The sequence below is a fragment of the Alligator mississippiensis genome, chromosome 1 (assembly GCF_030867095.1).
Source record: "Alligator mississippiensis isolate rAllMis1 chromosome 1, rAllMis1, whole genome shotgun sequence".
NCBI classification, from domain to species: Eukaryota; Metazoa; Chordata; order Crocodylia; family Alligatoridae; genus Alligator; species Alligator mississippiensis.
The window spans coordinates 251666160-251727107 of record NC_081824.1 but is presented as its reverse complement, the minus strand read 5'-3'; the positions used below and the strand labels follow the sequence as shown (position 1 = coordinate 251727107).

Below are 60948 nucleotides of genomic sequence, written 5' to 3'. Positions count from 1 at the left end.
GGAGCAAAGGAGGCAGTGGAGGGAGCAACTGGAAAGGGAAGAGGAGGAGGAAACAGCCTGGCTGCCTGCTGAGAGATCTCCCAGCCTCCAGTCCCCAGCAGGAGGGGTTGGCAGGAAGACTTTGCTCACTGTGCACAGCCCCACTTGTGAATAATGCTGCATGGAGAACAGTGCATTCAAACATTTTCTTGTAGCTAAGACAGCTTGGAAAGCACTTTGGAAGCCAGTAGGAGAATGAAGTTACAGAATGATTGTTACTAAAGTACTGCCAGCTCCCCAAAGCTCAAAATCTGTGAGTCTGACCCCAACATCATGGGATTTCTTTTTTTAAAGATTGTATCATGTTTTAGCCTTCTGATTTTTGAACTTCAGTGTAAGCATGACAGCCCCCTTCTGCTCACTCCCTAGCCCATGCATTCATTCTTGCATTCTATCTAGCCCTCCATTACTTCTGGCTCACATCCCCACATCTGACCATTCTCCTAAGTGCACTCTGCTTCTCCTGCACAACTGCATAACACCCCAGGCTTGGGGAGCAGCTGTTCTCCCCAAGAGCTGGTACTGCAGGGATGGGGAGAAAAGAGAGGGGACAGACAGAGGACAGGGAGGAGATTCACCCTGAGCTGCTGAGCTCTTTCTGCTCCCTGCCCTGTAGATGATCAGAATTAAATGGCCTATTCATTCTCCTCTCCCCAAACACCCTTCCAGGTGACTGTGGGGAGGAGGAAAGACTTCTGCCTACCTTCTACAGCAGCTCTGTTTGTCTGCTTGTCCTCAGGTGGTGGGGAAGTGAAGCAGGCAGCCAATCAAAGGGAGGGTTTCCCTTCAGCAGGACTGGGTAGCCCTGAATGCTAGAGCTTCTCTCCAGGGGGAACTGGCCCAACCTGTCTTGCTGATAGTGAATGGTGAAAGTGGGCAACGTGTTATTGTAGGACCAGTAACTCATGAAGGAGGGCTCATGAGTCATGAGGGGTGCATCTACACATGCATTAACATACTTTAGTTAATGCACATTAAATCTAGTACCTCTGGGTGCCTGTACACGAGCACAGAGGCTGCTCCAATGCGTTGTAATTACAATATGTCAGAGCAGACTCAATTAATCAAGTCTACTGGAGCATGGCAATTACCATGGTCCAGCAGCCTCTCCTGTCTCATGTATCAGTATCCTTGTGCTTCAAAATGGTGGCGGGGGGTACTTGAACTGAAGCTTGTCAAACAAGCTTTAGTTCAAGTGCTCCCACCACCATTTGGAAGCTTGGGGATACTGACACATGAGACACCGTGATGCTTTAATTAGAGCGGCTTGTGGAGCTGGTCTAATTAAAGCACTGCCCCCCTGGAGCACTTGTAAAATTGCCCTCCATTGTGAGGGTACAAGGAAAATGTGCATTATGCTGTCTTAAAGGGCATTAACTAAAGATGGGCATTAACCAATGTTTTTTAAGTGACAGTTAATGCACATTTGCCTATTTTAATGCACATTAACTAAATAGCATGGGGTGTATCTACATGTGCATTAATGTGCTTTAATTAATGCACATTAAATCTAGTATCATGGGGCACTTTTACACCTACTCTTTGGTTCAGTGATGTGCCAGAGTGTGCTGTGTTGCATGCAGTTGTGTAAGTGGTGAAATGCTGTTAGTGCTTTGGGGCGTTTATATATGTGCTTCTGGAGCGCTGGGGGGGGGAGGGCATGGCAGCAGGGTGCTTTAATTAGAGCAGTTCTGAGAGCTGCTCTAATTAAAGCACCTGAAGCGTCACATGTATCATTGTCCCCGTGCTGAAAAATGGTGGTGGGGGTGCTTTAACTAAAGCTTGTCTGCTGGAGCATGGTAATTACCATGCTCCAGCAGCTTTGATTAATTGATTACTCAACTCTGCTCCAATGCACTGTAATTACAGCGCATCAGAGCAGTCTTGCTGCATGTCTATAGGCACCCTTGGAGCAGGGTTCCCTCTAAGCTGCATAGCCTGCACGACCTTGTAGGCAGGCTCATGCCATGCTGCCAGGCACACCACACAGCTTAGACATAACACTGCCTTGGAGTCCAACATGGGCCTCAGTTCTAGAATAGTCTGTGAAACATATGTGAAATGCAGTGTTCAGGAGAACTCAGGGAAGAAAGGTTTCAGAGGGAGAAGGACCAGGTTTTCAGCTTTATGCATCCTTTCCTTATTCTGCCTTCTCCTTGCACATCCATACATCACCTGCCATTTATCTACTCACCCATTTCCATAGTGACATTACATTTTTACCCTAAGGACACTCATCAGTGATAGCTTCCTAAGGGTGAGCAACCTTTCAGCTGCACTTTTTATGCTTCTATTTCAGTTTGGGTTGCTACCAGCCTTAAGGACTGTGTCATGCAAAGGACAGGCTGGCACTGAGTTGACATGAGCTATGGAATTTAGACAATATATGTGTCTGCCACATCCCAGAGGTTTGAAATTGCACAATAATTTTGCTTGCCCTTCCCTCATAGCTGTCGTAGGAGAAAACATGCAAGTGGAGTCCTGCCCTTGGGAATCCCATAGTTTAGAATGAGGGCAGCTTCTCCCATAGTAGCAGTTACTGTATTTTTTTGGAAGGCAGTCACTGCCTGTACTGTAAATAAGTCAACACATCCACATTGCACTGTTCTTTCACATCATGTTTAATAATACTCTAGTACCATTCATTATAAATAAATAACCATTAAAAATGACTTCCTTGACATTCTCTTTCTTGATGATATTATTTTCTGGAACAGGAAAGGTTAATAATATTCATTGTTTACTGAATCTGATAAGTCTTTGAGAATGTGAAAGGCAGACACTAAGATGCTAGTTAAAACCAGGTGGTGAGATGCCTTTCCTGGCACTTTAGGCAGCTTCCCAGCATTGACTATGCAATTTCAAGCTGATCTGTAGCTCCCACTGCTGCTCCACTCTTGTGACCCCTCACTTGCAAACTCTGCTAATGCACAGCCATCCTAACCTAAGGTACCTATTGCTCTTCAAGCCATTGGCTTCTCCATAGCTCTGCAAACCTACTTGAATTCCTACATGACAGCTAGCCCTCCCTGCTGAACTGGGTCTGGTCTACCAAGAAACAATCCATTACACTGGATAGTTCTAAATGGTTGCTCCCTAGTAGACACACAGTCTAGCAGAAGTAGAAACAACATTGACTGGGGACCCTGGACTGTCATGAAGAGAATCTGGGTTTAGTTTCTGGCTCTACCACTTAGGCCTGATCTCTATTAAAAGCATTGCCAGCAGAGCCCTGTGGGATAGGGCTGTGATCTTCCTGCCAATGTATATTTTTTGTCAGCAGCTATGCCAACAAAGCCCTAATGTGGAAGCAATTATACTTTCAATGGCATAGCTTGTTTCACCTAGGGAACTGATATTACCTATATTGACTGACAAAAGGGGTGATGAGGGCCCAATAAATACTACCTCTTAGGTACTTGAAGTGGCTCTATTGTTTTACTTAGCCAACTTTGAACTTAAGTTTTCCTTAGCTGAAGTCTAGGGAGTTACTGAACACTGTCACTTCCTTTCCGTTGTTGATAGAGGTCCTGCCTTCCCATCAGGTGAACATGGAAGATGCTAAATTAGTTCTTTCATTTTGCTTCTCTTGCCCATTTATTAAAAGCAATGTGAATTTAGGAGACAGTTTATTGGATGATTCAGGTTGGTGAGCAGAGCCCAGCAGAATGGCAGACCTACCCCAGCCCCTCATCAGGTGAGAAAGGAAGGACAGATTCCAGGTAAGTGACCATCTTAGAGACTGAAGACCTCTCCATATAAGACAGGGGAAGCATGGGCAATGGTACAGCATTGTCCCCTGGCAGTCCAGGCTGCTGCCCCTGAAGAGCTCTTTCAAGGGACAGGAGGGGAGTTCAGTCTCTGTGACCCATTCATTTCTTCTCCAAGCTGAGATGGCCAATGGGATGGCCCATCAGCAATGAGGATGAGCACTGACTGAAGTCAAACTCAGGAATCTCTGTTTGCAACCCATCTCTTTATTTTTCATGCCCTTTGCTCAGATATGACTCTTCTTGCTTCTTTCTTCACCCCGCCCCAACTCCTTAACACCCTGGCCCTCATCCAACTCCCATTGAAGTGAAGGAGGAGTTTTGCTACTGACTTCTATGCATAAGAGAACAAAGCCCATGTCTACCCCTCAAATAGGCTGTCCTTTTCTTGGAAGCTTCCCAAGATTCCTTGGGGTCTGTCTTCTGAGGGGGTGGCTGCCTGTATACATTCAGCCCACAAGGCACCTGCTGGGGGCTGGGAAACTTGGCACAGCCTTAGTTTCATCCATGCCTACCACATACAATAACTTTCTTTCCTTGAAACTTACTCCCCTCATTACTGTGCTTCTGATTATTTTGCTGGTTTAAGACACTAGTTAAAACCCCTGCAGGGAGCATGAAACATATGACATTTCAGCAGGGAACACAAAATCTGCCATTCCTCTGTAGGAGCTGAAAGAGTTTAGTATGGCAGGGGAAAAATTCTCATTCTTCAGAAACAGGTCAGATGATCCAGGCTAGAAAATAGAGAATGGGCAGAACAGAACCATAATATAAATAAGCCAACAAATAAATAAGTCTCCTGCCAGCTCAGGGTTTGGGTTGTTCTTTTTGGAGAGGGTGGCTCATTAGTCCCAAAACCTTCCTCCTCTGTGAGTACCGATGGTCTTCAAGGTACGATTAGAGGGTTCTTGAGGTTTGATCAGGAGGAGTCTTCCTCTAGAAGTATGAGAGACAATCCCTTCCCCACAGTACAGACACTTGTGCTTTAAATACTGCTCACACATCTGTCTCAATGGTCACCTCTTTCTCTGAGGCTCCTCTATGTCTGGCCAATGCCCCAGCTACCTCTCCTCTGCTGGGGGAATGAGGACTCCTCCACACTAGACACTGTCCCTTATCTCTGCTTACATAGCCAATCACTCTCACAGTTTCACTCAGAGTCTCCATTGTATTTGATTCCTTTCATGCTCAGAGCTGCTTAGTTGTCATTAAGGGTCCCAGTTACTTAGCATTTGTCTCTTTATGTTGGTCCTCGTCCCTCTTATGTTCTCATAGTGAGGTGATAAAACACTCTGGTTTCTTTGTTGCTGAATGCTGCTCACTCACTGCCACTTCACTGTGCAGAGGCAACATTTCTGAGCTGGAGCCTGAGGGGTGATACTGCATTTAAGACCCAAAGCAGCTGATCAACTCAAACATCTGGTGCTAGTGCAACAAGGATCCCAGTGCTCTGGCAATAATTTAAAGTCCATTCTGGCACTGTCCCTGCTTTTCAGTGTCTGGGAGAACATGCACAAACATGACATGGGAAACACAATTTCTAGCAGATCTACTGCCTCTCCCTGGCATGGGAGAGGGTGTTTATCCAACAAACTCCACCTCTTGGAATGTGACACTGTGGCCCAAGTTTGCAAACATGAAGCCTGAAGTTAGATAGTCCTCAGCCGAGATGCCCAAATTAGCACCTGGGCACCTTGAATACCAAGAGAGGAAGTGCCCAAGTACTTCTGAGAACTTCCAAATGCAGTATGAGATGCTGTAACCTCACCTCTGTCCCAAATTCAAAGCCTGAACTGCGGGCCAGACAGAGACAGTCCTTCAAGGCTTGCACCCTCAGGGGAAGATCCCCTCAGGTTGGGCTTGTTCTAAAGTAGTTTTTAAAGCAGACAGATTTCTCATTGTGTTTTCACAACATCTCCCTCCTCTGAACTATCATAGCTTGTGACAGCTTTGTGGAAGCTCAGGTTTCATGTCCTCAGAGCAGGCAATTTCAGAGGCTTCTCACTGGTATGGAGAGCCCTGGTCTCCAAAAGAAGCCTGGGTGATGTTCCTTTAGGCCAGAGATGACACAGCAGGGATTTTAGATTGTACCTTAAAAAGTCATCCTCCAGCCATTGGTTAAAAACATAAGACTCCAGTAGATGGATCTCTCAGCCAAGCACTGGTGGCTAGTGCTTAAGTCAAAGGTGAAATTCCACATGGCCACAGGGTACCACATCAGCTCTGTCCCTGATTTTTACTAGCTTTGGGACAATGGGGAGCTGGTAGACATGGTCATGACCTGGTGGGCAGCATCCTCCTCCATTGTTGTAACAGAGAGCTGGGCAGAACTGGCAACGTGAGAGTCTGCTGCTGGAATACCTATGAAGTAAACTCTCCCCAGTGCCCCTGCAAAACCAAAAAAGAAGTGGAGTCAAAATGAGGTGTAAGAAGACATATATTGACACAGCACCAGATATATTGTCTAGAGGCTCTTTCCCAAAGAACTATCCCTCGGCTCAATTACAACACTGTTCCTCCGTGTAGTGCAGAAGGGACAGTAGCTGTATTCCTTTCCTGTGCAACAGGCACATCAAAGGTTTAAGAACATGGTTGGTGCTTTGTTGGGTGCCACCTGTACTACGAAGTGTAGCAGTTCTGTAGCTGGGTCAAAGGGCAATGGCATATGGCACTGTAACCAGGTTGTAACTCAGCTGTAGACAGACTCTGAGCATGCCCCAGTATTGAAGAACAGCTCTCTAATGTGACTGCATTGTTTTTTTTTCCTGTCCACACAAGCAAAAAGAAACTATGTTATAACAAGGATGGAGAAACAACCATCCTTCACCACTTTGTTTAAGGACGGTTATTTACGTAGCGTGTAAAGTGTTGACTCTAATCAATACACGGGCCCAGGAGGGAGAGGAAGGATATTAAAATGTAAGTGCAGATAACTCAAGAGGCTGTTCTCATGCTCACAGCAGCTGCAAAGGAAAAATATTAGGCTCTGCCTCTTTTCTGCTTCTTTAGGGAATAGGATGAAGACCTGGAAGATATTGTAAAATAAACCAAATTCCCCTCTTCCTTGCTATTTTTGCCTTTCATTTAGTTTTAAATGGATAGCAGGAAGATCAAATCTTGTCATTCTTGTTTTGGCTGATGGACTTGTTAGGGGGTCTTGGAAATACAGCTTGAGAGTTTTCTCAGTCTTTTAATTCACAGGGAGGCAAAACCATAAGGGAGGGCTGCTCTTTCAAGGGTATTGGTAAACAGATTCTAATGACAATTTTGTTGGTCTCTTATGCCCCACTTTGCATCAGCAGACCTCAAAGCATGAACAGCAGCAAACAAAAAACCCAAAGAGTTTTAAGGAGCCTGATCCAAAATTGCTTCCACTGTCAAATGATTGCAGGGAGTATGCGGCCTTTGCTGCTGTGTTCCGTAGAAGTTCAGTACAACATCTGCAGCCGGGGGAGTGGCCTTAAGCCACCTTTGTGTGTTTCTGAACCTGGGCTGATTTGGGGCCCTTTCATAACAGAGATGCCCCCAGGAATTTCCTGACTGCTTAACATATTCCTGCAATCAGTCCTGCCCCAATGCATGCTTGATCAGGGCTGGCCAGGTGGGCCTTGGGGAGCAGCCTTACATCCATTTTCTACAATATCCACCCTGGGGAAAATCCTTCTCTGGCTCCATCTGGGGCTATTCTGTCTTTCTTGCCATTTCACAAGCATAGGGTTTGGGGACAGTGTTGGGGACCTTCCTCATGGTCCTGACTCCTACCAGACTTCCAGGTATTCACTGACTATCCTAGCTCATGAGTTCTAGTGCAAATACCAAAAGAGATATTTTTTTTTCTTTATAAATCCTCCAGGCACTTTTGTCCCACATCAGATGGAAAACAAAGGCATGTTTCTGATCCTCTCCCCTGTTCCCATTCCATTTACTGCAGATAGTCACGCTAGGTATGTGAGATAGAGGCCTGTGAGTGGTAGGAGGCAAGCAGGGATGCGAGTAGGAAGAAGATGCTACTATTTAGGGCTGTACCTGCTGGAGCATAATCTTTGCAGCTGACATGGTTGGGGAGTCCCATTGCACTGTGCCTGTGGTATCCCAACTATGCACTCATGTGCTGTGCTCTCTGCTGGGAAGTCTTACAAGCAGTTTGACAAGGTATTTATAAAACATGGAGCCTTGCAGCAAGCAAATATCTGCCTAGGCCATGTCACTTGGATCTAAGGAATTTAGATTCTGAAGTATTTAGGAATTGAAGGAAATTTCAGAAAAGTACTGGACTCTGCAGGCCAGACCTAGCCTGTTACAGAGACACATTCCTATGCTAGGGAGGGAGGAATATGCCTCATCCTGTAGATATTTTTACCTAGCAAGTTCCCAGGCCTGGCAGTGGTGCAGGCATTGCTAGCACTCTGGTCTCCCCTGTTCTTTGCTTGCAGCATGCTGTAGGTTTCTTATAGGATGCTTTGTAGCTGTTCTGTTTGAGAAGGGCCAGACCAGAAGATCTCATGGCCTCTATAGGACAGCTGACTGTCCATAAATACAGCCTAGGAGGCCCCTTCCAGTCCCAATAAGCACAGAACAGAACACCTTAAATGACAATATTTTGTCTTGTCTTCTGCTGCATGCCACCCTCTGCAAGCAGGAGGCCCGATAACTTCCAAAAATCAACAGGCTTGATCTCAAGACAGTGGCCAAGCAGGCTACTGGGGGCTCTAAGAGGTTTAGCTCAGCCACAAGTGGTGATGGTGAGTTAAAATTTTAAGTGTGGCAATGGAATCTGGCTTGGCTGCCCAAGGGGTCATTGATATAGGCTCCTGTGGCTCTATTTATCTGTGACACAATGAGGTTTTTTCTTTACATCAGAGGACTGCTGCTTTGGAAAATCCTATTGGAATGGATGCTACCCGCAACCTGGATTAAAGGACCACAGTGCCCTTGAATAGAAGGTAGGCCAAGCTCTACCACAGCAAAAGAGCCAAATGCAACTGTAATCAACAAAGCAACACCTGTTTGCATCAGCTAAGAATCTGGCATGAAACTATGAGATAGGGAAGTGACAGAAAGGAGAAGGCCAAAATCTTTCCTGTAGATAAGCTGCTAGGGGGTGCGAAGGCAGGGGGAGGGAAGGGGGGAATATGAATCACTCAGCTCGGTCTGGGTCACAAACCAAAGCACTCTCGTTCCTTATAACAAATAATCTGAAGGAAACCATCCCTGAGATAATAAACCACACGTGCATGGCATTTGCTATGGAGAATGACTCAGTGCTTGTCAGAGAGAGAGAGAGTGAGCGAGAGAAGAGCAGGATCCTGCTTGTTTCTTGGCAGCCCCTGGCCTTATCAGTACCAGTTCAGAGCTGGGTTGGCTGACACAAGGGTTAGCAGTCACTGTCACCTTCTTTACCCTGAAGCAGTCACTAGTGTCACCTCAAGTGGTGCCTAACTGGGATGAGGAGGGAGGGAAGCAGATATTAGCATGAATAAGGCAAAGAAGATTTGGCCACTAAAAGCCATCAGGGAACTTCATTCACAGCAGAGAACAGTGGGTGTACATGGAGCTGGTCCCAATGGGAAGAGGAAGAGAATGGAGGAGGCAGGAAGTTACTGGCACAGAGCATTGAATAAATTGAAAACAAAAAAGCCCACTCATGGGAACGGTCGGGGGAAGCAACAACGGGCTTAATGGGTTGAATTCCAGAGGTATTTCATGTGTATCAGATGTACAGAGTACAGGCAAAGCAGTCAGCTTTTTCAGCCCACTGAACTTATCCCACTCTCAGAGAAGAACAGTCTCACCTTGGAGGCTATAGCAGGCATACAATTTGGCTGCATATAATGTTAAAAGAATCTGTGTTCCTTAAGGTGTGCCTCCCCCAATCTCTCCTTTTAGCATCTGGCACTCTGACTTGTCCTGCTGTGAGCAGCACAGACATGCAGGCAAAGCCAGGGCAGCGTCCTGGTCACCACTGGCATGAATGTCTGTGCATATTGCAAGACATGTGTGATTTTTTCCCTGCATTCTTGCCATTTGTCCGTGCATATCAGGATGGGTTTCAAGCTATGCTTTTAATTCCATTTTTGTCTGGTTTCTTTTTCCTTCCAGACAAGCCTTGGAACTAGATTTATCAGAAAAGCAAGCTATTGAGGTCAATGAGCTATTGCCCACATCTCCCCACCCTGCGCATGGACTGTAGACAGAGCAGCTCTCAAGACCCCAGTTTGGGGCTGTGTATCTGTGGATTGGGCTTGAATATACATGCTTGCAGAGATATTACTGTATATATTAGTGCTATGGATACAGGGATACTCACATCCTAGGGCCATAATGCCACTTTATACCTCTACCCGTGGGTCCGTAAAACCACGCTTGCCTTCATTAACCAGTGTTGGCCTCTCAGTCCGTGTGTGCCAGACCAAAACCTACAGGGAAATGCAGAGAGAGTTCACAGGCCATTTGGAATTAATGGAGAAACCAACCCCACCAGCATGCTCATTCCTGAACAGCCAATGCTCTGAAATGCATTAGGTGTCTGGGAGAAAGTGATGTGAGTCGGGGCTGGATGGGATTTTTTTATAGGCACTCACAAAACCAGCAAATGAATATTGAAGTAAATGTAATAAACAATACCAATTAGGAGAGATGAGCCTGAACAAAAACCTCACTGAACCTTCCTCTGCCTTGGTGGAATTGGGATCTGAATCCCACAGTGGGGGCCCATCTCTAACAATCTAATTATACTGCACAGCAGCACAGCTCTGTAGGGCTCCAAGAGCTGCTCAGCTGCAAAGCACTTTTGTTAACTCATTTCTCTACCACGCTGTTCTGTGCTGACATGCCTTGGTGCAAGCACAGGTGGGATGCAGGCTGGAAGGGAAAGAGAGAGGGGGGAACAGGGTACTGGAATGCCAGGGTGGGGAGTGTTCAGAGGTTGGGTGATGGATAGATCCCAGCAAGGCAAAGTCCCTCATTATGCCAACCTTTGTGCAGTTGGCAGCTTTGGGCTCCAATCCATCCATCGTCACCAGGTCCTTCAGCAAGCTGGTTTCCTGGTAGCCTCCCTTGACTCCCTCTAGCTTGAAACTGGCCTGGGGCTTCTCCAGGATCAGTCTGATGCTAACAGCAAAGCCTGCCATGTCGATCGCAAAGGGTCGGTTAGGGTCAAAAACTGTCTTCCAGCCCACCACCTTCCCTGAGGGGCTCACTTTGGGGGACTCGTACCGCAGGCCTCCCACAAAGGCTACAGGCCAGACAGACACCCGCCGTGTGTAGCGCATCTGTGGGCCAGAAAAAAACAGTGTGAAGGTTCAGTGAAGACCCCACTCCCTTTGCATGCCAGGCTCCTGCTTTCTCACCCTTTGATCCCTCACCACAGAATCACTCTACCAGGCTTGCCTCATAGTCACCCCTTGCAGCCTTTCCTTTTCTACTGTTTCCTTCTGCCTGATCTTGTCCACTCTCCTGACACCTTCCCATCCTTTCCTCTCCATCTCAGCCCAACAGCTAACTCCATCCTCTAACCCGACCTGGCCACCAGCCTTCCTACCTGCTGATGGGATTGCCTTTGCATGCCTGCCTCCTCCACACGTGCCCAGTCCCTCCTCTGATGCTTATGCACTACTGTTCCCCACTTTCAGCTCTATTTCCTCACAGCTGTGATCAAAGTAACTTTCTTGCCATCCCTCTGTTGTGTCACTCCCTGCTCTTCTCCCATTCACCTTCAGTCGCTTCTTTCAGCTAAGTGCATCTCCCCTTAGCCATGACCTTAGCACTCCCTCTGGCTCAGGGACATATAGGACTGTTCTCCTTAGCTGCCATCCTAAGCAGGCAGAGCTGTTTGTCCACCAAAATACCCTTGCTCCACTAGCCAAAAGAAGGTGACCATGTAATGATTTTTAGCCCCAAGGCTCTATATTTCCTCCCATTCCTTTTGCTCCTTCAGACATGCCTCTGCTCTGAACACCTGACTCCATCTCTGCTGGGAACAAAGACTGGTGGATTTGCAAAGCTGTTGGTTTTCTAGCTTCTCCTACCCTGGCACCCAGCTCACCCAGCCTGGTGAGGTAGAGGGAACCCCACCAGGCACAGCTCCAGGGTATGGACCCTTTGAGCACGGCTGCCAGCTCTTCCTCACACTTAGTGCAGAAGGCCTGTGTGGGTTGCAGAGCCCCAGGGCCCTTTGTAGCCACACAGCAAAGGAAAGATCTGGCCCTGTAGAGGTGGATAGTTACACTTTGCTTTGCTCTTTCATGATGTCCTACCTCCTCAAAGAGCTCCAGGCTGTAGGTGTTGTCATCGTCGGCAAAGTACACGACTCCTTCTGGTGGCGGCGTGTGGCTGAAGCTATCCCTCAGCCAGTGCAGCCCCAAGTTCCTCTGCAGCGTCCCCCTTGGGGTGTGGGAGGGCATCCAGGACAGACCCACCTTCAGACTCTTGGGGGTCTCCACGTTCAAGTGTGTAAAGTTGAGCCCTGCCTTTTCCAGCAGGTTGGACACCAAGTTGGTCCTTCGGGGTGAGTCCTCTACCACCACCCAGTGCAGGTTCTGCACATGTAGGAAGGTGTTGGCGAGCCGGGTCAGCTCGGCCTTCTGCACCGGCCGCGTATAGGTGGGTGTGATTACAAAGATGGTGGGCAGCGTGTCTGACCATGGCGGAGGCCTCAAGTACACATAATTTTGGATGATTCGAGGAGCTGCCCCTGTGGGCGGCTGCCGGATGCAGGATGGGAGCCCCTCCTCTCTCAGTGGGGATGTGCTGTTGAAGGTAGCTTTAGCTGTGACATTTTCGTCTGTCTCTTCTGAGGCAAAAAGGGAGGAAGAGGAAGGTGAGAGTCAAAGAGCAAAGCACATGAGGGGGCAGTTGATACCAATCTGTCAGTCTGTGATCTATCTAAAGAAGGAGCCGTGGTTCCTTACAGATGACAGCATAGGAAAGTGAATCTCTCACAGACCAATGTCACTGCTTGGTTCTTGAGAGGTTTTGCTGTGACTACCAAATGTGGGATGTTTCCTAATGCCATGGGGGTCTTTAAGAGAAGGCTGGATAGGCATCTGGCTGGGGTCATCTGAGCCCAGCACTCTTTCCTGCCCAGGAAGGGGGTCAGACTCAATGATCTGTTGAGGTCCCTTCCAACTCTAGCATCTATGAATCTATAATGGGGAAAGAGGAAGCCAAGAGCTCTTTACTTGTGACCTGATGCAGCCACCAAACAGTGCTGTCCTTATAGGCAGCATATAGATTTAACAAACAGGAGGCGGTGTTAGATGTGCCACAACAGTATTCAAGAAGAGCGCAACTTACATCCTAAAGGTGAAATCATTTTGTTTGGAGCTAGGTCCTGAGCACGTCTAGGTTTTCTGGGAACGTGTTAGAAAGCAGAGCGTCTAAAACTGGATCACGCTGCAGACTGCTTCTTCTGAGAGTCTCACCCACACTTCGCCTGCCAGCCGCTGAAACTACGGCAACCACAGTTTGTGGTTACCTGAAAACACCACATCTGCTCTCTCTCACTGAGACTCCATGAATATAAGCTTTAATGTGATGAATGCGTGCCCCCCTCTGTTTTGTAATTGCTTTTTTATTTTCCCATCCTGATTTAAAAATTAATTAGAGCCTTCAGAAAATGGAAACTCTGGAAGAGTTCAGGCAGGGTTAAATCCAGCAAATCACTTGAAATGTTAAAAAAAAAAAAAAAGACAAAGATTTTTTTGTGGGGAGGAGGAGGGGGTTGAAAAATGTCACAGTCATTTTCCTTCAGCAGGTTATGAAATGGAATTGTTTTCTGTTCGTTTGAAAATGTTAATGATCTTTTTTTCATTTTTACTCCTTTCTTTCCTCCCCCCCCCCCCCAAGAATTTACCACTGAAAAGGGACAGCGAGAAAGGAAAAAAAATGGGGACAAATGTGGGGAATAAAGAAAACTGTTGAACTGAAAAACAATTCTTTTTTCTTGTTTTTCATTTTCCAGGTTTGTTGGGGCGGGCAGGAAAGGGAACTTAAAAAGCAGTCATGAAAAAGTTTCCAATTTCAGGAACAAGGTTACTTATTGATGAAAAATGTGGCATTTGAAAAACCTGGCTGTGTTATGCAAGTCCTGTGACAGGCTGATGCTTTGCAGGTGTGACAGAATCAGCCTTGTGGACTGGGTAGAAAAGTTGTATGAAGTGCAGACAAGTGAAGCTCCAGTGCTATGCTCGCTGCTGCTCCTGCTGTTGCCTCTTTGCTGAGTACAGGACTTTTAGAAGGTTCACCTCCTGGAGGAGGACTCTGAGGCATAGACTCTGGCGATTCCCCGTTAATTAATCAGCATTTGCAAAACCTACCTAGCTGCTCTTTACCTTGAGCAGAGATGACAAAAACAGCTGCAAACAGTACACAGGCAATGCCATTTGCAGAAACCCCAGCTAAGTCAGCACCCTGCCTACTTCCATCACCCCAAAGCAGCTCTCTTGCTCTTGCTTAGCTATGCCCCGCTCTTCTGTTTTTTGTATTTCACCTGACCTAACCTTTAATCCAGAATGACCAGGCATGGTCACAACAAGTCCATTATCCTCAAAGCACTGCAGTTGCTCAGCTGGGCTTGGGTATTAACTCTGGTCACAGCAGAGAAGTAATAGCATTGACAGGAGTTCAAAGTGGCTTCCAGTTTTGTAAATATTCTGCCCTCTATCCCTGCTCAGAGCAGGCCTGCATAAAACAGTGTTAAAACACCAGCACTTTCATTGATTCAGCAGTAGTGACACAGTCGGAGAGTTTAGGGGAAAAAATTATGTGAATGCAAGATCTGTCAATTTGGCATCAGCAGAAGTCTCTTTGGGAAGGTTCAGCTGTAATTACAATGTATGCTAAACAGGGCTGCTCTCTGGGGTTGTCTATACCTCATCAAGCAGTGGGTCTTAGGGAGGCCAGGACTGAGTCCATGTTTCACTCACCTGAGTCTGCTGATATACCCTAGAACAGGAAGTTTGTCCATGAGGCTGGTTCAGACTTGTCCCCAATGCCTGTCCTCAGGCCTGCCAGAGACCAAGGGCTCAAAAGCAGGGGCTGGGAACAAGTCCAGTGCAACCTCATGAGTGAGCTTATAGCTCTGGATTGTTTGGCTCAGATAGAAGTGTGTTTAGTCTCATCCCCCCGGCTTACCTCCCAACTTGCTCGAACTGGTAAAGAAAAGCCCTCTGAGGCTCTATCCAGGCAGAAGAGCCCATGAAAACTACCGGGGTGACTGCTGGAGCCAGACCCTGCAGGGTTCTCTGGGCAAGTTTCTCTTTGTCTAACCCAGTGGTTCCCAAACTCTGACAGATTGCGCACCACCAATTTAAAACGATACAACCTTGAGTACCACCAGCACATTTTTGTCATATAAAATAATTGTAATAAATCTGTTAATGTATTCCTCTGACAGGATGTCTGCATACCACTGGTGGTACCCGTACCATAGATAGGGAACTGCTGATCTAACTATTTCCATGAAGCTCTTTCCCACCAAGGGCTCACAAGAACAACCCCCAACATGCAGTCCATGACCTCCCTTGCCATAGCACTGTTATGATCAAGCTGTCACATTGTAAAGGGCAAAATGCTTGCACTTACTTCTCAGCAGGCTGAGGTAGCGGGTGGTTGGGTACTGATGCCACAAGGTGAGGAGAAGAGCCCATGGCAGGGCAATCAGGAGTGTGGTGAGAAGGTTGCGTCTCCTCAGCATGCTGCACAGAGCTTCCACTGCCCAGGCATCTCTCTACCTTTCAGAACAGAGCACAGAGTAAGGTGTCCAGGGGTCTGCACAGTATGTGTGTGTGTGGGTGGAGCAGTAATAAACACTAGGAAGGCTATGCCAGGGTCATTGGCCACCAAGTGAACAGATTGTATCCAGCTCACTTAGACTAAAAACAGACACAACGTTTATTCGGATCATAACTTTCCTGGGCTTTGACTCACATCCAGATAGGGGAGGGATAAGTGTTTATTAGCAATTAACTCTAATTAGGATTGTCCTGGGGGAAAAGTGTTAATTCAGATACTTCACAAATACTTTAAGTGGGACACCGGGCTTGTCCATCTGTAGGATCCCAGCATAAAAGGCTTCAACCTGGGAGAAACTAACAGCTGCTTTTGGCCTTTGACTTTGATCCCAGGAAGTGCTGAGCAATTTTGGCTCTGATTCAGCAACTCATTGAAGCACGGGTTTAATTTTAAGCCCATGAGCAAGACTGAGCTATGGAGGTAGTGAACTGGCTGCCACAAGCCTTTCCTACGTTGTAGGCTGCCAGCTCTTGTTTGGGTTATAAACACAAGTGTTTAGTCCTTATGGCTAGGAAGAAACCTCCTATGTGGAAACCAGGTATTCCTAATACAGAGCTGTTTGTCTTCCTGAATCTGCAGGCAGTCTGAAATGTCAGCTCATGAAAAGCTGTTGAAACCTGAACCTAACCATGACCCATCCAAAGTCAAATTTTCAAGTAACCTGGAAGCATTGTTTTTAGGATTACCATAATTGCATGCAAAATTTCAGTAACCGCATGTGCAAACAGTCAAACTAAGGATGAAAACAACAGTAGTCCTAAAGAGGACCAGTATTCTTTTTCCTCATACAACTTCATTTTGGCCTCCTTCTGTGACTACGTTATGATACAGCCATTCCTTTCATGATCACATGCTATTTTTTCCAATTGATCACTGCCTGAGTGCACAGTAGAGATGGTGCTTGCTGACTGGTTGGCTACTCTATACATTTTCTTCATCCCAAAATATCCCCAATGTTACTTACTGCATATAACCCAAACCCTGAACTAAATATAGGTTTATTAATTTCCATATGGGCATTTCTGCAGTGCTCATCTTTAAGGTATCAGAGAGCATCTTCACAACTGATTAAACCATCTTCACAACTTCCCTACAAAGTGAGGGGCACTGAGACTCAAGAGGAATTAAGGTCAAACTTTTCAGGTGCAGATAGTAATGTTTTTTGAAATCCAAAGTAGAAGCCCAACTAGAGACATTGTCGGCTTCATTTTTAGCAGTGGCTGCGTTCCTACCACTCCTGTTGGTTTTAATGTAAGTCATGAGGGATTGGTTCTACTGAAAATTAGGGCCAAGGTTTCTGAAATCCAGTCAGCCAAGTATCTCAAAGCTGTGGCTATTTCTGAACTGGTGGATGCACCATGGCTCACTCTTCAGTGCTTAAAAACTCTATTGCAGATGTAAGGCTGGAATCCAGATGCCAGATTAAGGTTATAACTTTAAAGACATCCCTTTCTCCTCTTTTGAATCACTTTCAACCTCTTTGGTCTTTGTGAATGCAGCAGCTACCTGTATTGGTATAGCAGAAAAAGCAATGAATAACCACGGGGATTTAATTCTTTTAGGGCAAGGGTGGCCAACCTGCCACACGTGTGCAACCTATGGCATGGGCACCTATGGCATGGGCAGTCTCTGTATATGGCACATGGCAGATCAGACAGGGGCAGGCAGCACAGTGGCAGAAAGGGCAGGGAGCAGAATGGGGAACAGTGGATTGCAGAGGAAACACAAGGTAGGAAGCAAGAAGCAGAGCACTGGATTGGCCTGGAAGCAAAGGCTAGAGCAGCAGATTAGGCAGGGGAAGGGGCTGGCACTCAGGGTGGGTGCAGGGCTAACTTGTTCTGGGGCACACTGAGGGGTACAATGACAGTGCTGCCCATTGCCAGCTGAGGAGTTAGCACTACTGCTCAAAGCAGGTGCTTTACTTTTTAATTGGGTTTGATACCAGTGTTTGCCTGACATCACACCCTTTCTCTTTGGCTGACATGCCAGCTCCTCAGGGTTTTTGCTTCTCTGCTGTCCCCTGCTGGTTTGTCCCCTGCTGGTTTGTCCTCTACTGTCCCCTGCTGATTAGGTCCCCTTTCCCTTTTGATGAGAGTGCTCCCCACCCCTGCGAGGCCTGAGGGAAGAAAATGTTCATTAGCCATGAAGAAGGAAGTTTTCCCAGGCGAAACATTCTGGCCACACTTCCTGAGAAGTGGAGGGCTGGCACTGCTCATGAGGTAAAAACAGACATTGCCTCTCCTCATACTTTTGCCATCATACAATTTTTATAGTGGCACAAAGACCAAGCAAACAGATGTTCATGCCCCTTGTCATTCCACAAATGCCCCAAATTTGTGGCCGTGACAAGAGGTAATGATAGATTGTGCTGCTTTGAATGGGCAGGACAATGGGTGATATATTTCTCCCAGTGAAATGGATCAGTTGTACCAGGACACATCCCGGCACAGTTGATCCCTCCTCATTTGACGGTCAGGTTTTAGCCTCAGATTACTCCTTGGAATTCAGCACTTTCTGTCCCCTTTCCTGCTCCACCAGGTCAAAATGCCAGATACCTGGCAAAAGCCATGGGAATAAGGAGCCCAAAGACCTTCAAGGATCTGGACCTTAAGTCTCTGCAATTCAGTGTCACAACCATCCAATGGGGATAGCAGCATTGCCCTATCTCCCAGCAGTGCTGCAATGATAAATACATGACAGGCTGAGCTGCTTGGTAACAGTGGCCATATCAATCCTAGGGGGAGATAGCAGGTGCATGGTATTCCTGGCACTGGTACTCACCTCCTCCTCTATGCAACACTTATGGGTAGTGTATTTTCTTAAATGAGACGCACACATCAGGCAGCACCATTACAGTTATCTAGCCCCAGCTCCTGTCCAACACATGTTGCCCTGGAAAGGACTGGAAAGGACTGTCTCTGACCACGTGTTTTCCTCAGCAACAAACCCAAGCCAGCCCTGATCCTGACAGAGGTCCCAGCAGGGTTGTTACTGCAATACAATTATTGTTATTGTAGTGTGAGGAAGAGGAAGACACATGAAGCCATAGTGTTGGTTGTAATCTGCCCCCCTGCAGAGGTTCTCTGACCTTGATTATTGTCCTCCTAGGATTGCCCTCTAGTCCTCTCTAGTGGGGGTGGAAAACCAGGACTCTATGAGCACTCCACAGTTATGGTCCCCAAGTTTCTCTCTCATTCATCATGCCCCTTGCTTTCTCCCCCTTTCTGGCCATCCTCCTTCCCCAGTGCCCTTCCCACCCCCACCTTTTCCCCGTGCTTGCTGCAGTCCCTGTTTGTATTTTGCAACCATAACAACATTAGCAGGATGTTTGATGGATGCCTTCAATATGCTGCTGGTAACCTTCTTGAGCTGTTTTCCAATTACACATCTCTCTGCTTAATTTCATCCATCAATCTTCTGTTTTCCATTTTTTTTTAAAGATATCGACACCGTCACAGCTTAAGCCCTGAGATTTGACTGGAACGAAAAGATTTCCTGCGCTCTGTTCACTTCACACTGCTTCACCAGGCTTCCCATTCCAGGGATGCAATGGCAGCCAGCTTGTGGGAGACTTACCTCCCTGTACAAGGTGAGAACTCCTCAGGCAGCTCAGGGAGGGGGAAGAAGCAAGCAGCCATGGTAAGTAGCACCATGAGCTACTCAACTGATGACCAGGAAACATGAGGTACAAGTAAAGATTGGAAGAACTGGGATTATATAGTCTGCAGAAGAGAAGACTGAAAAAAGGATTTGATACCAATCTTCAAATACCAGCTGAGTGGTTATGAAGAGAATGATGATAAGCTATTTTCTGTGGGCGCAAAAAACAGGACAAGAAAAAAATGGTTTTAAGTTGCAATAAGGGCAACTTAGGTTGAATATTAGGAAGAACTTTTAAACTCTAGGTAGCCTGTTCCACTGTTTAACCACACACAGAAAAGTTGTGGAATCCCTGGAACTGGTTGTGGAATAATCCTTCCATCCTTGAAAGCTTTTAAGAGCAGACGACACATGTTTATGGTTTAGGCTAGGGTGATCCTGCCTTGAGCAGGGGGTTGGACTAAATGATCTCCTGAGGGCCCTTCCAGCCCTATTTTTCTATGATTTGATGCTAGACCTGGCTATAGCTCAGAGCATCTCCTCTGATTTAATCCTGCTGACTGGAAACCATCACCAGCATGTTTAAGGGTGGTCCCTGAGAGATTAGGTGCCACCCATATTAGGAGACTCATGTCTGGAGTAATCCTCAATAGCAGTGTATTTAGAGAACAGTCTTGCAGGACGACCCCCAATGATGGGGGTGGCCTTAGAGATGTGTATTCAGGTTTGAGAGTGCACTATGAAGGATGTCACCTGGGAGGATCAGGCTGGTAAATGACTTCAGGAAGGTTTGGGAGGCCTGTGTTAGGGGAAGGTCTCATTAGGCAGGGGTCAGTGAGGTGACTGTAATTAGGGGCAGCTGCAGGTACTCAGTTTTTGGGAAAGGCTGCCTGTCAGTCATCCTGATTATCTCCTTTCTAATGACTCTGAACTCATCATAACAAACTGAATCATGCATAGAAAGGTTGTTCTGTTTTATGGAGCATTTCAATATTGCAAAGCGTAGATTTGTTCCAGTTCAAAATGAAAACCACACATTTCCAAATTTCCCTCTGAAGGGAAAGACTTGGCATTCCCAACTCCAAAGCAGCTTGTATGCCTGTTTGTTGCTTTCCGATTCCAGGACTGTCTGCTTGTCCGCCTACTTCACAGTCATGGACTCTGGAGGCCAAACTAGCCAAGGAGCTGATTAGGCACGCTGACAGGAAACCAGGCTGATCTTAGGCACCATCCTGTTTCTGGAAGAGCTTTGTGGAAACTGGATGGCCTCCATGGAACATTTTGATGCTGATGAACTGGCAAAGTCTAAGGAAAACCTATTTTGTCAGAGGTTTTTCCAACCAGGTGTAATAACAAAGGGTGGGGCAAGGGCCAAAAGAGATGGAAAAGAATACAGTGGCATCAGACCAATGGAAAACAGGCCAGAACAATTAAGTAATAGATAATGAATGATGCACGGCAGTTTCCTACCTCTTTCTGATCCCACACCACTTTCCTAGCATCAGCTAACCCCCATGAACACTTGCTGCAGGAGCTCAGTGCCTCCATTTCGGAGATGGGGGAAGTTGTGTCACAGAGTTTTGTGACTCCCTGAGGCTGAAGACCAGGGCTCCGCATTCACCTGCATTTGATGGGTGATGCTCTCCACTCCCTGTCAGTCTGCAGAATTCTCTGCTCACTCAAAAGGGAACAAATCCTACCCTGGTAGGCCCAAGAGGATGGAGGGAAAAAAGACAGCTGATTGAACAAGTTAGGAAGGGAAAGGAAGGAGAGAAGGTTTGGGAGAACTGGGATAAAGAACATGGGAAGAATAATGGGAAAATGGTGGGGGAGAGAAAGCTACTTGAAAAGAGTCTGGAGGAAAAGGCCTTTGCTGTATCACCTTAAGACAGGTAAACACAGGCTCTATCACTGACACAGGGGGACAGGTTTCAGAAGGCTGTTTACTAGTCACAACCATACAAACCTAGGGTGGCATTGCCATCGGTCCACCTCAGTCAAACAAGCCCTAATTTCCAGATGCTTTTCCCCAACTGTGGGAGCCCTCAAGTTCAGGTGCAGGTTTTCATTGAACATATTTCTACAGGGGTAGGAGAGTGAGGCCCTGAATAAAGCATCTGGCAAGGGAGGGCAGGGCAAGGCCAGTGCATGCTCAGCGGGCTCCTGCATTATGCCCAGGAAGCTCCCGCAGTTTTGTTTGCTTGCCAGCTTTCTCCTGCACCTCAGGGAAGCCTATGCAGATTTCATGAGTTCCTAAATTCTCGGTGTGGGAGCCGCACTGCTGAAGGCAGAGCAGCTGAACCTTCATTATTGATGAGGCTGACCTGTCTTTAAACAAGGGATGCATAATTCATGGCAGCTCCAGCATTTGTGGTGATGCTCAGCCATAGCTCCACCTCTGCTCATGGGAATTGATTGGAAGTTTCTGTCCCCTCTTCCCCCTTCCTTTGCATCCTGTCCTGCTGTCATTAACAAGAGCCCATGGGTTGTTGGTGTGCAGCTGTCCATCTCTTGCCTATCTCAGATGCACAGAGCACAGCTGGAAAGGGGCACATAAGTGGATGAAACAGTCTTGTTCTGAAAAAGTTAATGAAGATGAGCAAGGTCCGGGTACCCCCTCAGACCAGCCCCTGCCACCCCCCTGGGCTTCTTCTCTTCCCGATTCATCACTGCCTGAGCAGTTCCTTTGTGCAACTTGGAGGCTGAATTAGATCAGAAGCACAGAAAAGGAGCATGCATTTCCAGACCTAGCATCTAGCTGTGGGGAGTGGGGAAATGGGAAGAAGGTTCTGTTTCTTTGGAGGACAGGCAGCATTTCCCCCCTGAACCATGTTATATTGAGCAGCCTGTCAGCAAGCAGCAGGGTAGTCTGTTCTGCTGAAGAGAATGATCCCTACCTCTCTCCCCCCCGCCCCTGCCCCCCTGAGGTCTGGTATCAATCCTATAGAAACACCCGCAGGAGGAAGGATGTATTGTGGGTCAAGATGCAGAAGACGGATGCTCTGGGTTTTAATCTTTCTTCTGCTACTGATTGTCCATGTGACTTCAGGCATGTTACTCTTGGCATCTGTGAGATGGGGGGAAAAAGAGCAATACTGACATATATCACAAAGGGAAGGGATGTGAGGATGACTTCATGGAAGTGCTTGCAAGCCCTTGTGGGGAGGCAGGACTGGAGACCCAGCAAAAGGTAAGGGGTCCTTTCCCTTTGCATGGAAATATTAGAACTAATGGGGAATTGTTATGCAGGTTCATCTCTGCTGCAATGCAAGGGCCACGAAGTGAGTCAGCTGGGGAGAAACTGTCCTTCATCCTGCCTCCCAAGACTTAATGAAAGGCACTGTCTTCTCCCAGTCTGAGTTAATCTCTCCCCTTAGCTGTAAGGGACTGCGCTGCTGTCAGCCCTGAACCCAGGCATGTCTTTTGAGAAGTCACCCATTATACCCTCTCCACCTTCAGCTCCTGCCTGATGGATCTATAAGCTGCTCAGCCTGGTTCACCTCCTCAGAGAGGCAAGAGCAGCTGCCTTGTCCCAGATGTGTGGATCATTTCTAAGCAGCATACACCAGGAGAGGGCTCCTCCACCCTCGTTTTGTTCACAAGGGTAAAAAAAACAAAACCTGTCAAGGCAGCTAATTAAATTGGTTGGCTAGCTCCTCTGGGAGCCAGCACTTCTGTGATAATGCCTGTCTCTATTTGCTACCACAGGCAAGATGGAAGTAGCTGGGGGTTACCTTGCCTATGAGCTAGGATGGGAACAATCAGTTCTGATTAGTGCTGACAGAGCCTTTATGTTCAACTCACCTTCCATGGGAGGAGAAGGGGGCATAGAAGGGGGATTGAAAAAACTCATATATTTTTTTCTTCCTAGAGATGGGCCCAATCCAAAAACCCAAATCCCACTATTAGGAAAGGTTGGGGGCTGGATGTAGGTCCAAAACTCACCAGCTGCCCCCAACTCTGCAGTGAGGCCAGCTCACTCTTTTCCCTCAAACTCTGGCCCTTTCGTGGTCTGGTTCAAACCTTGCAGCTGTCCTCCCATATATTTCCAACCTAATAAGAAGCATGTGTCAAATATACCCTGAGAGAAAGCAGCAGTTCAGGACCAAACAGAAGTAGCAGGAGGTCTCAAATGTCTCAGGTGACAGCCCAATTCAAGGCTGGAACTCCCTAGGACCATCTAACATCAGAGGAAACGTGGCTGCTTACTTAAACCTAGATTTTACCTTCCTGTTGTCCAACTCTGTCAGCACCAAAGTCCTTTAATGCACTTGTGAACTTAAGGAGCATTCATTCCACACAAATCAACCATACATTTTGGAGGGGTGGAGGAAGCAAAATCAGGCTATTAAGGAAGCAAAAGCAAAACAGAGCCACTCTGAAGTAGTGGTGTATTTCATACAGAGCTTTCCCTACTGTGTTAGCAAATAATGCCTGTTCAGCAGGGGTGGGAGTTGTCATTTTACGTGTTCACTGTAAAGATGGAAAGGAAAAGCTCACAGCATTTGCTTCCAGAGCATTATCAAAGGCTGAAAGGAATAACTCTCTGAGAGAGAGAGTGGGGGTGGTGCGGGAGGGGGGTCTGAGCATTATTTGGAAGGTAATCAGTGTCATGGGGTGTGTTTGTGGAGGAAATAAACTTCACCTTGATCACAAGCTCCTTCTAGAGATTCTGTATCTAAAGGCTGACACTATACCTTTCTAGCAGGAGCTGTGATGCAGATATAGGCTTTGATCTTAACTGTGTGTCAGGATGACATCAAATGCTAGTCTCCAGAGGAAGAGGCTATCACTAATGCACTATCCAGATTGATTATGCTGCTTGTTTTTTCCCCATGCTAAAAGGCAGTATACAAACTCTCTTTCCTAGTGTAAGTCCTCATCCTTTCCAAAAAGAGCCAAGGAAACTCAAAGAAGCCCTGCTCTGGTTACAGCATGGCAAGACAATGGCAGAATCGTGGAGTGCAGCCTTTCCCAAACCTTGTGGGTTTAACCTCCCTGCCTAGTAACATTGATAACTCTACACCCCCTACTCTACACCCCGACTCTACTACTCCCCCTTGTGGGGGAACACAAACGTTTGGTTGGTGGAGGTTGCCTGTGAATGAGGGTGGCAACTGGTGGCATCCCTCTATTTCAGCTATAGCTGCCAACCCCACCCCCCGGTAATTGGTACTGGGAGGAAGCAAGTCATGGGGGAAGGGGCAGCAGTGCCTGAAGTAGGGGGACACTGCCAATTGCCACCGTGATTCACAGCCCCCCACACCAAGAAACCTTTCACATCTCCCACCCCTGAAGGGGACATGCCCCACACTCTGCAAAATGCTGGTATAGTGAATGAAAGATGTAACCCCAAAATCAGCAAAGCATTTAAGCAGCTGCTAAACTGTAAGGGTGTCAGTCACCTCACTGAAATCCATAGCCATAATCATAGGCTTACACAGTTATACAAAGGCTCCAGGTGCCTGGTGGGACCAGGTTCCTTGTCCTTATTGTTCCAGAAAAATTGACCTGTCAGTAGAGAATGATTGTGGACTAGGCAGTGCATGGGCAGCAATGCTCTGGAGCTTCCACCTGAGGATGGTGGCTGAAATGGCATGATCAATAGAGCATAACAAAAATAAAAGTTTGGCTTGACGATATTTTTCGTGGTCAGGGAAAGGAGGAAGTAATCCATGTTCATTATCATAGAAACTTAGGGCTGGAAAGGACCTCAGGAGGTCATCTAGTTCAACCCCCTGCTCAAAGCAGGACCAGCCCCAACTAGATCATCCCAGCCAGGGCTTTGTGTAGCCAGCTCTTAAAAACCTCCAAGGATGGAGATTCCACCACCTTGCTGGGTAACCTGTGCCAGTGCTTTACTGCCCTCCTAGTGAGATTTTTATTCCTAATATCCAACCTAAACTTCCCTTGCTGCAACTTGAGACTTGCTCCTTGCTCTGTTATCTGCCACCACTGAGAACAGTTTATCTCCATTCTCTGTGGAATCACCCTTCACACAGTTAAAGGCTGCTATCAAATCCACCCTCAGTCTTCTGTTCTGAAGCCTAAATAAACCCAGTTCCCTCAGCCTCTCCTCAGAAGTCATATGCCTCAGCCCCCTAACTTTTTGCTGCCTTCTGCTGAACTAAGATTTGTCCACATCCTTTCTGTAGTGGGGGCCCAAAACTGGACACAGTAAAGCAGAGGGCACAAAAACATACCAAAAAACTGCCAGTGTTAGCCACAGAAGTGACCACCAGGTCCTGGCCAAGTCTATATATTGTTTGGTGCTTATTCAGAAAGCCAGGAATGGCAAACACCATCAACACTGTTGCAGCTAAAATTCTTGAGACCTTATATTAGCTTCACAGAGCCAGATCTAGATGGGGTGCAGTGGTGTGGCTGCACTCCCCTTCCCCCCGCCTCTCCCCTCTCCTCCCCTTTAGGACTGGACCACACTGCAGGAGCTTCTGTGGACTTTTTTCAAGTTTTCCATGCTGTCCCAGGGGCAGAGGAAGCTTCAGAGCTGCTCCTACCTGCTCCATCCAGGTTGTGCAGGGGCTGGGCTCAGCTGGGACAGCAGCAGCAGCAATTTGCCAAATCCTGCATCCAGCTCTGTAGCTGCCTGAGGGTTACCTGAAGAGATGGCTTCTGAGGCTGGGTCTCAAATCTTCCTTGGGCTAAATCCTTGAAGTACACTAGATGTAGGTGGCTGACACTCTTACAGTGCAGCATCGACAGTGGCAGGCAGACACTTAGAAAGGAATGGGGATGGGTTTGTGGGAGAGGGGGGTGGGAATAAATAAATAAAGCTGCATGTGGTAAATTTTCTGTTGTCTTAGGTATTTGCCACAGTCCAGTGCTCAGAAAACTCCAGCAGATTTATATTGGAAATGTCAGTTATAAATTAGAGTACTTAGATCAGCATGGACAAAAGACCTGAATGGGAAACAGCTTGGGGAAAACAATCTACAGTCTTTGCCGCTTCCACCCCCACAAGGGTATGAAATTAAAGGGGAGGAAGGAAGCAAGGGAAAGAGCCTGTCAGGAAGACATGATGGCTAGCATCTGGCTGTGGCAAAAGGGACCAGAAAGGTTCTGTAGGAAGCTGCTGACAAAACCATGACTGGAAAGGAAAGCGTCTTTTCTTTGTCGAAAAAGGATCTGAAAACACTGTGAGGGGAGGGTGTTTTTCAGAGAGGAATAAAGATGCAGGGGAAGAGAAAGTGCCAACGGCTCCCAACAGTGTCTCAGTCCTCTCAAAAAGTTAATTGATCAGTAAAAAATGAAATTAAAAAGCACACCCAGGGGTGCATGGCTATGATTCTGTTTTCCAGGTATTGTGCCTTTATATGCAAGTCCGTCCGTCTGTCCACTGGGGGAGACAGGACTTTGAGAGAGTCAAAGATGGAAAACCCTCACAGCGCGAGACCCAAACTTTGCTCTTTCTCATAGAGATTTTATTATTCTGCTTTCCTTCTCTGCTGTGTTCTTTAATTGCAAATAGAAGCAATCCAGCCTGAAAGTGTTCTTTGTACATAAACGCTCTCATGAGAGCTAGTAGGTGCATGGGCATACTTGGATACTGCCATGCTTCAGGGTGCTTAGGACCAGGGATCAGATCAGCCAGGGACAGTGGTGGCAGAGGAGGGTTTTGACAACACCACCACATCTCCCTTGGCTCCACCTCTGGAATTGAAGTCAGCATTACAAGACCCTCAGAGGTGTTCAGATCGAAGGTGTTGGTTTGGCCCCAGCTTGCTCTGGAGAGCCTCCTCCCCCCCTGCATCTGCTGATGCCACACCTCTCCTCCCTAACCCTCATTTGCATCACTCATCTACCCCCTGATTCTCTTTACCCACAGCCCCATCCTTTCAGCCTTTCCTCTGGCCCAGGAGGGATATTGTTCCTTTAACCGGCCTAGCTCAATCTAGGCATCACAGTAATTTCTGAGCCTTGTATTGTTCTGCTTTCAGGCGGTCACATCCAATTTCTCCTTGAACAAACTCAGGGCCCTGAGGGCAGAATGCAAGACAGATTGGCATCGGGGGAGGCACTGCCAAATGGATGAGTACTGAAGCCCCCCAAAACAAAGGTCTCCTTGTACTCCCGTCTGCTAAGCAGTTTGTATGTTCTGTTCACTGGTGAACAATTTTGTCTGCAGTAAAATGCTCTTCCTGGGGACTCTGAATCTTATTCTTGCTGTCTCTCTCTTTCCCCTCTTTCCCAACCCCAGCCCGCTGCAGTGGGGCATGGACGGTTATTCCAGAGAGTGCTCTACTTTAACATATTATTCCTCCTTACATACACATGCACATGCCCATACACATACACACACTGCAGATAGTGAGCCTCTACACACGAGGGACCAGAATCCTATGTCTGACAGATTTCTCTCTCGAAGGAAAGGCAAGGTCAGGGCAGAAGCTTGTGTGAAAAGTTTGTGTTGAAAATTCACATGAATCAGTGGGTCAGATGAGATACCCAACCCTTCTCCCCCCACATCTCCTTCTACCCCTATCAACTGTACAAAAATACCTTTGAGTGCTGGTGGTGATCCTAACCAGGTGGATGGCAAAGCTCTGGGAAGTGATCTGGGCTTGTGATCTTCCTGCTGTGACTGATCCCCAGACCAGGTGTCTTTGTCATGAGATTTCCAGCTCAAGGAGCTCTACTGGACTCTGGACGCTTGTATTTGAAGCCAGGCTGTTGCTGGCTGAGAGGCAGTGCGTATGGGGTAGGGTGAGGACAAGAGTGCACAATGGGAAGAAGCACACTGTGAATGGAATCGCGGTGCAACACTCCCCCTGCAGCACGCTTGATGGCAGAAGCCCCAGGAGGGATGTTGAGTAAAACAGCCAGAGTTCCCCATCCTGTCCCACAGCATCCACCAGGCACCATCCAGCCCCTTGCATGTTGTTGTCATCACATTGAGTAGGTCCAAGATGGTCATTTCCTTGGAGATGAATTTGGCTTTTTGAAGTCATGTGGAACCCACAGGTCAAATCTGACAGTGTGGCTTATGCCTATAGTTGGGGGCGGGGGGGGGGCCCTCTGGACATGAGTATATTTGTGCAAAGAGAGGGTAATGGGGAATGCAGATACACAGGTGCAATGTGTGTAGAGGATGTAGGATACTGCTGGCATAGGGATGCTGTAAAGGAAGCGATATGGCAGGGCTTACATCAGGGACTGTAAATGTCAGAGGGCAGAGCAGCACACTAAGGTGCAATCATGGGACGATGGATCTGTGCTTGAGACAGCAAGATTATGAGGAGGACTGGATACTCCCACCAAGACTCACTGCCAGCTCCAGCTGTGTGGGGGCCAGCCATTCACTCTACTTTCACCCTCCCTCTTCTCTCCTCCCAGACATAGGATCGAGAAGGGCTCAGCCTTTCCTAACTGGAGCCTACTAAAATGCCCTTTAACGTTTCATAGTACCCTGGAATCGATCTGCTAACTTTCATGATTTTACTGCAAGTCTCATGAGATTTGTTGTGGTTCCTTCTTTCCCCGTTCCCCCTTCATGCTCCAGTTCATAGAATTATGTTATTATGTGAAAATGAGCCACTGCTTAAATGGAAGCAGGATTCTCCCTCAATAACAGGACTCCAGGAGCTGGGACTTCAGAGGAAATGCCCAATGCTGCAAGAGCTGGCAACACTGAAAATACTATGGGGGCTAATGAAGTGTCTGCTGAGTCCTGCAGGCTCCTTTCTTCTGCAATGGGGAGGAGGGTGTCTGTCTTTAATGAAGGGTAGGTGATGGGCTGCCATAATGCCAATGGAAAAGAGAGCCACTGGCATGGGAAAGGGAGCCCCTGGTGGCAAGCATATGGTGGCAGCGATGGCTGGTGGGAGGAGGAAGGGAGCAGAGCTGTCATGCTGAAGTCTCCCTGTCACTAGGTGCAATCAGCCTTGCTACATACCTCCCCACCCCCCATCCGATGCTTCACTAGATGATGCGTCTCACTGGTATCAGTGCTGAATACCCTGTCTCCCCTGTGATGAAAGCTTACAGAAGTGTAGGCCACAGTTAGCAAATGGGAGGCACTCACTGTTAATGCAGTTTTTGGAGTCGCCAGTATCCCTCCTCTTCCCACCAGGATGGGCTGCAGGTCCTAGCGCAGACTGAGCTCATGTTTTATTTTGGCAGATGCTTCCCTTGGGCTGTACAGAAGGGGCTCAAGGGTAATCAGGATTTAGTTTATATTTGCTTAAGTCTTTGGTTTGGGTCATTTGAGTCCTAGCCATGAGACCTGGGTGTTTCTAAGGATTTCGTATGGACTTAATTAAAAGCCAAAACAAAGCATGGCATTTTAAACACTTAGCAGAGATGATACAGTATCTGGCCCTAGTCAAAAGCACCTTAGAAATAAGACCTTTCTAGGACATGCCTCAGAGAGTCAAGAAAAATACCCTTGTCTCCAAATCCTCCAGCATGGAGTCTATTCCCTTAATCTGAAAGCAAAGACAGGCCACTTTTGTGTATGTCTTCCTTCCTGGGGCCAGGGGATGCAGTACCAGGCTGGGAGTCTGGATTTCTAGATTCTGTCAGCAGCTCTGACTTCTGTGGTTTTGGGCAAGCTGCTTCACCACTCTGTGCCTCAGTTTCCCCATCTGTAAATGGGGGTGCTGAAGCTCATGCACCTTAGGATGTTGACAGATGTGCAACTCCCCGCTCTAACTCATGGTGCTTCACAGAAAGTGCCATGAGTTAGTGACCCCTGCCCCCTCCCCCAGATATTTGCTGTTGGGTTGAGGTGAAGGGGAAAAAAAAAATCAAGCTCCACTTTGAGCCAATCCATTGGATCCTCTCTCCCCTAGCCACACACCCCCCTCCCAGCTCCAGTGCTGTCTGCAAGAAGGGAGGGGAGAGAAGGCGGGGGGGGGGGCTGCAGGCTGGGGTTTACCCAGCCTGAGCTGGAGTGGGGTCATAAAGCAGGCTGGGGGGGGGCTCCAATCCACCCACCCCCTCTCCAGCTCAGGCTGGTCAAACCCCAGCCCACAGCTCCCTCTCTATCCCTTCCTGAAGACAGCACATGGGGCAGAGATTGACAGAAATTCCCTACCACACACAGGGATTGCCAGAAATTCCCTAAGGTGCTCCACTTTGGAGCACCGTCATCTGATCCCTCACTAGGTGAGGGTTAATTTATCATGTGATTGGACACTTCTAAAGTGCTCTGCAGGCATGCACGTGTGTCATGGCACAGCTGTAGAGCACTTTCAGGGGGCCAATCACATGACAAATGTCACTTCTGTCAGCACCCTTACTGAAATGATCCATGAGAGTTGAAGCTGGAAACCCCAATATAACTGCACATCCTCTTATCATCAAAAGACTCCTTATAAAAGTAACGGGCATCATCTGAATGGTCTTGGCATTAGAGCTTCACCCATGACAATCAATGACCAGTCAGACTGGGGGGAGATTAGGGTCCACTCTGACCTATTCACCTCATAATAGCAACTACAGTGAGAAGCTAAGGACTCTTTAGCTTGATCAGAATTGTTCACTTTAATTTTGAGGGAAGTCTGTCAAGGGTTCATTGTTATTGTTGTTATTATTATTATTATGATTATTACACTTCCAGCAGGAGAAGGCCTTGCCAGTGCTGGGACTGTAGGCGGCAGGCTCTTTTTCTGCTTACAAGAACACAGATAAATGCCATATCTGTGAAATGAGAACAATCATCATACTCAGTGCTTTTCATTTTCAAAGAGGCAGTTGTTAACCCTTGCAAGCTCTTCCTTTCCCATTCTCCATAAGGAGAATGGTGCCTCAATCCGCATTTCAGGGAGGAGGAAACTAAGCCTTAAAAAGCAGAGTGAGAAACCAGCACTATCAGAACCAAGACTAGAGCTCAGGTCTTCCTGGCTCCCTGCTCTCCGGGGCTGTTGGACAGCACCAATCTGCTTGGAGCTTGTGTGCGTCCCTGCAGTGCTGGGGGAAGGAGGGATGAGATAGATCAGGGAGATACAGAGGGATGGGATGTCTGAGGGGACAGTGGGCAAGAGAGACAAGTAAAAGACAAGGAAGCCTGAGTGGGAGTGTGATGGAAGGAGAGAGAGACAGAGCTTAGGTGAGTGGGGGTGAGAGAAAAAAAAAGGAAGGATGAATGGAGGGAGAAGGAGCAAGAGATCATATGGGAAAGCAAGCAGAGGAATGAGAGAGGAGGTGAGTGAGAGAGATGCAGGTGAGGGCATCTGTGCTCCCTCTAAAAAGGAACTCACCCATCTGTCTCATGCGCAGTCATGCCTCCACGCTGCAGGAATGCAGCAGCGCAACCTCAGCGCTCCAATTCCTCCCTTCCACCCCAGCCTGCCTGCTGAACAAAAGCATCTGTGTTTGCTCCCTGAGGAGTGCATGAAGGGCCTCATTCATCCTGGAGGTGGGGAGAGAAGCTGGCAGATCTAGGAAAGCTGTCAGTGCCTTGCTCCTTTTCACCTTTGTGTGCCTTTGGGGGAAACAATCAAACCTACCGAGTTGAAGGGCAGCAAGTTGGAGCACAATGTGACAGGGGAGAGAGAACCAGGATAATAACCATGGGGCACTGTCTGAATGGGCTACCATGAGAAAGGGCAGATATCTGGGACCTAACTGGTCACAGCAAGGGAGGCCTCATAGTGATGCTGATTCCCTCCTTTCTCCTGTAACAGCACAGTGCAGTCGCTAGGTGACCCATGCCTTGGGTAGGACCGCTCTGACCATGGCTGCTCTAGTGGCTACAGTTACACAGATACATCCAGAGATTTGAAGCACCCAGCCCACAGTGCCAGGCACTCTCACCTACTACTGGCTACAGGAAAAAATCAGACAATTAAAAAGAAAACTAATGAGATCTATCAGCTAATAAACTAGAACTCATTTTCTTAGGTCACACCTTCCCACCTAAAAATCTTAAGATGCTTTAAGAGCCATCTCTTAAACCTTGCATTAAAACTTGCATGAGGTAGGTGGGTTAGTTGGTGTCATTATCCACATTTATTTTACAGATGGGGGAAATATGCTATCCAATTTAGGTGGAGTGATTTATCGAAGGATTAGCAAGTGAGCAGAAGCCGAGGTAAAACCCGAGGGCTCAGGGCTGACAGCTTCACAAAGGGCCATGGGACTATCCACAGACACAAGGATTTGCAGTCCCAAATTATACATCTGTTCTGCAGGGTAGCACATCCAAAGCATGCTGACTCCTTCCACCACCTGGGAGCTGGCTCAGATGTTTTGGAGGTTCTCTGACACTTCTGAGGTCTCCCATAGGTCCAGGACTAACCCAGTTTAGCTTGCAAAACATACTCGCCAACATGCCCCATAACCTCCTGCCAGCACACACATTAACCATGCTCTCTCCATATCCACCAGGAACTTTCAGCATAAAATGACATCCTTTTAAAAAATTAATTTCAATTGTCTGAATATTATTTCTGCTTCCCTCCTTTGGACCATTTTTCACTCCTTTGCTCAGTTACAGGTAAGGAGTAATTATTATAGCTGCTGTGACCTAACTGACAGGGGATAACATCAAAATAACAGGACAGTATGATTTGTTTATATATCATGCCATCACTCAGGAACCAGAGCCACAGGATTCTTCCAGGCTGCCGGTAATCTATTAAACACCAGTGACCGGGAGGGAGGTACTGCCAGCTGGATTACCACCTGGCCAGCTTAAGCCAACCCAAAACAAACCCTGAACCTTCTCCAGAGATGAAGACGGAAGCCAAAATGAATTTCCTTTAAAATATGAAATAATCAGCAAATGCCCTGGACATGTCTTTGAGGTTTTAAGCAGTAGCAAACTAGAACGACCAGATCTGACCACCCACTGAAATCAGTGCACTCCAGTATCCTGTCACCTACCCTGACCAGAACTGGATTCTTCAGAGGAAGGAGCAGCAAGCCCTATGAAGGACAACTGGGGAACATCAGGCAGTCTAGGCCCAGATCCAGAACTCAGGCCCAGTGTGTGTGTGTGTGTGTGTGTGTGTGTGTGTGTGTGTGTGTGTGTGTGTGTGTGTGTGTGTGTGTGTGTGTGTGTGTGTGTGTGTGTGTGTGTGTGTGTGTGTGTGGTTGGGGGGCAGCAGCAATACCAATGTCAACACTCTTCATATTTAGGTGCCTGGGTCCAGAAGCATTAGGACCTTAAGTCCCCTCTACAGGTGAGAAAAGAGTTAGGCATAAAGAAGCGGGATTCCCAACAGGTCACTGCTAAGGATGTAGGAACTAACCAGCAGGGAAGGGAACATGGGGAAGATGGGGACATCCCTCCTCTCTCCTGGACTTTTCCCCCTAGCTGAAGACCCGAGAGTGGCACGTGTGCGAGACTGGGTCCAAGTTGTTCCTTTGGGTCTAACTGCAGGTTTTCTCTTTCCTTTGAAAACCCAATAGGGGAGGTGTTGCTGCTGCTCCCAACCTTACATATAGCAGCCTCATCCATAGGCAAGCATTTGCTGGTCCCTGCTCCCAACACTGTGTGTGTATACTATCCAATGATGCTCTAATGCAAAATAAATGAGCTGCTGGGGAACCTGGATTCCCTCTCCCTAGGAAATGGGCCCTTGGCTGATCTTCAGTCATGCTACTTGCTGCTGCTCTCTCTCTCTGCTTCACCAGAAAAGGGAAGAAGATGCCTACCTCCAGGAACAACCAATAGCTTGAGGATGAAGTACTTTTCTGTCAAGTGGGAGCCATGGGTTTGAACTTCCTCAGACAGAGGAGCATATAGACCAGGTCTCCCACTTTCTGAGTATGTTCCAACTAGGAAACTATTCTACAAAAGCTGGGCTCCTCAGCATCCCTCAACCACTTTTTTGAGCAAAAGTGGTTTCAGCTGCTGGTTTTGGTGCTAGACTCAGTGCTGTGGGTGGATCAGGCACACTCTGACCACAAGTACTGGAACAAGTCCTTCCGCACATAAGCATAGGGACAACCAGCATGTGAACTTCAAATAGGCTGAGGTGAGAAACAGCCTCTGAGCCGCTCAGCCCTGGCTAGTGGGGTAGGTCATAAGCAGATGCAGAATTAAAGGTATACAGAGAACATTACTAGCAAAAACTTAGCCCTTGGTCATCGAAGAGGCTCTGATTCTCTCTCTGCTGTTCCTTAGCAAGCTGTTTGACTACCTTCCTCCACCCCACATTGGCCATCTTTTAACAGCACTCTTTGTAAAGTACTGCAGACTGCTCACTTGGACTTAGGTCCTGACAACCATCCGAGTTGTACTTTAGGTGCCAAAATCTTTTTTTAGACCTGGCCCTCAGGGGTTGGCTTAGGTCCTGAAAGCATGAGGCTTTGCATTCATTCTAAGCTGATTGTTCTTTCCAACACAATGAGGACTGCTTTTTTATCCACAAAAAATCCCCTCCTTTTCTGAATGGGACCAAGCTCTTGTTCTCAACAGCATCTTGCAGCAGTAGTTCCACTGGTTTTGAGGCCGTGCACAAAAGAGCACTCCCTTATTTTAGTACAATTCCTGATGTTCAGTTGCACTAAATGTCCCCTGGCTTTGTTACCCATAAGAAAGCATAAACGAAAGTACCCCTTCTGCCTACTTTATACCATTGACTGTTTTGTGTGCGCTATCAGGCCTCTCTTGTTTTCTCCCTTCTGAACCAAACAGGCCCAGATTCTTGAATCTCCCTTCATATACATGATCTGGACAAAGATCCAGCCCACAGTGCTACCTGTGGATCTTGGATTGGACCTGCACGCTGCATACATTGTGCACCAGCCCCACACACTGCACACAGAGGTAGGGCCTATGTGTGCATGCTGCATGCTGCATGTGAAGCCAGTCCAGGGTGCATGCTGTATGTGGCACCTGCAGTGGCCCAGCTCTGTGCACTGGATCCAGCATGCTCACTGCCTCCAGGTCCAATGAGTTTGATACCCTGGACATAAGTTTGCTGAGCCAGCCTGCTCTTGTGAGATAGACCCCAAGGAAAAAAAAAAAAAATCAAGGACCAGAAACTGTGACTCTGGAGCCAAACTCTGCATCTCAGCCTCATACCCAGGACATTTGAGCACTTTGTGGAGAGTTACTGTAGTTTTATTTTTTCCTGAGGAATCCCAAAGAACTTTACAAAGAGCACTGCTAGGAGATAGCTGCTCTGGGACAGAGGAAGGTAGCCAAACTGCCTGTTCAGTCTCCACTGTTCCTTAATTGGAGAAAAACATGGTTGGAAGGCACCTCAGGAGGTCATCTAGTTCAGCCCTATGCTCAAGGCAGGACTAAACTATCCCAGAAAAGTGTTTGGCCAACCTACACTGACAAACTTTTAGCAACGGGGATTCCACAACCCACCTAAGTAATCTGTTCCAGGGCTTAACCACCTTCATAGGAAATGTTTGGCCACAGAAAGACAGAAAGTGTTCAGCCTTATTTTTCTGTGATTCTAAGATAGGACTGTGGGAGCACTTAAGTCCCCGAAGAACAGACAAGACATTGGTTCCAAACACCTTTATCCATTAAAATGCATAGATTTCACTTGATTTAAATGTGGAAGGGTAAGAGTTAAATCAGTACAAATGATTTAGCTGCAGTTTAGAGTAGTTATCTACACTGGACTAAATCTAACTCATGAATACTGAGGTCTGTCTAGCTTTTCTCTCACATAAAAGCAGGGTTTACATTGCTGTGTGCAAGAGGCCAAAAGGATGGCTCCTTTCCTTCAGCACTAGGGCTCCCCTGAGCATTGTACTTGCTATTCTCTCTTTGAATCAGATGGCCACACCAACTTCTAACTGCTCACAACAAGTTCAGTCTTTTGTTATTTCTCAGTCTTGGAAGTACTTAACACAGATGCAGACCTGGGCTGGAGTCAGAAGACCTCGGGTGAAGCCCCACTTCTGTCACGCTGTGCTGCAGTGTCTCTGTGAGTAAAATGGAAATAAGTTGCACTGACCTCTGGTAGGGTATATGGGAAGGAGAGCTGCAGGGGTTAATTCTTTATGGTATGTCAAGTACTTTGAGATCCTTGGATGGGATGTGGAGAGGTGGGCAGAGTGTTGGACACAGGAGCCAGCTTGGTTCATGGCCTGAGATTCAAGGGGTGTCAGAAGCTCAATTTAGGGCTTGGCCCATCTCAATCTTCTTGGGATCCTTTTAACATCATGACTGAAGGACACAACTGGGGACAGAGACATGTGAGACTGTCTCTGTGCATGCTTTCAAAACGAATACCAGAGCCTACTTGAAGCAATTTTGGATGCCCCATGCAAGGGCAGGTGGGTATGTGTGAATGCTGACATGCTTCTCACAAGCATTAGTGACTGTCAGGATGCAGGCAGGATGTTCTCCTACCGCCCTCTAGACACCTCCTCTCACAGAACAGAGCATCCAGCCTCAGAAATACAGCTCTTCCCATGCCCCTCACTCCTACCCTGCAACCCTACCCAACACTATTCCCTCTCTGGGCTCCCACACAACTCTGCCAATGCCCCTCCCTGCTTTGGGGCAAGGCAGGGTCCTGAACTATGGAAGCAGGAATAATGTGGGCAGATAATCATGGTGGGGCAAAGTGGGGTTGTAAACAGGGACCCTGGGGATGCTGGGCGAGGGTTGCAGGGAGCTTTGGAGCAGTCATGCTGTGGACGCTCACCACAGGGGCAGAGTGGGGTGCCGGTCAGAGAAGTGCAGGTGGCTTAAAGCAAGAGTGACAAAACGAACGAGCTGGGTATTACTGGAAGGAGGGCTGCAGTGGATGGTGATGCAGAGGATGAAACAGGGGTACAGCAGGAAGCTGATCAACACTGCAGGAGCATGTCTGCTTGACAAAGCAGGGCTTCTGCTGGAGTGTGGATGCTGGGGTAAACAGGGAACTGCACCACACAGGCAAGGATGGGATTAACCCTTTTTACTCCCCACACCGGGCCACAGGATGGGTGAGGCTTTGCCAGCAGAAACATCCAACACATCTACTGAAACGAAGACAATGTCTTTTCAAAGCTGCCACAGGTCCGAGTGCAACTCCAAGAAGGAGTTAATGTATACGCAAATGAGAGCAGATTTGCATACTAAGCACACACACAGAACACCGATTTAAATGGGGTCTAATTCTGGGGCAGTGCTTAAACCTGCCCCCTGCCTGGCAAGGCAATGGCTGCTAAATAATCCTGGAGCCCTGTACACGGAGACTGGAAGGGAACCCTCGGGTTGTGGTTTTCTCTAGGTCTTTCATAAAGATGGAGCTGCTCTCAAGTCCTGGATAGCTCTGCCTGCCAGAGAGGCCTGTATGCTCCGTTTCCCTTCTCAAGATCCACCAGCCCTTTTCATAACTGCCCCCATGCCCCAGACCCAAATTGTTTCCCTCTTGCCCCATTGCTATGAAATGTGTTGCCTGTCTGGCAGTGGCCCTTCCCTCCAGAGGCAGCTGCCTCTCATGCAGGCTCTGCCTAAGCACCTTGGCTTGGGCTCTGGGGCAGGAGTCATGTAAATGGTATATTAATTCTTCTGGCTTGGCTCTATTGCTGTTGTGAGTGCACCCACTGTGCTTTAATTCAACATCGACTGGTTTCTAAAGCACTTGGGATCGAGTGTTAGCAGCTCTGCGCCTCCACCGCACACATCAATGCTCCCGTGGAGCCTTTATTCAGTGCAGACTTAAGTACACCGAGAGTGATACTGAAGTGGCTCCCAGGAGGCCAGGATGGAATTGAGCTCGCCGTGCTCCTGGCCCCATGCTGGGGATCCACAGCATCTATTCAGTGAGAAACACTCCAGCAGGGTGTGTGTGCATGTTCCACACGTGCCCATTAATATACAGTTCCCTGTCCATCATGGGCAAGGCACAAACCAAAAGCTGTCCTGACAATAGCCAGTTCCAAGGCTTGGTATGAAAGGATAAGTAGCACATAGTGGGAAAGGGGGACGCTGATAGCTTTCCCTCAGCAAAGCTCTGCCAGTGCCCCCCCCCCCACATTCTGCCCTGCAGTCCTCCTGCTCCTCTATAGCCTTGGGGTCTCCATACAGCTTTGCCAGTGCCCCTATGCTCCCAGCTCACCTGCTTTGTATGGGGAGGCCTCTTGCCGTCCTGAAACAAGGCTGGAAGTCCATTGTCCCTGCTGGCTCACTGGGCTGTGCAAGCTCCAGGTTGCCAGCTGTATATTTATGGCCAGTCATCATTGCCGTGTTATATGCCTGCTCGGCACTGCTTTGCTGACCCTGCTGCCTTCCCTTTGCCTGTGCTGCCAGGCATTATCTTCCCGCAGGTCCTACCGGAGAGTTACTGCTGCCTCCTCCCTAGAACTGCTGCACCCCAGGGATTTCCCCCCATATACTCGCTGCTAACACTGCTCTCCTACCCTCACTCTCAAGCTGGCTGGATTGATTGCCAGGAGCAGAAGAGAAAGCTATGCAGTCTCCCCTTTTCACCCCAACCAAGCTCCATCTCAACTCCAACAAGCCCCCTGAGCAGCAGCAGCCCCAGTGCACCAGCAAGGACAAAAAGAGCTAGATTTCTTTTTGGTTTACCTTCCACCAGACACTCCTCTGCCTGCCTCTGAACCCGGCTGGCTTTTTTTTGTGGGGGTGGGGAAGGGGGCACTCACAGCCTGTTCCAATCAGCCCCCTCGGTGCCATGGGGCACCTGGGCTTTCCTACACTTGGGGCCCCTCTTCCTATCTGATTCCCTTCACTGCGGGGGACTCACCCTCTCCCTCAAACCCCGCAGGAGAGGGAGCCCTGCCTGGCAGAAAGAATCGGGACACCCGGGTCCTCTCCCCAGCTCCGCCAGTGCTTCCGCGGGCACATCGCTTCACCTTCCCCTGCCTCCGAAACAGGCATCGCACCCTCCAAAGCAAGGCTCGGGGACCAGATCCCCCTGCAGATCTTCAAAAGCGGACTGGACGCACGCCTTGCCAGGGTTATTTAACCTTGCCAGTCTTCCCTGCCCAGAGCAGGGGGGGCTGGACCCAAGGTCCCTTCCAGCCCTAAACTTCTGTGAATCACTGGGGGTTGGGGGACGCCGGGCATGCACCCCGCGGGTGCTGGGACCTGGGCACGGCTGCTGTGCTCCAAACACAACGCTCCTGGCTAGCACAGGGCTGTCCCGCGCGGAGGGGCGCTGCCCAGCATGGGGGGAGGGGATGACGTGCCGTCCCCCGGGGAACCTGTAACACCCCAGCCCAGCTGCCCCCCCGAGCCCCGGCGCTGCCCTTACCTGGGCTCGGCGCGGCTGGCTGGCCGAGGGCGCCCGGAGCTCGGCCACACGTGCTCGCCACTGCCCCGCGGCTGCCGGAGCGCCGGGCTGAGGCGGCCGGGCTGGGCGGGCGGCGCGGGGAGGCGGCGCGCGGAGCCCGGCTTTAAGGCGCCCGGCGGCAGGGCTGGCGAGGCGCGGAGGCGCAGCCCGCCGGGCCACCTTAAGGAGGAGGCAGCCACCTGAGCCCTGAGCCCCCCCCAGCCAGCTGTGCCCCCGCAGCTCCAGCTGTGCTGCCCCCCCGCACAGCTGCCTCCTTCCCCGCGCTGAGGCAGGGGCTCGGGTTGGACTTGCCCCGGGCCGGAGAGAGGGCAGGGGCAGGACCCAGCCGGGCTCCCAGGGGCAGAGGTCCCAGGGGGCAGCAGGGCCCGATTAACGCCCAGGCCAACTAGGCCCATACTAAGTGAAGCCCGGTTGTGCTTGTTTTACATATTATAATGTTGGAGTGGGGGGAAAAAAAGGAATATAAATATACAGCATTAAGTAGAGCACGAGTAGGCAAACCCCTCCCTGGCATGGGTGCTGGACTGTGGTACGTGAAGACATTTTGCTTGGTGCGTGCGCCTTGGGGCAGCTGGTGGGAAAGGGGCTGAGGCTGTGATGTCCCAACAAAGATCGGGCCCCTCACAGCTCCCCTGCTGCCTGCTCCCAGCACACCGTCTTAAAAGTTGAGGGGTTTTTGGCACTTTGCTCCAAAATGTTGCCCGCCCCTGAAGTAAAGGTTGTCTGCCTAGGAACCACCAAAGGGTTAATCCAGCCCTGGGTTCCAGGGGCAGTGGTGGGGGTCACTTTATTCCCCCCCCCATGCTGGGCTTTGCCCCTCCTTGCAGGACAACCCATGCCCTAGCCCTGCCAGGAGCTTTGTGTTTGAGCATAGCAGGGTGCCCAGGTCCCCTCATCCCTGCAAGACTCAGGGCAAGCACATGGGTACCTGCCTGGCAGTGGCAGTGCCCCCTCCCACCCAGTAGTGGGATCTGGCCCAGCACCTCATTCCCGCTTTGTGTGGAGAGTGTGATCCCTGTTTCAGAGGCAGGGGAAGTGGAGGCGGGGAAAGGCGAAGTGATGTGCCCATGGAAGTATGGGCAGAGCTGGGGAGAGGACCCCAGGCAGTTCTCCCTCTCATGTGGGGTTTCATGGAGAGGGTCAGTGCCTCCCTAGTGAAGGGAGTTGCATTCTGAAGAGGGGCTTCAAGCACTGCACAGCCTGTGCTGGGCTTTCCATGCCCAGCAGTATGTGGTGGTCAAGTAGTGGCCTTATTTATAAGGTAGGGAGCAGAGCACAAAGCAGGCATGATGAAGGCCGTGGCAGGAAACCCAAGCTACCTTCCACAGGGTCCAGCTGCCTGCACAGTGTCCAGGCTACATCAGCCCTGCAGAGAAGCAGGGGACCTTATCCCAGGCAGTGTGTGCCTGGTGATATTGCCTCTGGTACCCAAGCTAGCTCATCCACACAGCAATGGGTGTGTATGCAGGGAAGGGGATGGGGATAGGCAGGCCCAAGGGCACAGTAACAGACCTGGGAACTAAAGACACAGCCCAGACGTCTCAGAGGAGTGTCCAAACCACTAGTCCACCCTTCCTCTCCAAGAGTGCCTGTTGTGCATTTGCCTTCTGTTTCTGAGCTCATGGGGTGCTCTCAGGTCATAGGCTCCAGCTTTTTTTCTGGAATGAGGAAGGCAAGAAGCCTACCTAAAAATTATGATGAGAAAGCTGAGATTCTCATGCGATTACTTGGCTCTGGCAGCCAGGACATTCCAATATCACAGGACTTGCAATAAAATCACACATACCCAGTGCAGTTAAGTCAGCTGAGCATGGCCACAGAGCCTCCGTATCTCCCAGGCTCTGACAGACTTATTGAATAGCCTTTGCTGCACCTCAGTGTCTCTGCTGGTAGAGCAGGAGGTGAGAATGCTTTGTAAAGGTGAGGGCTAGACTTTCCCTTCCCCAGCACTGTTAGGGGACTCTCTTGATTACCTGGATGAGCAGTTTGTCCTCCTATGGCTGGGACTGGGAGGAAAGCTGTCTGAATAAGGAGCAGTTCCCCTTTCCTGGAGGGGTGGGTAGTGAGACCAGGGAACCAAAGGTCACCTTTGGGGCATGTCCTTTGAGTGCTGGCTCTCTTAGCTGGTGCACTTCTGGGTAGATAGGTCAAGGAGGTGCTTCAGGTCCCTCCTGGGAGATGGTGAGCAACAGGTTTCAGGTCTCTTCCAGCAGCTTTTCAGCCTCCAAGGGGAGTGGGGCTGGCAGAAGAAGAAATGAGCTGGGGCAACAAAGGGATGCTAACTCAAGCCAGCAGAACTCAGTCCTGTCTTCTTCCCACCTCATGTGCAACTGGGCAGGCCAACAGAGATGGGACCACACAAGTGTAGTTCCACCCCCCCCCCCGGCTCTCAGCAGCTTTCAGGGATGAAATGTGGGAGTGTCAGTCACAGAAACTGCCACAGCCTCAGCACTGAGGTGCTGCTACTAGACCAGTCCCTGCCTCAGAGGGGGTTGAATAGACTGACTCAGTGCTGACTTCAGAGAGCCCTCAGGTAGCCCAGCCTGGGCAGTCAGGCCAATTCATCTCATGCCAAGGGACTGATGGATCCATGGCTGAGAGGACAAAAACTGAGCTTCTCTCCCTGTGTGGGCTTACAAGCATGCCAGCTATTCCAGGAGAAACAATTACTGCAAATATCTTCAAAGAAAGACATCAAATAGGATTTTACAGCCCAAATGACATTTACAAAACTAGAACATGGAGGGGAACTAAAAAACTGGCAGCGCAGGATGTGCACACCTGTCATTCACTTACTGCATGCTCCCAAAGGGTGCTCAGCACTGGGTTTGATCACCACAGTGCTTCTACTCCTCTGGCACTTACCTACCCCTGCCAAGGACATCTTCAGGGGCCCTGACCTCTCTACACTTGCTCATCTGAATCACTTGCATTCAAGCCATCCCCTGCTCCGGAGATGAGGGGTTCTCCAAGCTCAGGGTGTTTTGGCTATGATGTTAGGTGTGAATATCACCCAGCTCTGCTGCTGGTCCAGAAGAGCTCTATTGTGCCATGGGCCTGATGCCAATGTGTGGCTGTCAGGAAATGATCAGAAGTTTTCCTGCAGATGGCTCAGGAGAATCTCATCCTTCTGCATTCATTCTGCACCCTGGGCATGCCCTGAATAACTGTTTGGGAATTAAGTGGCAAGGTTGTTTTAGAAACAGAGGAAACTGAGGCAGGGAAATCTACCAGTCCATGCCACCTCATTTGGCCACATCACCAGGCTCACACTCTGTAATGTATATACCAGGCTAGTGGTGCTATTATCCCCACTGCACAGATGGAAAGATGAGGCACAAGAGAGGCTAAGAGATTTGCCCACGGTCACATGGGAAATTTGTGTCACAACAGGGAGTTAACTCAATGGATCCCTAGTCTTGTGCTAGTACTTGTGCCCAGCCACTGGCCTCTCTTGCTTCAACAGGAAGAAATCTCTTCATCAACTTTTCATGTTGTGGCATTCTGTCCCCTGGGGCAAGGGAAAGAGTAAAAGAACAGGGTCAGGGCTGCTGGAACTGCCGGCCAGAGGATAAACTACTCAAGGCTTGCTTAGCTGAATTCAGTGTTATCCATCTTTAGGAGGACACCCTTCAGCTTTGACCAGCATAGACCAGGGTCACACGCAAGGCAGTTTTTTGACTGACGGGGTGAGAGGAGGGGGCTGGGGCGCTCAGTACTTCTGAATGACATCTTTCTGTTCCTGCATCAGGAAAGGGTGGGTAGGAGGGAGGTTCTTTTTTTGCCTCAGTGGACCAGTGTTTTCCTGGGTTCTGTCCACAGCTCTCCCTGGGATTTCATCCTGGGGCTGTCTTGCCCCTCCATGCCTCATCTGTGAGAGGGGGATACAAATCCTTCCTTCTCTCACAAGAGCTCTGTGAGATAGGACTCATGTCTGGGCAAGAAGAGCTTTGCTGTCCTCTAAAGACAGGTGCAATGGGCAGGTGAGCTGTTCTCTGTCTGCAGCATCATTCACTGGGAACTGATGCTGCTCTCTTCAGTTTGCACTGGCAGGCCCTGATGGGCACACCAGTGTGCCCACAGCAGGACAGACCCAAGAATACACAGCCCTGGTGTGCCATGGTGAATTGTGAAACCAGGGTGATGGAACAGCCCAACCTGGCAACATTTTCCATAGAGGGAGAAGGGTGGCTGAGACAGTGTGCAGGCTGAGCACCCCTGTCCTAGTGAGCTATGGGGGCAGTGGGGTGGGTGACTGCATGCTTTGGACATCTGTCCCCCTGCTAGCAGCTGGACTGAGAACTCAACCACTCATTCCAGTTAGGCCACTGAAGAGTTGGCAGATGTAAATAACTTCCAGATGCTTCCCTGCACACTCTAGATTTTGCTGATGCAGCTCAAGATCCTCAGGCATTGCTAGTCAAAAGCATTTCTGAGAATGTTGCCTGTTGCTTTTGCACAGGGATCTTGAATTACTTTTTATATAACAAGTTAAATCTTGCTTTTGAGCTAGGAGAGTGATGGCATCCCTATGTAACACCAGGAGAAACTGCGGCATGGAGAAGGGACTCTATCAAGGTCATGCAGTGAGTCAGTGTCAGAAGAAAGTGCAGAACCCAGGAGTCCAGACTGCAGGTCTTTTGCTGTAACCACTGGATTCTCCTCCTTCCAGGAACCAAACATCTGCTGAGCTGTCTGGCACCCTTTGTCTTGTTACAGAAAGCCTATTTTCTAGCCGCTTCAATTCCTTCCAGTGTTCCTTGCCTTGGGGGCTTGAGGAACAAATGACTGGGGGTCAGGAGTTTATCTCCCAAGCTTCCAAGATGTCAGAGCCTCTTCTCCTCATGGTGAATCTTGCACGGAAGATCTGTGTCAGAACAAGCAGCCCTTGATCGAAACCTGCTGTCCTTTGAAAAAGCCTGTTCTTCAGAGAGGCAACTGCAGCCGAGAGAGAGCTGAAAAGCTGCTCTGCAAGCGCTGCAGTTTCATTTCTCTCCTCCTCGCCTCCCAGCAGCACCAGAATGATTCACTAATCAAGCTATTTCTGCGACAGGCTGGGGATCGAGAAAGGGGGAGAGCGATTGTGATTGTTATTTCTATTTTTAAAGACTTTGGAAGATTTTAGGATGATGGGGGCCCCTGCAAAGTCCCCACACAGACAGACTGACACATAAATGTACCTGTTTTGATCAAGAGCTGCTAGCTCCAATGCGGATCTTCCGCTTGAGCTTGAAAGCTGCTCCTCTGACAACAATTTCAAAGGTGTTGTGTGTAGGTTAGCACAGGAGAGTCAGTGTAGGGCCCCTGACAGACTTCTGCTCTGCATTCTCAGCATCCTCTGCTGTTCTTAGCCATTCATAAGACACGGTTACTGCAGAGGGAGTCAGAGCTTGCAGTGAGTGCCTGGAGCCACTTATGGTTAGTGGATATATATGAGTACAAGTGCGTGCGGGAGCACACGGGAGCCTGTGCATATACACGGCACACAGATCTCCATGATGCTTGTACCCAGAAAAGTCCACATGTGTATGTAGACCTGTACATGGGACCGGTACATACACATGTATGTAGACCTGTACATCATAAGGGGGCCATTCATGAAGAAAGGGAGAGTTTGATGTTACCTGAATCCAGATGCTCATTAACCTTTTCAAATGTGGATGAGGAGGGGAAAAGGACAATCCCATGGCCTAGGATTCTTTGGGTCAAGGTTGGAGAAACACAACACTCCCAGGAGTTGGCAGCTGACTCTGCTGTCAAAGAGAAACAGCCCCAGGTGGATGAGGTGGGGGGTAGGGCTAGGGTGTGAACTGAGTTACCCAGATCAAGTGAGAGCAGACAGAGTTTCCCTTGCCTAGGGATCCATGAGGACCTTGAGAAAGCACTTGGTGCCCAGTTCACTTGTTGAATACTGACACCCTAATGGGCTGGGTTCCCCCTGGTGCAGCAGGGGGCCCCTCCCCTATAGCTAGTGGAATGGGGTGAAGGGAGGGGGAGGAGCGCTGCACAGCTCTACGTAGAAGAAAATACAGGAGGAAAATACTGATTGACCTGTCTATTGATTTTTGAGCCGTCCTCTAAAATTGAAGAGGGAGTGATCTCCCAGCTGTAGAATTCTACAGGACAGCTTCAAAACAGCACTGAAAGGAAATCATTCTCTATTAAATTCTGTCGGCTTTAAGAATCATTTTTATATCACCCTGCCAGTATCAGCCCTATTAAATCCTACAGGATTATCCCATAAGGACAGATAACCCATTAGTGCCCTGCCTTCAAAAATGACTTTTTAAATGAGCTGTCTGTCAAGACAGATCGAGCACCCCCCCGCCTCCATTACACCAGTGGAACAACTCCATGGACTTCAACAGCATATACATGGCTAAGTGACAAGTCAGGGGTGAGACACTTTGTCTACCCGGGTCCTAGAATGCTTCACAGACACACTCCAAACCTTGATCACAGCAGATCAAGGTGCTGTCGGCAAATATTAAGGAAATATGAATCCCATAGAAACAATTACAGGAGCTTTCATACATAACTTTACAACAGAGGTCAAATTCCTTTTTTTTTTTTGGTTGCTGCAAACTGGACTGTCATGCATCCTTTGTCCATTTCTTCAGGAGGAGGAGGAGGGGAAAGAGAACAGAGGTCAGCTGTCACCCAGCTATTGCTGTGCTAGGAGAAAGTAGCTTCTGTTCCCCAGCTCCTCTCTGCTCCGCATCTTTCAGCAAAATGGAATTAAACAAGACCTTCTTTTGTAGGGGAGGAATGAATGGGCCGAGTAAGGGTCAAACAGAATGGCAGGCCAAGGCTGAAACCTGCCCTGCACAGCATTGGCTTGTGCTGCAAGTACAACTGATCTCCATCATTTGCGCCCCCAACTCTCACTTCTCTCCTCATGCTGGGCACATGGGGACAGGATCCACATGCCCAGGAGGGGAGCCAGATGAGGCCAAAGGTGGTAAAACAAGTACTACCCTCTTGCAGCTTCCAGAAGGCTTCTCATAGCTGCATCAGACATGATCCCAAGCCACTGAGTTTAGACCCTGTTCAGGTGGCATTTGGGTCCATTGTTCTGGTTGTTCCTGTTGTAGAGCTATGACCAAGCCCTGAAGTTTGGTTCTGGATCTGAACTCTCTCCATATCTAGTTGTGATCAGATCCCAGAGTTGGGCTGGGGTTGTAGCTCTAGTATTGATCTTTAGAACTTAACTGGTGCCAACTGTTGATCCATTTGGAGGTCGCACATCTAACACAGCACAGGTGAGGGAAGCATGCCCTAGAGGGTTTTGAATAGGTACTGTTGAAAACATGTCTTTCTGCATGGGGCAATGGAAATGTTTTATGAGCTGTGTCATCATCACATTATCTGCATACATGTAAACATTTGCTACTACTTTAGGACTTCATCCAGTATCAGCTGCTGATGTCAGCAAAGCATTTCCAGATGGTGTATCTATGCCAGGATAGATCATAAGCGGGGACAGGACTTACCCCGGAAGAATCTGGGTGACAGCAGGTAGGGAAATGTGTCCTGCTCCAGAGATTGCTGGACCAGAGTCAGTAGGTGGTTTGTACTGTGATGTTGTTCCCAATGCAATGGCTGGCTTGTCTTTGGCCTTGGCCTTGACCTGTCTGGTTCAGGTGCACTCAGATTTCTACTTGCAAGCAGCCTATTTACTCCACACAGTGACTCTTTGGGAGTCCCTTAGGTTTAGCTCAGGGATCCCTGCTGTGTTGGGTGGCACTGGAGAAAAAGTCAAATGCTGAAGTAGGTTGATAGTATGTCAGTTGGTAGCAAAGGGTTTAATGCATGTTGTCATGCAGTGCCAGCAGAGAGGCTGCTAACACACGGTGATTACTTAGCTATAAATTAGCTGAATACATATACATATGTAATATTCATGTAATAGTGTCATGTGCACAACATCCTACTTGTTGTCCTGTGACATTATATGATGGTAGAGGTGGTACTGCAATGCAGTGATGCTCAGTGGTGACAGCTGTTAGTTGGTGATCCCTTTAAATAATGACCCAGTCTTCATACTCTGCCAACTACTGATCTGTCTGGAAAGCACCAATCACAGTGGTTCCTTAGCACCTGTAAAACATCGCGTGCACACACACACACACACACACACACACACACACACACACACACACACTAATATTATAAAAGTCGTAGTCTGTCTGTCTGTCTGTAATGCTTTATTCACACTCTGACTGGCTGTCTGAAACAAGTAATTGGAGCACTCCAAGAGCATTCCAGACTGGAGGTGGCAGCAGCGTGGAGTGCCACCACAACAGCAGAAAGAGAGGCGGAGCAAGGCCAGCAGTCCTGGCCTCACTCCCCTCCCCCCGTCCATGGGCCCTGCTCCTTGGAGGTGGCGGTGGCACAGGATGCTGGTTGAGGGGGACGGAGAGGATGGTGGGGCAGGCTTCCACCCACCCTCACCCCGCTCTTGGGAGGTGGCAGCGTTGGGTGCTGGTGGCACAGAGCTGGCCTCACCTCCCTGCTCTGGCTTTAGTGCTGCTGCTGCCAGGCCCTGACAAAAGCCAGCAGGGAGGGGGAAGCAGTGGGGAGGAGGGAAGCGGGAAGGGGCACAGTGGTGGTGCCCCACCACTGTTGGGCCTTGAGAACAGCTGGAAGGGAGGGAGGGGAGCTGATGGGGTGGGGGTTGCATGTGGCTGGACGCATAGTGGTGGCAGTGTGGGGCGCTGGGTGGCGGCTGAGGACACCATGGTCAAGCTTCCCTTCCTCCCCCGCACCTGGGAGGCAGGGTGGAGCAACAGGAGTCGGTGCGTGGAGCAGAGTGGCGGCAGCACTGGCTGGTGGGTGGCAGTGCTCTGTCCTCGTCTGCCCACTCCCCCTCCTGGTTATTTTTGATGGACATTTCGTTATTGTATATATATATTCTAATATTATGAAAGCCTAAGTCTGTTTGTCTGTGTCTGTTTGTCCGTAATGCATATTTGCGCTCTGATTGGCTGTCTCCCCCCCCCCCCCCCCCAGCTCCTTGGAGGCAGATGGGAACAATGGGGACTGGAGCGCCACCATAACGGAGGTGATAGAGTTGGGGCGGGGGGGGGGGGGGGGATGAGGCCAGCAACACTGGCCTCAACACCCCCCCCACCCCCCCGGTCTGCTCCTTGGAGCCAGGGGTCAGAGCCTATCCCACAACAACAGGGAGAGGTGGAATGGTCCTCGCCCCAGCCCCGGCCTGAGGTTGGGGGGTGGGGGAAGGGATGCAGGCCTCTGTCCCCACCCAGCCCTCCCCCCACCACCGTCATTCTTAACAGGCAATTGGCTAGTGTGTGTGTGACACACACACACACACACACACACACACACACACATATATATATATATATATATATATATATATACACTAGCCAATTGTCCATCAAGAATGACTATATATATATATATATATATATATATATATATATCACACATATATACATTCACACACACACACACACACACACACACACACATATATATATATATATATATATATATATATATATATATATATATAGTCACAGGACAACAAGTAAGATGTTGTGTGCATGACAATATTACATGAATCCTGAAGAATCTCAGGCCCCTCGAGTAACCTCCATGGGTTCTTCCTGGATGCTGTTGGGGTGGATGGAAACACCCAAGACAGTTCAGCATGCTTTGAATAAACTCTCAGCACACTACTTTGGATAAATTCTCTGTGCACCAGACTCAGATTAATTCAGTACAGTGGCTACACCCCAACAATGACCTCCTCCTAGACCCTTGAGAGGCCACTCTGTGTGGGTGACTGAAATGGCAATTCAGTTTTCAGGCTTGTTTGGTGCCAGAGCCTCACCCACACAGAGCTTGCCAATGGCCATTATTGTGCTGGCTCAGAAGCTGCTTTCAGGGGGAGCATTGGGGGAAAGTGTATGTGATTTAATGTGCTGACATGACACATATGTCCTAATTCCCATTTTCCACCCCCTAGGATGGCCCATGGGAAGAACACCATCGCTGCTGCTTCTGCACCTGGGCCGTCCTTCCTTTCCAGGAATCAGAGGAGACAACCAGAACGGTGACATTACAGTAATATGGATCTGTAGGGGCTATGAGTGTGTCTGCAGCTTGACAAGCAGACCTGTCATTTAATATCCATACGTTTCAGGATGCATCCTTCAACCTCCCTTTACAAGGGTCTGGTCACAGCAGGAGGACATTTGTCACGCATGAAACCCTGCTGTAATTGGAGCTAAGACCCTCAGCAAAATATGGCTTTGCTATTGTCCTTTGGGACTTGTCTACACAAGGAAACTGACTGGCTTAGCTATAGTGGGATAATTTACTGTTATTGCTTTGCCAGTATAACTCCTTTCTCATGTAGACAATCTACTCCAGAAGAAAAGCAGCTTGATCCTGGTTGAAGAAGAATAAAGGCCAGATTCTATTTCGCCTATTAAGCATCTAAGTAGACTTAAATGTCTAAGTGTGATTCTATTCCACCATGTTAAGGTCTGTGAAAATCCATCTACTTTGGTAACATATTGCCATTTTGCCCTTAAAATTAATTCACAAAAACACAGTTTTTCAGGGGCATGAGCAGGGTGGAGAGAATTTTTTTGGCTTTATAGTTTTGATCACCTGTTCCATGTTGCAGCTGAGTTGCCTTTCCTGATGAAAGTTCAGTCAAAAAAAAATCAGTATGTGCTTGTGAAAAGCTTCAGTTTTGATGAATCGGTATTTTCCAATGAAAAACTGTTTTGTTAAAACATTCCTGACCAGCTCTAGTTGTGCTGGCATAGCTATAGTGGTAATTGTTCTGCTCTTGGTACCTGCATTTAACAAGATTTGTAGAGAAATATTTCAGTGCATTAATACAAGTAAGGTGCTGGGCAAAGCTTTCTTTCATACAGCAGTGACTCATTTTGGACCTACAGGTCCTTACATTGTTTCCCACCTGAAACCTCATGCAACTTGGTGCTAGCATCTCAAACCTGCCCTGCAGCAAACCCTGCTTCATGAGCCCTGGCCTCCACACATGGTTTCAACCATGTTGTTTCATCCCCCACTGCAAAAATCCCTTGCTGATCCTTTTCCAGGCCAGCCCACTATCCGCTCCTAATTCACAGCCCTCTACCAGTTCTCTCTCCTCCTGTGCTGCATATGGGCTGGTGACCTTGAAGTGAAAGGCTCCGATACTGATCCCTTTCTGTTTTATGCTTGCCAGAGTGTCTTCTGCCCCCTCATCTGGAGTCTTGCAGTGAATGCTGTTGTCCTCAGCTCACTGTCACTATTTATCATCACATCCCTGTAGCACAGTGCACATTAATGACCATGAAGGATGCTTCCATTACCTTTTCTAAAGGGTTTCTGCTGGCGGAGAATTAGCCTTGAGGTGAAACTGTGAAGGGGGTGGGGGGACAGTTCTTCATGTTGACAGAGCAAAGCACACACATCATTATCAACTCCTTCTTTCTCTAATTGCTTGGCAGCTGTCAAATGGGACTGCAAGATTTCTCTCCAGGAGGCCTGCACTTATTCAGGGGACAGAGGGTATGATGACTGGTGGGGGGAGGGAGGGGGAAGCTCTTGTTTGGATGAGGTATCTCCTGTTTTGCTTAAAAAAGGCAGGGAAACATCAATCACCTGAGCTGCAAAGAGACACAAAATGTGCTCATCTGGAACAAGGACAGCTGTTCACTGCCGGATTTTCATGACCATGTCCAGCCCCGGCTGTGCACTCAGGGCGAATGGGAGGGTAGTGTGGACATGGCAAAAGAGGTGGGGAAGCCATATTGCAGTGTGATATCTGCTCCCATGCCAAGCTGGCCCTTGCTCCTCCCAACCTTCCCCCAGGCTAGGGACAGACATTACACATAAACCGGTTTAAGTGATCAGAAACTGGTTTAAACCTGTAACAGAACAGATGTTCAGTGCACATAAACTGGCTTGAAAATGGCTGAAACCCATCTGAGATAAACCTGGTTGAATGTAGTATCAGACTTAACTGATTTGGGTCAAACCGGTTTATGCAATGTCTGTCCCAGACCCCCCTTTCTGGTTTAAGTTAAATCAGAGTCCCCCAGAATTCCAGATGCTTTACAATGCTGGGCAGGGCTCTGCTCTCTGCTCCAGAGACATGGGCTGGCCCCTTCCCTCTGCTCCCTGGCTTCAGCTCCAGCAGAGACTGCAGGTACAGGGCATTTGCCTAGCCTCCTCTTGCTCCCCACCCCACTCAACACTCTCCGCTGACACAGGGATTCCCCCCTCCCCTCTACCTTACACAGACACCTCTCAGCATTAGCTAACATACCACATGCTGGCTACGTTCTGTGCTGTGGGAGATGAGACAAAGGACAGTGACTTAGGGCTCTTTGGAGCTAATCAACAGGTAGGTGGTAATGTCCCTCCATTCCTTCCTTGGAAGAAGTTGTTTAAGAATAGCTTGAACTAATGAGAGATCCTTTTGTTTTGCTGATGTGGTGATAAATGCTGTGTAAATCCCTGCTGGCTCCCTCACTGACCAGCGAGGTGGGGAACCCCTCCCTAATTAGAGCATCCTTCCAGGCCTGGCATTGCTTCCCATCAGCTCAGCCCTGTGGAAGGGCTGCTCTAGTGCCCCCTGGCTTCTAGCCTGAGCCACTGCAGGTATATGCCTGCATTTCTTCAGTCCAGAGGGGATGTCTGTGGGGCTACAAACCAGTTCAGCCTAGCCAGGTTAGCCTAACCTGCAAAGATTGAATCAATTCAGGCTCAGGCTTTTTGAATGTCTGTCCCTAGTGCTTAGTGGATGCAGCTCCACTCTCACACCACTGCTTTCCCAGCTGCTGGTTGACCCTTTGGGACCACAGAGTCAATTGAGGGCTCTGATTCAGTTTTGCCCATTACAAATCCTTTAAGTCTCATTTATCCAAATAATTTTAATGCCCCCAACTGGCTTTATTGTTAAGTGTGCTAAATGGATCAGCTGACATGGCTCAGAGGAAGCCAGTCTGTGGTAGTTGTTCATAGCTCATGCTAGAGATGAGCAAGCCCCTCTTTCTGTTAGGGCAAGATCTCGAGAGGACCTTGAGCCATCAGGTTTGGAGTATGACTCCTCACAAGACTTTGGGTGTTCATATCCCCACTCACCCTTTTGCAAGTGGGTTGTGGCAGCCTTCTCTGCCCTGATCCTTTGCCTCCTTGTTAAAGGTAGTGGTTGGGGCATTGGGGGACTTCAGCAGACTCCTCCTGCCCCCACCTCACCTTTTGTTTTTGTCTGTGCCCCAGAGAAGAGCAGCTGGGTCGCAACACCCAGGCGGGATCGGTTCTGTCCTCTGCCTCATCCCAGAAACTGGCAGCAGTCACCACTGATGGGCATGTATTGCAGAGGTTGGGTAAGAGAAGGAGTAGGGGGTACACCACTCAGCTAGGGACACAGGGTGGTCAAAGGGTGGAACCAGAAAAGGGTGGAGGTGGAAGGGGTACCACTGGGCACACCCGAGGAGAGATAAAAGTGGCATAAAGGTGGATTTGGAGGACAGTCATCCTCTTTTCTCTGGCCCCATCAAGTAACAAAGGTGACAATTGTTGAAGATCATATCTATCACATAGCAGGGGTCTATCTACACCACTGGCTGCAACTACTGTAACAGGGGGAAAAAAGAAGAGCTGTGACAAAAGTATATGTGTTAATAGTCTTTCAGGTACTTAGGTGAAATAGGATTAAACATGAGACTTAGATACCCAAGTACCACTAAGAGGCCTAACAGTTGGAGTAGGTTGTGCTTCTTTCTGTCCAAGGCAATGGGGTTTTTGTTTCTTTTCAAGAGAGACTTTTCCATATGAACCCTAATCCAGCTCATGGCCTGGTAATTTTCCTGACATTGCTCCTAAAACTTCCTTATTCTGGATTTCATCCTATGAATTCAGTTCTTCCTCTTGATAACTCCCTCTCCCTGGTGCTTTTGCCCTTTAAATATTTGCAGATGCTTGTGTTCCTCTTCAGTCATCCATTATCCAAGGGATATAGATTTAGCTCTTGTAATCTTTGCTAGTAAATCAAGCCCTCTGGCTCTATAACCATTTCTGTAGTACTATCTGATCTCTCATCCATTTGTCTCTGTGGAATGGAAATACCTGCAGCTGAACACACTTACCTAAAGTCTCACCACATTGACCCTTTGTGATGTTGCGTGTCCTCATGGCATTCCAAATCACTATAGTCAGATAGTCTTCTGCCCTATGTTCCAAGCTGTAATTCAAGCTCAGCCCCTCGATCTCTCTTGCTACTAGTAGTCTAATGAATCAGCCCTTCACTGAGCATCTGTGCCTTAGACCATTTTTCCTCCACTGTGCCAGCCTGGATTTCTTGAGAGGAATGTGGTTGGTTGTTTTGGCCTACTTCTGGAAGCTCTCTTGGCCTTCTCAGCAGCAAGCAGCAGCCCTTTCCTGTTATCCAACCGTTTGCCCAAAGCTATCTAGTAGACAAAACATAACTGATGAAGCAAACTCCTGTGATGGCTTGATGGGAAGTGGGTGATAAGAGAGGAAGGATCTGCTGACATGAACACAACTCCCCATTGGGACAGCGTGCCCAGCACAGGGCTGGAAAAGGCTTCTCAAGCCATTGAGTCTAGTCCTTGGATGGAGACAGAACAGGTTCACATGACTCCTTAGTGCTTCTGGAGACCCAAATACATATAGCTACACCCCCTTTCCCCAAACACACAACTTTTCCATGCATGGCTGGCAGGCAAAATGTCTCTTCATGCCACAGAGTTCCACTCATTTTGTGAAGCAGCTGGTCATTAAAGGGATGGGCACTTTAAAAGGACCTAGATAGACAGAGGATAAAATGGGTGTAAGATGGATAGCTTTATAGCTGTTATTACTGAAACATTTTCCAGATATCACATTATAAAGCTAGACAGGCATCCCCCTAGGTTGATACAAGTGCTCGTAGTGCTCTGGTGAGGTGCCACTATGAGGTCTCCAGCAGGGGAGATTATGTTAGGGGCAATCAACACGGGTTCATTAGAGGCAGGTCCTGTCAGACCAACCTGGTGGCCTTCTGTGACCAGGTCACAAAAGCCTTGGATGCAGGTGTTGCAGTGGATGTAGTCTTTCTGGACTTTAGGAAGGCCTTTGACACTGTCTCTCACCCCATCCTCATTAAAAAATTAGGTGTCTGTGGTGTCAAAGCCTATACAGTCGGATGGGTCTCAAATTGGCTGGAGGGCCACACCCAGAGAGGGGTGGTGGACGGGTCATTTTCAACCTGGAGAGATGTGGGCAGTGGGGTTCCCCAGGGCTTGGTCCTGGGGCCTGCACTGTTCAATATCTTCATCGGCGATTTGGACAAGGGGGTGAAAAGCACCTTGTTCAAGTTTGCAGATGACACTAAGATGTAGGGAGAAATTAGCATGCTAGAAGAGAGGGACAGGCTGCAATTGGATCTGGACGGGTTATAGAGGTGGGTGGATGAGAATAGGATGGGTTTCAATATGGACAATGCAAGGTGTTGCACCTGGGGAGGAAGAACCAGCAGCATACCTACAGGCTGGGGAACTCCCTTCTCGTCAGCACAGAGGCAGAAAAGGATCTTGGAGTCACTACTGATTCCAAGATGAACATGGGCTGCCAATGGGGGGACGCGGCCAGGAAGGCTAACCGCACCTTGTCATGCATCCACAGATGCATCACAATCAGGTCCAAGGAGGTGATCCTCCCCCTCTATGCAACATTGGTCAGGCCGCAGTTGGAGTACTGCATCCTGTTCTGAGCGCCGCACTTCAGGAGGGATGTGGACAGCATCGAGAAGGTCCAGAGGAGAGCCACTCGCATGATGAGGGGGCAGCAGGGCAGGCCCTACGAGGAAAAGCTATGGGACCTGAACCTGTTTAGCCTCCATAAAAGAAAGTGAGAGGGGATCTGGTGGCCGCCTATAAACATGCCAAGGGGGACCAGCAGGCAATGGGAGAGTCCCTGTTCCCCCGAGCACTACTGGGGGTAACAAGGAACAACGGCCATAAGTTGACTGAGAGTAGATTCAGGCTAGATAACAGGAAATACTGCTTCACAGTCAGGGCGGCTAGGATCTGAAACCGACTTCCAAGGGAAGTGGTGCTTGCCCCTACCCTGGGGGTCTTCAAAAGGAGGCTAGACAGCCACCTAGCTGGGGTCATTTGACCCCAGCATCCTTTCCTGCCCATGGCAGGAGGTTGTACTAGATGATCTGCTTAGGTCCCTTCCGACCCTACCAATTATGAAACTATGAAACTATGATAACTTTATGAACACCCACACATTATAAATCCTTGTATCCAAGAATATTATCAAACAACGCTATTTTTAGACTCTGCCTGGGTTGGTCCTGAGGTTCATAGATTCATAGATGTAGGGTTGGAAGGGACCTTGTAGATCTTCTAGTCTGACCCCCTTATGGTAGACAGAACCAGAGGGGTTAAATCAAAAAATATATGCTCTTGGAAGCATCTGGTAATTGTATAAACAGTTAAGATTAGTGAATGCAAAGCTTATAAGTTTGCAACCTGCAAGTGGAATTTGTCTGTCACAATTAACCAAAGTGTTGAATCTGTTTGCACTGATCATGGGACCACTGAGCCCTAAAACTAAGCAGAACTACAAGATTAGCTGATCTAACAGGTTTTTTAAAGGTCAAGCCATAACCAGATCTGACCACCTAATATAATCAGCACATTCCAAGGAATCCAGGAATAAAAAACTAAGGAGTTGAGCTTAGGCAGGTAATGGTAATTTCAAACCTCAAAGTAATGTCGTGTAATTTGATTATTGGGTGAACCCAAGTTCGGGCAGTAACCTTTCATGATAGTTTCTAACACCTTTTGATCCCATAGGGTAACAGCTATAGGGCAAGATTGTGAGTGGCTCTAAAGCCAACAGATTAGCATAAGATAAGGTATGAAGAAGCACGTATGTCAGGTAACCAGCATGAAGGATAGGACAGAAAGACCATCGCTGTAACCAAGCCTGGACCCCAGACTCCCCGTGTGAATGAGGACCGGATCCTGACCCAGGGACCTTCCCAGTGACCCCTTGGACAGAGTTGATCAGGGGCGCCTGACTTCACTGGAACAACTTGGTGCTCACCTGGCATAGAGGGACTGCCGATAAATTGCCAACCCCATGTGGGAACTCTTTGTCACTCTGTCTATCTGTTATCATTCGCTATTAGCTCTTTATTACTGTACTATCTGTTTGTCACATTAATCTTTCTGTTAACTGTTGCATGCTAAGCTATAAGTAAATTTGCTTTTACTTCAGTCCTGACTCACCTCCTTGATCCCAAATCCAGCAGCCTCATGGCTGATACACTCACAGCGCCTAGCCAGCCTGTGACACCCCTGCCCTGGGCAGGAGAGAAAACTGGGCTCAAATGACCCCAGCTAGGTAAATGTCAAGCCTCCTCTTAAAGACCCCCAGGAGGGGCGAGCCCCATTTCCCTTGGAATTTGGTTCCAGATCCTAGCTGTCCTAACTGTGAAGTAGTGCCTTCTAATGTCTAGTCTAAACCTACTCTCTAACAACTTATGGCCATTATTCCTTGTTACTCTGGGAGGCGCTCGGGGGAACAAGGTCTCTCCCAATCTCCGCTGGTCCCCCCTAGTAAGTTTATAGACAGTCACCAGGTCCCCTCTCAGCCTTCTCTTGTGAAGGCTAAACAGGTTAAGGTCCTGTAGCCTCTCCTCATAGGGTCTGCCCTGCTGTCCCCGGATCATGCAAGTAGCCCTCCTTTGGACCCTCTCAATGCTGTCCACATCCCTCCTGAAGTGTGGTGCCCAGAACTGGATGCAGTACTCCAGCTGAGGCCTGACCAGTGTCGCATAGATGGGGAGGATCACCTCCTTGGCTCTGCTTGTCATGCATCTGTGCATGCTCGACAAGGTACGGTTAGCCCTACTGACCGTGTCCTTGCATTATCGGCCCATGTTCATCTTGGAATCAATAATGACTACAAGATCTCTTTCTGCCACCATGCTTTCAAGAAGGGAGCTCCCCAGCCGATAGGTCTGCTGCTGGTTCCTATTGCCTAAGTGCAGCACTCCACACTTGTCAGTATTGAATCCCATCCTATTTTCATTTGCCCACCCCTGTAACCTGTCCAGGTCCTGCTGTAATCTGTCCTTCCCTTCTAGCGTGCCCACCTCACCCTAAATCTTGGTGTCATCTGTGAATTTAAACAGAATGCTTTTCACCCCATCGTCCACGTCGCTAATAAAGAAATTGAACAGTGCTGGCACAAGGACTGAGCCCTGGGGGACCCCACTGCCCACATCCCTCCAGGTGGAATATAACCCATCCACCACCACTCTCTGGGTGCAGTCCCTCAGCCAATTTGTGACCCATCTGACTGTGTAGGCATCAATGTCACAGTTGCCTAGTTTTTTAATGAGAATGGGGTGGGAGACAGTGTCAAAGGCCTTCCTGAAGTCCAGAAAGATTACATCCACGGCGACACCTGCATCCAATGATTTTGTGACCTGAACATAGAAGGCAATCAAGTTGGTCTGACAGGACCTACCCCTAATGAAACTGTGCTGGTTGCCCTTGAGCATCATCCCTGCTGCCGGTCCTTCCCAGATGTGCTCCTTGATAATCTTCTCAAAGAGCTTCCCCAGGACTGAAGTAAGACTAATGGGCCTATAGTTGCCCAGGTCCTCCCTCTTCCCTTTTTTAAAGGTGGGGACCACATTGGCTTTCTTCCAGTTGTCTGGCACCTGGCCAGAGCACCACGAATGCTCGTAAAGCTGTGCCAGGGGCCCCGTGATAACCCCTGCCAATTCCCTCAACACCCTGGGGTGGACCTACTGATTTGAACATGCCCAGCCCCTCCAGAAGTTTCCTACTCGGTCTTCCCTGACCCTAGGCCTGGCGGCGTTTCTCCGGAGTCCATCCTGAATCTCGGTAGGGAGTCCCAATCCCTGCACAAGAAAATGGAGGCAAAGAAATTGTTAAAGAAGTATGCTTTCTCCTCTGGTGCAACCACCAGATTGCCAAGCATATCCTGCAGGGACCCCACATTATCCAGTGCCTTCTTCATACTCCCTATGTATTTAAAAAAGGACTTTTTGTTGTCTTTGATCCTTGATGCTAGCCCTAGTTCTATATCTGCCTTAGCTTTCCTAACAGCCCCCCTACAGACCCGAGCGATGGAGGTATACTCCTCTTTGGTGATAGCCCCTCCCTTCCACTGGGTGTACACCTCCTTTTTGGCAATCAGGCATTCCTGAATGCTCTTGGTGAGCCAGGGGGGCTTTTGGGCACTCTTGCCCACTTTGCTTCTCATTGGGATTGTCACCCCTTGAGCTCTGAGTATTGTCTCCTTAAGAAACGACTACTCATCTTGGGCACCCAGTTCCTCTACTCTCCAGGTCCCCAGCGCCTCTCCCACTAATCTCCTCAACTCGTTGAAGTTGGCCCTCTTGAAGTCAAAGGCTACTGCCTTGTCGCAGGCCCTTGACACCCTGTGCTGGATGGTGAATTCCAGCAAGCGATGATCGGTATCACCCAGGTGGTTGAGGACGTGGAGTTCCCTCACCAGGTTGTCACCTGTGGCCAGGACCAGGTCCAACAGGTTGGTATCATGATTCCCATTTCACAGATGGGGAAAAGTGAGACCTAGTCTAAGAAAGCTTAAGGAAGATCTGGCTTAAGGATACTGAAGCACGAGACCTGAGAAGAGAACTTGTGAGCTTACAGCCTTGTGCTTAGTCCCCAGGGCTACCCCTTAGCAGTGAAATTGGCTGGAGAAGTTCAGTGGCTTATTTGAGATCAGAGAAGGACGTTCAAGCACTTAACAGCTGTAAGTTCACCAAAAAGAGGGGCTGTAGTGATGTCTTAAGAGGACAGCATTTCAGTACCTTCTTGAGAGAGCCACATGACTTTGGATAAAACCCTCCAAATCTTCAGTAAGGCCCAAACCCTTCCCTATTCTACCTGCCCCAATACATGGCTAGGGAAACAGCCTGGCAATAAAATGTCAGCTCTTACCCTGGAAGCACTGATGCAAATGGGAGACCTAGCGAGGTCTGGATGACATTAATTCTTCCTGTGAAAGACTGCAGCAGTAAATCTGATTAAGGGGCGGCGAGGTCTGATGTATAAAGACATTTTAAAACAAACCAAATATGTGTACTGTAGCTCAGCTAAACAATTCACACCTGCTGAGTGACACCCACGCATTCCATTGTGCTGTCAAGTCACTGGAGGAAGAAGCATGGTTTCCCCTGTCATTCCTCTTCTTGGCATCCTTGGGTGTCTGCACTGCTACTGAGTTGACAGCCTTTTTCCTGAATCTTTCTCTGAAATATTCCTGACACTGAGAGCTAGTGGGCTGGGAAAGCAGACCCCCAGGGGCAGGGAACAATAAATTTCCCAGGGGCAGGAAAGGAGGTTTGTTCCTTGGGGGTATTTAAAACCTCACTGGACAAAATCCATGCCCCCCCCAAACAAACAAACCTTGGGGGTTATACAAGAAGGCAGCGTTGTGAACTGATTCCTTACAGGGTGAATTAGATGGGAGCTTTAGTTTCCCTCTCTGGAATGGGGTAAAAAGCTCCATGCCACCCAGCACACTGATAGAAGCATTCTTCTAAATCTTGGCCTTTTAGGACCCAAACATGGGACCCGAAGCAGTGTTACCAACTTTCTATGCTAATGCGATGTTGGCTGGGGATAGAGCTGGGCTGGCTATGTCATCCCCTTGATAGTTATACCTCTGCCTGGGATTCTGTATATGTGTGTGTCAGGGGGTAAGTGAGTACTCCCCCTGATTGGCTGCCTGTCCTCATTTGCCCACCTACTGGGGAAGGGCAGCCAATCAGAATTTGTGGGAGGAGGGAGGCAGAGTTCCCCATCCCTCCCACCACAAAAAGTCCATCAACTCAGGGTGCATCTGATCTTTCCTTCCTGCTCCCCATCTGTGAGCAGTGGGTCAAGTCTGCTCTCCCCACAGGACCTATAAGAAAGGATCTATACAGGAGAGCTGCCCCCTCTCCAACTCCCTATGTAGGCTTGAGAATGGAAAGGAGAGGACCCTGCTATAGCCCTCACACTCAGGCCTGGGAGAGGAGCTCCAGGAGGGGCAGGGGTGGATAAGCAGAGTTGTTGGGGTAGGGGGAGGAAGGGGGAATGGTTGCATTTTTAGTTGTTAGGGCTAGGGAGTAGGGCACATAAATAACTGAGTTTTGGGGTTTGGGAAGAAGCTGGAAGTGCCTCACCATCAGGCAGCCAGGGAGTAGAAGTGTAACCAAAGGAGGGCAACTGGGGCAGCAGCCCTGGGTGCCACCTTTGGGAAAGGGAGGGGGGAAAAATAGGCACTCCCAAAGCTGGTGGCTGACTGTGCCACTGTTATGGCCCTGTTATGCATCTGCTAGTGCAATACCTGGTAGCTCAGGTTTCTATCACATTTGGAAAAGTGGCAATGTGCCACACATCCACACACACACATCCTCATACACCCCCAGGTGGGGAAAGCGAGTTCAAAACATGAACCAAACCCACAATTAATTTTTTTTAAAGATGCTCTCA

General features: G+C 48.7%; 1 protein-coding gene across 3 annotated transcripts; it reads right to left on the bottom strand.

The window, feature by feature from the left end:
• Window positions 1-2641: 2641 nt before the first annotated feature.
• Window positions 2642-39457, bottom strand: LOC102570391 (galactosylgalactosylxylosylprotein 3-beta-glucuronosyltransferase 1). 3 transcript variants are annotated; one of them, XM_019476534.2, is made up of 7 exons: window positions 39353-39457; window positions 36003-36065; window positions 15396-15544; window positions 12068-12603; window positions 10787-11083; window positions 10120-10228; window positions 2642-6200 (listed from the first exon to the last, which is right to left on the bottom strand). In XM_019476534.2, the coding sequence occupies exons 3-6, from the start codon at window positions 15505-15507 to the stop codon at window positions 10142-10144; spliced, it is 1032 nt and encodes a 343-aa protein (XP_019332079.1). In that variant the 5' UTR covers window positions 15508-15544; window positions 36003-36065; window positions 39353-39457; the 3' UTR covers window positions 2642-6200; window positions 10120-10141. The 3 variants fall into 3 exon arrangements, with proteins under 3 accessions (XP_019332079.1, XP_014459398.1, XP_019332080.1); XM_014603912.3 differs by lacking the exon at window positions 36003-36065; XM_019476535.2 differs by lacking the exon at window positions 36003-36065 and having other exon boundaries at window positions 15396-15540.
• Window positions 39458-60948: the final 21491 nt, after the last annotated feature.

Bases quoted from the DNA above. Each gene is read 5' to 3' on its own strand.
- LOC102570391 (XM_019476534.2), bottom strand. From the start codon at position 15,507: ATGCTGAGGAGACGCAACCTTCTCACCACACTCCTGATTGCCCTGCCA. The intron at 11,084-12,067 runs GTAGGACATCAT...TCTGGCCCACAG, and splicing joins GCCTGGAGCTCTTTGAGGAG to ATGCGCTACACACGGCGGGT. The intron at 10,229-10,786 runs GTTGGCATAATG...ATTTCCCTGTAG, and splicing joins AAGCTGCCAACTGCACAAAG to GTTTTGGTCTGGCACACACG.